At 45.9% G+C, this 60,948-nt stretch overlaps 1 protein-coding gene across 3 annotated transcripts; it reads left to right on the top strand.

Annotated features, from left to right (window-relative positions):
- Window positions 1-26,807: 26,807 nt before the first annotated feature.
- PLAT (plasminogen activator, tissue type) lies at window positions 26,808-60,023 on the top strand. 3 transcript variants are annotated; one of them, XM_056116912.1, is made up of 14 exons: window positions 26,808-26,866; window positions 41,424-41,510; window positions 43,250-43,292; window positions 46,228-46,365; window positions 46,898-47,008; window positions 47,351-47,525; window positions 48,652-48,743; window positions 49,936-50,110; window positions 50,825-50,910; window positions 53,487-53,685; window positions 53,793-53,929; window positions 54,057-54,194; window positions 55,655-55,821; window positions 59,163-60,023. In XM_056116912.1, the coding sequence occupies exons 2-14, from the start codon at window positions 41,439-41,441 to the stop codon at window positions 59,319-59,321; spliced, it is 1,692 nt and encodes a 563-aa protein (XP_055972887.1). In that variant the 5' UTR covers window positions 26,808-26,866; window positions 41,424-41,438; the 3' UTR covers window positions 59,322-60,023. The 3 variants fall into 3 exon arrangements, with proteins under 3 accessions (XP_055972887.1, XP_055972888.1, XP_055972889.1); XM_056116913.1 differs by having other exon boundaries at window positions 26,820-26,866; window positions 41,429-41,510; XM_056116914.1 differs by having other exon boundaries at window positions 26,848-26,866; window positions 41,426-41,510; window positions 43,253-43,292.
- Window positions 60,024-60,948: the final 925 nt, after the last annotated feature.

The following is a 60,948-nucleotide window of genomic DNA, read 5'->3' on the forward strand; positions in this document are numbered from 1 at the left end:
AACAGTGACCAAAATACAGAAAGAGCCTACAGAATGGGAAAGAATATTTACCCAAAACCCAAGTGATAAGGGATTAATATTCAGGATATACAAGACACTAGTAGAATTGTACAAGAAAAATCTTCAACCCCATCAAAAAATGGGGAGAAAAAATTAACAGAAGTTTTCTCAAAAAAGAAATACAAATGGCCAAAAGGCACATGAAAAAATGCTCCACATCACTAACCATCAGGGAGATGCAAATCAAAACAACAATAAGATACCAACTCACACTACAGAGACTGGCACACATTCAAAAGAACAAAAGCAACCAGTGCTCTCGTGGATGTGGGGGAAAAGGGACATTCTTTCACTGTTGGTGGGAGTGCCCACTAGTCTGGCCTTTCTGGAAAACACTATGGACAGTCCTTCAAAAATTAGAAATTGAGCTTTCATATAATCCCGCAATACCACTTCTGGGAATATATCCTGAGGATGCAAAAAAGCACAGTAGAAATGACATCTGTACCTATATGTTCATTGAAGCACTCTTCACAATAGCCAAAATCTGGAAACAAACCAAGTGCCCTAGAACAGATGACTGGTAAAAGAAATTTTGATACATCTACAAAATGGAATACTATGCAGCTGTCAGGAGAGATGAAGTCATGAACTTTGCTTATAAATGGACAGACATGGAGAGTATCATGCTAAGTGCAAATGATTCAGAAAGAGAGGGACAGACATAGAAGGATTGCACTCATTTGTGGAGTATAAAACAACATAACATGAGGCTAACTCCTAAGGACAGTAGATACATGGGAAAGAGAGATTGCTCCATAACTGAAAGCCTGCCTCATGAGCAAAGGGGAGAAGGCAGCTGGAATAGAGAAGGGATCACTAAGAAAACAATGGCCGGAGGAATCGGTAGGGATGGGAGATGTTTGCAGAAAGTAGATTAAGGACCAAACATGATAAGCTCTCAGGGTCTGCATTGCAAACCATAATGCCCCAAAGCAGAGAGAGAGTATGGGGAATATTGTCTGCCATGGAGGCAGGAGGAGGGTGTGAAAGGGAGGGTATACTGGGGATATTGGTGGTGGGGAATGTGCACTGGTGGAAGGATGGTGTTTGATAATTGTTTGATTGTAACCCAAACATGAAAGCTTATAACTATCTCACGGTGATTCAATAAAATTAATAAAAAAATTAATTTTAATGTTAGAGAATATAGAATTCCAAATCTGACAAGTTAGCCAATCTATAAACAAAAATCTAAGTTAAGGGCTGGGAGATAGTATAGTAGTTATTCACCTGACCCAGATTAAATTTCTGGCACAACATGGTTCCCTGAGCATCACTTGGTATAGCCCTGAAGGGTTGGGAGTACCACCAGGTGTGGCCCTCCAGGCCCCTAGCACTGCTGGGTGATCCAGATATCTCCAGCAACATCAGGCCTGAGAGTTTCGTATCCTTGGACCCTTGGATTGAACTGACTACCAAGTTGACTATGAATAATCTTGTGGGACTCCCAGATCTTTTGAGTACCACTTGAGAGTCCTCCCCCATTAAAAAAATAATAAACAACCCCAGTTTATTAGAAGAGTAAGCACTTGTAAAGAAAAACATTAGAAAAAGGTGCAAAATTTGCTATAAGTACAAGTCATCTTCTCTAGTTTACAATTATTTATAAAAGCCTAAGTAGTCCAAAGTAAGATTTAACATAAACAAAAAAGTTTATAACGTAAAAAATATCACCTCCTTCTCTCTCTTCAATAAAAATAATCTGTAATTCAGGGGATATTCCTGGAGGTACTCAAGGCTTATTCCTGGCTCTGTGCTGAGGGATCATTCCTGGTGGGACTCAGGGGACCATATGGGGTGCGAGGGACTAAACCAGGTCAGTTGAATGTGAGGCAAGCACCTTACCCACTGTATTGTCTCTCTAGGCCTCAAGTAATTTATAATGTGATGTCTCGTACATGAACTTTCAGAAAAAATGAGTCAGGATATGGTCAGCCAACTGAAAATTACTCTTGATGAATATGCAAGCACCCAGTTTACCAGGTGTGACTGTAACGACATATGATTGCTCTGGACTCATTTTACTTTTTCCCTAAATGTAATTAAACATTTTTCAAACATTTATGTTTTTTCATAAAAGTGAAAATATACTGGAAATTTTTTAGAGTTTTATAAGAAAATGACAAAGTAATATAATTACATTGTAGCTTGCAAAAACTAAATATGACACTTGACATAAAAAAATTAAGCAGAACTATATACACCAAATTTTGTTTAAAATCCAAAATTAAACAAACGGCTCATGAACAAATAATAGGATGAAGTCATCTATTTTGAAAAATAATGAGAATGTCTTAGAAAAGGGGAGAGGTCAGCTATGCCTAGAGACAGTCAATGGTTAAAGTGGAATTTAGCTGAGGGGTGGATGATGTCAGAGAAACAGTACAGCAGATTGGGCTGGCTTGGTGTGTGGCTAGCTGAGGTTCAATTCCAGAACCTCACATGTTCTCCATGCCTTGCCAGGGGCCTTGCCACGGGTGATCCCTGAACACAGAACCAGAAATAAACCCTGAGCACAGCTGGGGATGATCACAATAATCGTAATAATAATAACAATAAAAATAGTAACAGCAAACAAACAAATAAATGAATTTAGGGGCCAGAGAGATATCACAAGAACTAACACACTTCCCTTTTATGTAGCTGTGTCTGCAACTCTGGTTCAAATTCTCAGGACCACATAAATTTCCCTGCACACAGCCAGGGAACAGTCCTGAGAATGCTGGCTATAGTTCAAAAACAGACAAAAAAAGGAATTTAGGCTAACCTTGAAACACTTTAGTAATAATGATCTCAAGCCCATAAATAATGGACTTGAACATGGACATGATGGACTTGAGATTTGAATAATAATCTCAATCCTCAAGTGTGTTTGTAATGGTTTTCCATGTATATAATCTCCCAACACCATATCATTACCAGTGTCCCTACTCCCTCCCACAAGACTTCAATCCCCACCCCTTCAAACTCCGACCCCCCAACTCATGGATAATCTCAAGCTATGTTAACAGAAGAAAGATATAGATTTTTAAAAATAGGAACTATTCCTTTCTCTTAAATAATTATAATAAAAATATGATACTCAAAGTAAATAACTAAAATTTAAAATTAATATAATAAAATTAATCATAGAAAAGTAAGCTACCTAATTTCTGTTATCAACTAGCACTCCTAAAATTCTTACAGAACAGGTAAGAAACAATACTTCACTAGTTATAAATAAGAATATCCTATTTCTTAGCACATTGAAAGAGGTTGGCTAGAAGGCTGAAAAGAAGGTGAGCCTTGGGTCTGAAAGTTTTATCATTGTCTCACAGAGAATTTGCGAGGATATTTGTCAGTGGACATTTGTGAACCAGGCTGGCACTGATAGGAGTCATAGGTAGGAGCTGAAGGGGAGCAGCGCTGAGAGTTGAAGCCTCTAATTTAGTACCATCTCATTGTTGCAGAAATTCTCACTAGGAGCCAGGGAAAAGCATGTTCTGAGTAGTGGTAGAACTCAGCTTTTATTACACTGGTGGGCCCAGCAGAGCTTGTGCTCCAAAGACTGGGCCCCAAACAAAGTTGAGAGCTCTGTTTCATAGAATATCAGACAGGCATTAGCAGCAACTGACAGGAGAGTACAGCAGCAGAAATTCTCAAGCATATCATCGGTAAAGCAAGATAAAGACCATCTCAAGAACGTGAGCACATTGGAGTATTTTCCCAGGTCATCAAGGTTACTGAGAAAGACTATGACAATTTCAAGAACATCCCAAATGCACCCCATGGCTATGCCATATCCTCCAGACTCAATTGCCTCTTGGCGTCTCCTGCTTTCTGGAGTTAGTCTGTTTGAAATGTAAGGAAGGGTCTATTTTTCTCATTACCATCTGTTCTGACTTTGCAGGCATGGTGGACATTTTTTTTTAATTCATTTTTATTAAAACATCGTTATTTACAAAGTTGTTCATTGTACAGATGTTTCAAGTGTTTAGTATTTCATCACCACAAATTAGTATGACCTTCCCTCCACCAATATCCTCAGTTTCCCTCCCAATTAGGAGGAAACCTGCTCCCTTAGGCACATAACAAATTTACCTTATAATGTTTATTCCAACAAAACTTTAAGAAACGGTGAATAGATTGATCAGAAGATAAATCAGTAAGAGCTAATTTGTGATTACTATATAATTTTGAACTATATAAATAAGAAAAAACATTTAGTACAATATAATAAAAAGCCTATTATCATTTACATATGTATGCTTTAAACTCTGGAATCTAAATTATACAACATATATAACATTAAATTTTATACTTCGATATTGTTCTGGTCACAATTATGTCTCACCTGTCATTAATAAAACTTTTGAAGCAATTCTGTGTTAATATATTTTGGAGTTTACGTGGAATAGGTAAGGCCTACATATGTAAATTTTTCCTTGGAGAGAGGCCATGGCATATAGCTATTCATGATGAATTTTTACAGGCAATATTCGATATTCTAACACCAAACCCACCACCACCTTCCTTCCACCATTGTCTCCAAATCTCCCAACAACCCTTTAAGCTTGCCCCCAGAGCCTGCTTCAATAACTTATTTTATATTACTTGTTATCAATAAATTTCTAACATATATTTTTTTAAAGATTTAATTAGAAAAAAATTAGTGTAAATTGTTGTTTTCACCAAGTTCTTGAATAAGAGATTACTAAGATGTTGTTACAGGTTAAGCCTTCTGTGTTCATATTTTGTTAATCAAGATTGGTTGCCTTCTACATTGCATTCCATCCAATCCGGTGTGCTGTTTCTGGTTTATCAGTGTTGTAGAGTTTGAGACGACTTCTGGCTTCAAATGTGGCCATGTGTTTCAGGAAGTCCAGAATTTTTAATGGGGTGTTAAAGCTGCAATTAAATTTTTAACTGGATGGCAGCTTTGGGGTGTGAGCATGACTGCTAGGACTTTCAGAAGTACAGGGAGATGGGGGGAAGGCAGTCCATCTCTGCAAAAGCCTGGAGATTTCAGTCACAAAACCTGCATAAATGAATTTTTCAGCAGATCAATTTCTGGGTAAAGACTCAGTATTGAGACAGTTGAGTCTGGGGGGTGGAGCATGGTGGTGATTTTAGAGTGTGGTTGCAAGTGGCTGCTGGGGCTCTGTTTGGTTCAGCCAGCCCAGGGCTCACCCCATTCCAAAGTGCCCTGGACATCTCAGCCAGACGTGGTAGACATTCTTAAAGTCTTGTTTTACAGAAAGAAGCTGACTTAGAGAACACATAGCTTTGCAAAGTTCACACTGCTGGCAAACTAAGATTCAAAACTCGTGCCTTACTCTGAAGTCTTCCCTCTCACTGACTCAGGGTCATGACAAGAGGGTACATCATGGCCAGAAAGGTGGATGGAGACTTTCCCGCTGGGCCAAGGAGCATGCTGAGCCCACCTGGCCTCCTGGGGTTCCGCTGTCTTTCTCCAAGCAATGGTGCAATTAGGAAACCCTCTTTGTCATCATTTCGTTTCCTTGCCACTTCGTTTCCACTAAGTGTGTGGCCTTGGAAAATTCACCATATTTTCAACTTGACTCTATAAAGGCTTGGCAAAGGAATGCAGAAACACCCTCAGGATATACATAGTTTACAAATATGGGAAATTTTAGGGGCGAGGTATTTGGTTTTTATCCTCAAATGTGTCATTTGAACATTGTTCTGGGCTCACTTCCTTCTTTTTTTTTTTGTTCTTATATTTATTTATTGAATTGAATCACTGTGGGAAAAGTTACAAAGCTTTCACGTTTAAGTCTCAGTCATACAATGATCAACCACCTTTCCCTTCACAGGTACTCATTTTTCAACACCAAGAACCCCAATATACCCCCCTGCCACCCCTCCCAATGCCTGTGAGGCAGATGATTTCTACTTAACTCTTCTCTACTTTGATTACATTCATTTTCTTCTTATCTATGCGATTGCCATTGTTGAAGGAAATCCAGCCAGCCACTTCCTATGGCCAGTAGTAGTGGGGATGGAGCAGAGACATACAAAGGAAAGAATTGAAAGTTATAGAAACTAATGTTTTCAGTACTCAGAATATAACAACTGAGAATAATATAAATATTGTTGTAGCAGTTATTTAGGGACCAGAATTAGAGGAGTGACTATTTCTGAATATAGCTACAAAATCACTACCTGAAGTTTCTCAAATATAAAAACGTTTATGAATCACTTTGATCTGAATAGAAAAAAGATTCAAATCCAATAGGTCTGTGGAGGGGCCGAGTATCTTCTGGTTGATACTAAAGCTATAGGTCATGCCCCGCACTAGGAAGGGACAGAAGTCCTGCTGAAAGGACAAACTGCAATGGTTTCAGAAGGTGACACCAACTGATGCATTAAATCAAAGACATGAATGATATGATTCAGTAAGCATTCAGGAAGTACCTAGCAGATGGGGGAGAAGGAAAAAGAGACCTGTATTTGGTTATTGCAATCATTTTCAGGGGTGGAAAAATCCAGTAACTAAGCAAACAAATGAATTAGGTTCAGAAGATGATGATGGACAGGGATGACGCCTCGGCAGGAATTTCTGGAATATTCTCCTGTGTGACCTCGGGCTTGGGGATCAGTGGAGCTGGGACTCCAGGTGGATCTCAACCATGGTGAAGGAAATGGAGCAGAAAAGCCACCCTCACGAGTGATCTCCCTTTCCTACCCAGTGAACCGGGAGTTCTCTGGCTCTCAGATCTCTATATGAAAGTACTCTAGCATCCTGTGGGGGGGTCTTCTGTCCTCCCTGCCTATAGGATAACATTGGTTTGTCCTTTCTCCCTGGCTTCAGGGAGCTTAGGTTTATTGATTACACCCATCACAGTGCCCCTGAGACACAAGACACTTCCATTCCTCTTTGTCTATTGGAATATAAACTCTAAGCATTTTAGGTTTAACATTGGTATGTCCTTTCTCCTTTGCCACAGGGAGCTTAGGCTTATTGGGTTACACCCATCATAGTACTCCTGAGGCACTCCCATTCCTCTATGTTTATCTTTAAATCTTTTCTGTGCTCTGCTTCCCCAACCAGTTAATCACCTTTATCCCCAAATCACTCTGTTGACTTGTAAGATCAGATCCTTTGAAGGTCTCTGGATTTGTATTTGTAAGTGAAATATTGCTTTTCTCTTCTCCTTCTCCTTTGCACACTTACATAGAACAATGTCTTTTTTGTATAGACACAGGAAGAAAATGATACTTTTGTAACTTGGGAGTTAACTGATTCCGAATAATAATATTCACTCCTGGGCATCTGTTTTCTTGACTTAAGCCTTGTTGCCCTTAGTTCCCAGCACCCCCAAAACAGGGTCCCAACAAGTCACTGGATGGACCCACAGCAAGCTGTAAACTAGTCTGGCAATGAAATGGGCCAGGCCAAGTGCCAAGATACTTAACTATAAGTTAAAAGCATGGTCATGGACAAATTCTGTCATAATCCAAAGAGTAGCAACTGGATTAGGACCCTGGTAGGGTTAGGAAAGATTAATCTTGCCTGAGCACTTTAGTCTGGGATCTATAGCGAGATATTCCCAGGAGAGCCACCCTAAAAGCTTAATGTATCTCTGATTGTGTCCATACAATATTACTAATATTATGAAGAAGTAGAATTAAGTGACTGGAGCTATAGCACAGTGGGTAGAGTGTTTGCCTTGCACATGGCCAACCCGGGTTTGATTCCCAGCATCCCATATGGTCTCCCAGCACCACCAGGAGTAATTCCTGAGTGCAGAATGAGGAGTAACCTCTGTGCATCACTGGGTGTGGCCAAAAAGCAAAAAAAAAAAGTAGAATTAAGATGAATGTTTAAGTGGTTGTTGGACTAAGGAAAGGAGAAACGCACCTCCTGGATGGTATTTTGCCCTTACGCAGGTCTTCTTGCTGGATGAGAATTTGTTCTAGGAGAAGCTTCCCTTGAAAGAAAGACTTTACAGCTATTGATTGTATGACCACACCTATGGGTAACTGCTACCCCAACCTCTATGATTTGAAAATATGACTGAGGCTGTAATAGTGGGCAGGAAGAAGGATCAGGGAGAATCCAGGAAAATGAAGAAGAGGAGAGTTGAGGGGGGTGAAAGAGAATCAAAAAGAGAATTGGGGGAAAAAAAAGAATCAAGGAAAATCAGGGGAAGGAGTATCAGTAGAGAATGGAGATGAAATTGGAATAAACTGCAACAAATACCAACTAGCCTGGTCCTTGTTTCCTCCTTCGTCTGCCCATTGCCTTCAGCTGTCCCAAGTAGGGGAGTGGCCTGAGACCACCAAACACAGGTGGCAAGAGCACCACAGCTTTTTTTTTTTAACACACCTGCCTATCTGCCTAATGGGGTGATGGGTCAATGACCTGCTCCTCAAGACCTCCATCCTGTACTAGGCAGGACTGAACTTTCTCCCTCATAACCATTGAAGTTCCACCCAACTGAGAAATGATGGGATTCTGAAAACCTTTTCTGCTGAGGGGTGGAGGGTGCCAGTGACGGAGGGTGCCAGTGACAACGGCTGGAGAGGAAGGGTTTCTCAGAGCCCAGCGAGGAATGTGGAGAGGGCCCAGGATCTGGCAACAAACACATCTTCATTTGAATCCTGATCACACACTTAAGGGAAGCAATAAACTTTTTTGTGGACAGATGTTTTCCTCACCAAACGAAATTAATAACGCCGACTTGTATTTGGTGAGAATAAACATGTTTCTTTTTGCAAACTGTCACAGTGTCTGGGAGCCAGACCCTGAATGTTCTGATCCTCTGCCTTGTGTTGAAGGACCAAAGTCCTTAGTACAACTCGAGGAGCCCTTCTGAGCTATCCTGTCCCCTCCAATGTCCTACCCAGCTTCTCCTTCACCTCAATCTTAGTCACACTTACTGACTGCAGCTGCCTATGCTCCTGTGTGAGCTGTGCACAGGGCCTTGGTACCAGCATGTTGTCATTTATTGCAGTTCACAAGGCACGTCCATAACTTTTGTGCAACTTGACACCTCAGTGTGTCCTTCACAGTGCTGTGAAAGACAATGTCGCCAGGTGATACCAGGATCTAGCCTGTACACCTGAATCCCAGGGCAGGGATTGGCAAAGAACAGTCCCAAGAAACAAAGCCAGCTCAACACATTGTTAATAAAATGGCATCAGAACACAGCTTCACCATTTGCTGTATGTTGTATTGTCTGCTCTTGTGCTGCATCAACAGAGTAATGTAGTTATGACACAGAGTTACAATGGCCTTTTCTCAAACTTATTTGACCTATTTCCTTTTCAGAAAAACAAAATAAAACAATCTTCACAGAAAGCATTTGCCAGCAGCCTTCTCTAGTAAATACTTGTTCCCTGTCTCCAGAATGTTACTGAGGAAAGAATGAGCGACCCTTGCATCTGTTATCTCTAGTATGTAGCATACAACTTGGCAAGAAGCAAAAATCCAGTCAAGATCTGAGAAGGGAAAACCCGCACACAGATACCTATAAATGCTGGTCTCCTGGTTGCCTTCTCTAAGTCTAGGGAGACGTCACATGTGGGTTGGTTTTAAGGATAAGATTTGTTTGATGGAGTTGAGGTTTCTAGATCCCAATAAGCATAGTCAAATGAGAGAATAGAGTCACACCCACAAACCGCTTTTGGTGTCATGGAAACTTTTTCACCAGACATGATCCAGAGACTCAGAAATAAATCTTGAAAGAGATCTACAAGTGGCAGAATTTCTCCTGGATCCTGCACAAGGCTGAGCCACCCCAAGGCAGCCTGGAGGGAGACGGGTGAGACCCCGCAAACAGAGCCTCAGCAGCTGAAAGCCTCCACACTACACAACTGCTGCCATACTCACAACCAGACCCCACTGTTCAGATGAGCATCATCCAGAAATAAATTTGTTGAAAAACTCAGGTATGCCGGTTTTGTGATTGAAATGTACAGCTGTCACAAGGCCAGGAATGGGCAACCTTCCCCCAATATCCCCCGCCCCCAATCTCCCCGTACCTTCAGAAGCTTGGCAGTCAAGCACCTGTCCCAAAGCCACCAGTCAGTTAAGATTTTTACTCCAGCTGTATCATCTCATTAGAAGCTTTGAGCACCCTGGAGTGTACGGCCACAATTTCGGCAGTGCAACATCTCAAAGTCTGTAACACTTACAAACCAGGAACAGCATACCAGATGGAGTGCGATGCAGTGTAGAAGGCAACCAGTGTTCACTGACAAAATGTAAACACAGATTACTGTAAAAACATCTCAGGAATACAAGGCTTACGGGCTCCATGGTGAGATGCAACAACCTTCAGTATCTTTTTTCTAAGGAAACATTTTTTGGTCACTGTTCTACCCAGATTTTGGGTTTCCCGTTCATTGAGAGACCAGTTCCACACATGAGAATGCAAAAGCAAAGGAACCTTTATTGCTAGCTCGAGCTAGGGTCCAAATCTCATCCAATGCAGTAGAGTCTTGACAAGGACCCTGACTCTAATTTTCAGGTGGTTAGATATGTTTTGGTTACATAAGCATTACAATGTCTGTTACATCACAGTTTTTCCAAGAACTGATAGGTTTTACCTTATTATATAGCTGTGGCTGGGTGTTGGGTGGGGGGCTTTGTTGATCAGGTCTTTGTTCAAACGACTTTGTTGATCAGGTCTGTCCCCCTGCTAGGCTTGGGGCTTTCCATCTAAGCCAGGCCAGCTCGGGGCCTTCTACCTAGGTCATACCTATTCCCCATCGCCTGCAGTTTTTAGGTTGTTAGTTTCATTAGTGCTTAAATGGAAATTTAGGCCTAGCTAGCTTCTTAGTCCTACAGGAGCCTGTCACAGTGGCACCTGTGCCCTCACAATCATCCTCTTAGTAAATTCGTTATAACAAGGAATATAAAATAAATTATTGAGTACCTTCTCTGGGAGCAGGCTTAAGGGTGATTGGAATATTGAAAATAATGGTGGTGGGAAGGTGCAGTGGTGGTGGGGTTGGTGTTGGAATATTGGATATCTGTAATTAAACTAATGACTTAATAAAGTTATTTTTTAAAAAAGAATGCAAGAGTAAAATAAAGCAACTTTTTTCAGTCATAAAAATTAGTCTCACATCTTGGAGATTCCTCTTTCCTTCAACGAACCCCAAGGCGAGTCCTAGAGGGCCCTTGGTTGTAAATAGACTCCCTCAAAGGAGAGCAGGAGCCAAGCCAGGCCCAACATGAGCATCTGCTCCTGCACAGGGCTAGTGCCACAGGTGGGAAATCAGCTCGTTGAATCTGCATGTTGAGAAGCAAGAACGACTTTATGTACTCAATTGTCTGGCTTTTTGCACCTAGTGTTTGGAGATTTTCTTCAGCTAAATGGCATTTCCCAGACACACAAAAGAATCTCTGCTCACTGCAGAGATCTCTCCAGGCTCTAATTATCTAAATTTTCAAATACCAGGAGCTATTATTATTATCTTATGCTATTCATAACAAGCAATACAAAATAAGTTGTCTAGCATTGCCTTTTTTGGCAGGTTTGAGTGGTAGTGGGAAAATTTCAAATAATAATGGTGCGACTGGTGTAGAAAAATGGAATGTAGTCAAAGTAGAGAGAGAATATTAGGAAAATTGTCTGTCACACAGACACGAGGAGGACTGGGATGAGGGGGGATACAGAGGATTTTGGTGGCAGAAAATGTGCACTGGTGTAGGGATGGGTGTTTGATCATTGTATCACTGAAACTCAAACATGAAAGCTTTGTAACTGTATCTCATGGTGATTCAATAAATAAATAAATAAATAAATAAATAAACAGCATTTCCCTTACTGTGTAGCCATGTCAAATTCACCTGATTTCATTTCTTTGGAGCATTAAGGATTATTTCTCCACACCCCCTCCCTCCACCTTCTTTTTCCATTGTTAACGTTGCAATGACCAAGGGTTGAGCATATGCTTGGTTGTGATGATCATACATCTTAGCTATGGAGCTTCTTGGGGGTCATGCACTTGGCTGTGGTGTTCCTGCACTTGCTTGTCGGCATCTTACTCACTTAGTCATGGTGCTCACACATACTCTGACTGCTGCTCACAAGGGCTCACTGAGTGCTTGTTTGCATGCTCAGCGGGGTGAGGAAGTCATCCCTCCAGGTTTGGCGACTGCATGTCTTTTCACTTGCGGTGCTCATTGAAGTTTGCACCCTATCTTTGGGTTGTCGGGTTTGCATGCACCTGGTCATGGTGGCTCAGAAATCAGTGCCAATGTTGGGGTTTTCAGATGACGGGGCAGCTGGCACACAGGAAGAGCTGCCAGGGTCATGAGCAGCACATGCACTGGCACCAGTGCTCAGAGTCAACTCAGGCTTGCATGGCAGGAGCTTCAGCCCTGAGCTGTTCTCCACCTGCAGTGAAGTCTGTTCCACTGGGCTATAGATAGTTCTGAGCTGGGGCAAGGAGCTTGGAGGTCTACCACAGTCAGTGGGGCTGGAGAGCAGAGGCTCCCAAACTTACTTGGCCTACTGCTTCCCTTTTCAGAAAATGTTCTTAGTAACCCCTTGCAAATCTACATTCTTTAAAACAAACAAGAAGGAGTAAGCTTCCCAATCACACCTAGGGCTACTACTACACCACCACCACCACCCCCTCCATTGCTTCAGTGCTTCCTGGAGGTTGGTGTCACCCACTTTGAGAAACGCTGGTTTGGAAGCATGAAGTGCAGGGAGGCTATCCTAAGTGAAATGGTTGACTTCCTCTAGTTCTAGAATTTGGGGGCTGGAGAGATATTAAGGCAGGTAAGGCTCTTGCCTTGTGTACTGCTTACCTAGGTTTGATTCCTGGCACTCTATATGGTCCCCCCAGCCCTCCTGGAGTTATTCCTGAGTGCAGAGCCCTAAGAACTGTTGGGTGTGGCTCACAAACATACAAAAAAGTTCTAGAATTTATTAGTCTACTATGATTTTTTTTTACCTTTGGCTTAGGGAATGTCAGAGCACCTTCCAACTCTGTGGAAATCAGGACAGGATATTAATACAGAGAAAGATTGAAATGGATTGAAATGAAGTTAGTATGCTGCATCCTTTTTTTGTTTTCCATATATGTTGCTATTATTATTATTATTATTATTATTATTATTTTTACTACTGGTAACAGACCCATGCCCCAAGCCATGAAGGGAGACTCATGGTCCATGCTGGGCTCATTCCAGAGTACTTCTTTGGTGACAGCCTACCAGATGTTTATCCTGGAATTTTAATCTCCGGGTTTTCCAGAGGGGTCTAGAGGAGCTATGTACAAAGATAAAGAGAAAGATGAAGAGCAAAAACCAGGTCGGCTACCCTCCAGGTCAGTTTGTCAGCATCTGTATCAACAATAATCCCCCTGAATGCTCAGGACAGGTCCTGAAAAACCCACCCTCACTTCACCAACATGGGAAAGAAATGCAGGCAGCTACTACTTTGGATCCAAAATGTTTCCCAATCTTATCTCTTCATATTCTCTCTTGAAGTCACTTCAGGATGACTTGCCTTGTGTACTGCTTACCTGGATTTGATTCTGGCACTCCATATGGTCCCCCCAGCCCTCCTGGAGTTATTCCTGAGTGCAGAGACCTAAGAACTGTTGGGTATAGCCCACAAACATACAAAAGGGTAAAGGTAAAGGCCCTCCCGTTGATCATCGATTTGCTCGAGCGGGCCCAGTAACGTCTCCATTGGAGACTTTGTTGTTACTGTGTCTGGCATATCGAATACTCTCGGTAGCTTGCCGGGCTCTCCGAGAGGGGCAGAGGAATCAAACTCGGGTCGGCCATGTTGGCTGCGTGTAAGGTGAACGCCCTACCCACTGTGCTATCGCTCCAAAAGTTCTAGAATTTATTAGTCAACTATGATTATTTTTTACCTTTGGCTTAGGGAATGTCAGAGTACCTTCCAACTCATGAGCATCTCAGGGTGCTCATATTTCCACTGGGCATTACGATTTCACAAACCAACTCTAGAATCAGGTTGAGTCAGTTCTGATTCTGTCACTTACTAAACACTGAATGTCAGGCAAGTTTTGTCAGTATTGTGCCTCTGTTCTCCACATTTGCAGAATAGGTCAATCTCAGCACTCACCTCTTTGCGTAGAGCATATGAGACAGGCCTACACATGGAGCGTGCTATAGAGCAGGTGGCTATTCAATTCCCCACAGCAGCTCAAACCTCCTTCATAAGGCTACAAACTGTATTTTAATATATATATACTTTATATATATGCATATATATATGTATCGAATACAATATGCCAAAAACAGTAACAAGTCTGACAATTTGTTGTGAGATGTTACTACCAGTTACTATTTGCCCTCTTGAGCAAATAGATGAATAATGGGAAGACAGTGTTCCAGTGCTACATATATGTGTGTGTGTGTATATATATATATATATATATACATATATATATATCACCCTGTTGTTCATCAATTTACTTGAGCGGGCACCAGTAACGTCTCCATTTGTTCCTGTCATGTGCTAGTGTAGCCTGATGGCATATTGGGGCTCTTTCAGGGTCAGGGGAATGAGGACCATCATTGTTACTGTTTTTGGCATATCAAGTACACTATGGGTAGCTTGTCAGGCTCTGCCGTGCAGGCAGGATACTCTCGATAGCTTGCTGGGCTCTCCAAGAGGAATGAAGACTTTTGGGGCAGCCTCTAATCACCTTTACAGGTGTTCCCAGTCAGGCATATATGTGGGCAAGATACTCTCGATAGCCTGCCCAGTTAGCTGAGAGTGAGAACTAGACAATAAGAGGTCACAAGGCCGCAAATGCTGTCATGCACTTCCGGAAGCTTGGTTTTATAGTCTCTGGGTCTTGGCTGTTGATGTGGTTACATGGCAGTTGGTGGGTGTAACTTTCCAGCTACTGGAAGATGGGGAATCTGGGTGGAGGAGGCCCAGTCCCAAACCAAGCAGGCTTGGAGATCTCAATATATATATATATAAAGGTAAAAGGTAAAGGCCCTCCCGTTGATCATCGATTTGCTCGAGCGGGCCCAGTAACGTCTCCATTGGAGACTTTGTTGTTACTGTGTCTGGCATATCGAATACTCTCGGTAGCTTGCCGGGCTCTCCGAGAGGGGCGGAGGAATCGAACTCGGGTCGGCCATGTTGGCCGCTTGTAAGGCGAACGCCCTACCCGCTGTGCTATCGCTCCAGCCCCAATATATATATATATATATATATATATATATACATATATTTATATATACATATATATTCAGATCCAGAAAGCAGATATGTGGATGTTTGAAGCTCTGGCCACAGAGGGGTCAGGGGAAACTCCAGTGCTAGAAGGAGCAAGACCCCAAAGTGCCACCTCTTGCTGTCTGGGGCCCGAAGTATCTGGGCAGCATCACAGCCTCACACATTTGTGAATGATAGTCACCTCTGGGCCAAAAGTCACGGGAAATAAAAATGCGTGTCCTGGGCTCCTGCAAATGTTCTTTCCAGTGGGCGTGCTAGTGAGGAGTCACCGTTCTTTGACATTTCTGTCACAATTGAGGAAATTTATGCCATTGATCAAGACATATTCTCCTTTCAGTTCGTGAGTATGTTATTCAACAACTGTGCTGAACATTTTGTCTAACTCCCAGCCAGATGGGACCACTTCAGATGCAATGTTTTTGTTTTGCTTTGCCTTGAATTGTTTCTAGGAATTATCCCTCTTGCACTATTTCCTATTTACATGGGGGTCTCACCACCTCATAGCTATGACATTGCTAACCTTTCTAGTCCTCTGCTCCCTGGACACTGAGTCCCCAGTTCTCTTGTCCCAGCACCCCAGATTGTGATCTCAGAGTGCCCTGGACAGAATCCCACAATGCTAAGTTGCTGGTGGTGTGTAGGAGGGGAGACCTACTCCTTCTCTTCTTTGCCACCATTTCTTTTTTCATAGGGCTAATCATTTAACTCACGTTGCCCAATGCTATCTCACAAATGATCACTGACTTTCTGGAAGCTTGAGGGTAGGTGATGTTAGATTACACTCCCACTTTGCAGATGAAGAAACTGGCTCTGTGAAGAGAGGTTTGCTCAACAGCAGGCCTCGGGTCTGGTTTGACCTCTGGACCTGGTCAGTGCTGACACTTGTGCTTCAGATGTGCCGGTTCACACATCTCCCTCCTGCTTCCTCTCAGCTGAAAGTGGAGTGCCCAGTCTGGCCCTGGAGAGCACGATGAAAGAGGTTCCAACTCCCACATCCTCACTGAGCACCGGCCTGTGGGACCCACCAGCACTGTGGGTGACAGCCCAGTGGGAGGACACATCTGCAGGGACAACTTTAACGATCTGGCAGGGACACATACTTGGCGTCTCTGGGATGGAAAAAGAGTGATTTGTCTGAGGCGGATGCAGGTGGGGAGGGTAAAGCCCTGCTGTGCTGGCAGCGTCTCAGCCATGCTCCACACCCTGAGTGGGGTTGTGGACAGGGAGAGGGGGTGTCCTGCTGTCAGTGAGCAGCAGCGGGAAGAAGGACAAGCTGCAGATTCAGGAACGCTCTGCAGAGACAGGAGTGGGGCCTTAGGGATAGGAAAGCATGGGGGTGGCATGTGTTACAGGAAGCCACTTGACGTGCAAACCTACCACAACAGGATCCCTGTTGGCCAACGAAAGCCTGTTCTGTTGTGGTGTGGGCTCGGCTGTGTGCCAGACAGACAAAAACATCAACAACTGTAATCCCTCTGCGAGCTGACTCCGATGGAGTCCAGGGCTGAGTTCTCTGCCACTAATAGGTGGCCGGAAGGAGGAGGGCACTTCTGCTGTGTGGGGTCCTGGCGGGAGCCCAGATTTTATTTGAGTTGACCTTTAGAGGCTCCCTCATGTACTAGTGAGCAATTCTGTGGCCACAGACAAGGGCCTCGTCCAGGGGCCTATGTGAGTCCACTCGAAGGGCGCCTCCAACACTCACTCAGGATGCTGCCTTGCGATGTGTCTGAGATCCTGGTTGAAGATGAAACCCCATATCAAATCAGGCCTTCACCACAGCCCCAAGGGAAACACACCGAAAATATCTGGCTCCTCGTACTTGGAAGTTTCTTTCCTCTCTCCCCTCCCCCAGTATTCATCATCCTTGGGCATCATCTCTTGGGACCTCGCTTCAGGGACCCTGCTGCAGCACTTCCCTCTCGGAGTTAGTTCTGCCTATGATAGCCAGGTCACCTTTTACTCTGACGACAAGCAGTCTCCTCTCCCCATGGCCTTCTCAAGGCACTCCTGTCTGCTCTTCAGCATCACCTTCCTATCCCTGCCCCTCTCCAGACTGGACACAAGGACACATCATCAAGGTGCTACAGACATGCTTGGAACTTATCCTAAATTAAAGCGTCCATCTAGACACCCTGCAAAGGACTAACCTATCCCCTTGGTTTTGTCAGAATCAAAATAGAGTTAGGGGGGTTACAGAGAGAGAGAGAGGGCGCAGTCAGGAAGGCTCCTGCCTTGCAGGCAGCATTCCCAGGTTCATTTCTTGACATCACATCTGGTTCCCCAAGATCCCCAATAATGATCCCTGAGCAGAGTCAGAAGTAAGCCCTGAGCAGTGCGAGGTATATCCTCAACTCAAAAAATAATAAGTAAATAAATGAAGAATTGAGATAGGAAATAATCTAATGCATTTGCACTGCAACTCTGGCTTAGGTTCACAGTTTTAGGTAGAAATTGTAAATGAAGGCATTTTATGGAGAGTGTGGGGAGAAAATTGCTAAGAGGTTGAGGGAGTTGGTTTCTTTCCCTCAAGCATTGGCCATACTCAGCTGTACATACTGCACTGACGCTCTCCTCTAGCCAAAGCCCATGACCATTAGTCCCTGTGACTGGGATGGTCACTCTGCAGCTGAGTTCTCAAAGCATCATTCGCAAACAATTACTGATGAACCCAGCCCAGGCAGACAAGAGACAGTTTTTCACCATGATATCCTGACTCAATTTTGTTGTTGTTTTGTTTTGGATTTGGGTCACACCTGGTGGTGCCAGATGTTACTCCTGGCTCTGCACTTAGGAATCACTCCTGGTGAGCACGGGAGACCACAGAAGATGCCAGTGATCCAACCAAGGCAAGCACACTTCCTGCTGTACTATGTCTTCAACCTCTGTCTGACTCAATTTTATTTTAAATATTCTCTCTGAATGATTCCTTTCAGTTTACAGTGCTAAAGAATTTCAACACTTAGTTCTTTTTTAAAAATTTTTATTAGTGAAACGCCATGGGGTACAGTTGTAGGCTTACAAATTTTTGTGCTTGGTTTCAGTTATGCAATGATCGAGTACCCATCGCTCCACTAGTGCCCATTCTGCACCACCACTAATCGCAGTATCCCTCCCACCTCCCCAACCCCCCAACCCACCTTGCCTCTGTGGCAGGGCATTTCCTTTTGTTCTCTCTCTCCTTTTGGGTGCTGTGGTTTGCAAAAGAGACTCTGAGTGGTAATCATGTTCGGTCTATAGTCTACTTTCAGCATGCATCTCCCATCCTGGGCAGATCTTCCCAACACCCTTTATTTGGTTCTTCCTTCTCTATCTGAGCTGCTTTTACCCCTAGAGTGTGTGGCTGGCCTCCAAGCCATAGAGTAAACCTCCTGGTATTTATCTCGGGTATTCTTGGGTGTTAGTCTCCTATTTTGTTACTTTATGTTCCCCAGATGAATGCAATCTTTCTACGTCTGTCCCTCTCTTTCTGACTCATTTCGCTTAGCATGATACTTTTCATGTAGTACCACTTGTATGTAAATTTCATGACTTCGTCTTTTCTAACATAAATATAGTGCTCCATTGTGTAGAAGTACCAAAGTTTCTTTAACCAGTCATCTGTTCTCAGGCACTCAGGTTTTTCCCAGATTCTAGCTATTGTAAACAGTGCTGCAATGAAAAAGCAAGTGCAGATGTCACTTCTACTATATATTTTTGCCTCTCTGGGGTATATTCCCAGGAGTGGTAATGCTGGATCAAATGGGAGCTAAATTTCTAATTTTTTCAGAATCATCCATGCTGTTTTCCAAAAGGGCTGAACCAGTTGGCATCCCCACCAGCAGTGAAGGAGGGTCTATTTCTCTCCACATCCATGCCAACACTGGTTGTTTTTGTTCTTTTGGATGTGGGCCAGTCTCTGTGGTGTGAAATGATATCTCATTGTTGTTTTTTTTTAAATTTTTATTAGTGAAACACCATGAGGTACAGTTGTAGACTTACAAATTTTGTGCTTGGGTTTCAGTTATACAATGATCAAGTACCCATCCCTCCACCAGTGCCCATTCTCCACCACCACGGGTCCCAGTATCCCTCCCACCCCCCACCTCCCCACACCCAATCCCACCCTGCCTCTGTGGCAGGGCATTCCCTTTTGTTCTCTCTCTCCTTTTGGGTGTTGTGGTTTGCAAAAGAGGCGTTGAGTGGCCATCATGTTCGGTCTATAGTCTACTTTCAGCATGCTTCTCCCATCCTGGGAGGATCCTCCCAACACCCTTTATTTGGTTCTCCCTTCTCTATCTGAGCTGCCCTTTCCCCTAGCATGTGTGGCTGGCCTTTAAGCCATGGAGCAAAATTCCTGGTACTAATCTCAGCCACTCTTGGGTGTTAGTCGTCTATTCCTCTGACCCCTTCAGATGCTCTATAAGTATCCTGGCAGCTCTGCATTAAGTGGACCATTTGCACCATCAGGCTGTAGTCCCCATCTCTCTGTCACCCTGTTGAGGAGGCCTTACGGAACACATGTGTCATGCACATCTCACACTTTGTGAACTCACAATACTGGTCCCTTCTCATTGTCTTTTTAATAGCCTGATTTAGTTCTTCACATTTTAAAGTAATTTTCATATCTCTCCAAATGGTAACTTGAAAATAAATGTGTCTGTGTCCTTTATCTCTCACGATTATATGGGAAGTAGACGCTCACTACAGTCTTTACTTTAAGCTGTAGTAGGTCAGATTAACGAGACCATAAGAGCTTGTTCCCATGGCCTTGGTTTTCCCTCAATTTCTAATAAAAGCTGTGGACTGAGCCACTCCTGACCCAACACAGTGAGAGATGACAAGCAACGTTTGGAATGTGATTAAAACCATCTTTCTAAAATTAGGTAGGCACCCAGTGTGCAATAGATGAAGGCTGGAGGAAATCTCACCTCAGCTTCATTCAGTTAGATGCATCCCTCACAAGGAGAAAGTATGCACAACTTAAGAGAGTGAGGAAAAAGAGCAACTCATAAAATACGCATCATTTCTCTGAGGTGGAGAAGCAGGGCAGTGGAATCTGATACTATAACTGTATTCAAAGAGCAAAGTGCTTGACTCAGGAAGAAGCTGCCCCAGTGGGAGGCTCGTGATCCTGCAGGGAAGGTGGGTTCAGAGCAAACAGTGTATTCCTGTCACTGACACGTGCAGTTTCCCAGTTTGTGACCAGAACTGACTCAGACTCCCTGAGTAAGTCCCCGCCCGGGACCCACCTCCTATCAGGGATGAGCTCACCACTGAGGTAAGAGGTTTTGGTGCCTCACCCTGCGGGCCCTGTCCCAGAATTTAATATTCAGGGGTCAGCCTGGAGTCAGAGCCCAGGGATCTGTGTCCACTATGGTTTCGGTTACTGCTGTCATTTTTTTTCCTTTTTTCTTTTTGGGTCACACCCAGCAATGCTCAGGGGTTACTCCTGGCTCTGTACTCAGGAATTACTCCTGCGGTGCTTGGGGGACCATCTGGGATGCCAGGGATTGAACCCGGGTTAGCCATATGCAAGGCAAATGCCCTACTTGCTGGACTATCACTCTGGCCCCTTTTTTGTTTTGTTTTGTTTAATGCAGGAGTACTGCTTTTTATCCAGTCATTGATTAAATTTCTGTCATTTCTATTTTAAAACAAAAAACAATTTAATTTGTAAATATGGCCCAAGTGGTAGAGCTCACAGGTGTTGCATATGAGTCTCTGGGTTCCATGAGCAGCACAGTGTGGATTCCCCCACTCCCAAGCACCAGTGGATATAGCCTTCCCACAAAAAGGATTAGAAACAAATACAGCACTTCCGAAGAGGCTATTTGGTTTGGTGGCACCAGGCACAGTGGTGCAAGTGCAGAGAAAAGTAGGATATCAGCATTCAGCTCCTACATGGCAACTCCGTGTGTCTTCACAATGTCCTCAAGATTAAAGGCAAGGGATTGGCAGTATTCAGCACTTCTGAAGTAACTGACCAAGTCACCCTTAAAATTATAAAATGCTGAGAGATCTTTATGGGACATGCCGTAAGAGGATAGCTTCACAGATCAACTAATCTCTGCCCAGCCCAGAATAAAAGTGACATTAAGCAATATATATTCATATATACATAATTGTGGAGATATATATGTATATATGTGTTTATGTGTTGATACAGCAGAGCCTGGCAAGTTACCTGTGGAGTATTCAATATGCCAAAAACAGTAACAATAACGGGTCTCATTCCCCTGACCCTGAAAGAGCCTCCAATACAGCAGCGTTGGGAAAAATGAGTAAGGAGAGGCTACTAAAATATCAGGACTGGGACAAATGGAGATGTTACTGGCGCCCGCTCGAGTAATTCGATGAACAACGGGATGACAGTGATACAGTGACAGTGATATATATATATATATATATATATATATATATATACACACACACACACACACACACACACACACACACACAGACATAACTGTAGAGCAGGGGGGTCAAACCCAGGGCCTTACTCATGCAAAGCATGTGCTCTACCTCTGAATCACAGTCTGAACTAATGAGTATTATTACTTGTATTACTTTGTTTTTGTTTGGGGGGGATCATACCTGGTAGTGCTCAGAACTTATTCGTGACTCTGTGCTCAGGAATCACTCCTGGCAGAGCTGAGGAGACCATATATAGTGTCGGGGATTGAACCCACATCAACAACATGCAAGCCAAGTGCTTCCATCCTGTACCATCACTCTGGTTCTAATGGGTTTCTTTTCAGAAGTTTTAAGTTTACAGAAAAATTGATACAAAGTTGTGTTCCCCGTCACCTTTTTTCTGCACTCACTCCAGTTTCCTTCATTATTATCTTGCACTTGGTATGACAAAATTTAAAATATCATACACATGCATATATAGTACGCGTATATATTTTTTTCTAATGAGTTTTTTAATTTTAAAAACAATGTGTCATACAAGATACAAGGCAGTACATGTATTTGGGTGATGGTATTATTGTTTTTAACACACTGTGAGAAAATCTAATATAGATGCTTTAGAACCTTGGGGTCCCTCTCAGAATCTCCCAGAAAAGAGAAAAAGGCTTTCTCTGTGAAGAAAAGTCTTCCACTTGAGGATAGATACAGGAAAAAGTCAAAGCCACAAAAAATTCTATAATGGCATATTAAATTACCAATTGCATACCATTTGCCTCAGAACATTTTCACTGCCATTATCCAAGCTGCACCATGAAATATCAAATATAAGAGTTTTCACTTCATCTGATATACAAGGAAACTAAAGCCAGAGGTGCACTGAGTGCCACAGAAAAACACAATTCATGGCTAAGGAAAGACAGAATCAACTTCCTGATTCATAGCTGCATGACTTCCCTGAGCAATCCAGTTCTCAGGCAGGACAGGTGGATGCAAGGCTGCAAGGCGGCTCTGACTTCTACCTCAGAGCTTAAGGGCAAGGACAGAACATCCTGTTGAAGAACTGGGAGGCCCAACTGAGAAACTCATTTATCCTGCAAAGGAACAGAATGAAGTGAGACATAAAGAAGAGATGCCTGAACGTGCTTATGAATAACTCCCTGTCAGGAGAAGGAAAATTCCTGCTCTCTGAAGCAGTCCTCGGGGCAGGCTCTTCCTTCTAGCATCTGAGTGAGAGACAACTGCCACCTGAGAGTGGAGATAGGGACTCTCCTTTACCAAAGCAACTTCAAAGTGTTGAGAAGGAAGTTGAAAAAAAAATCTCAAAAAAGACAGTGCTCCAATGATTTTTCTCTCCCATCTTTAGCCATTCCTAGATGTGGTGCTTAGTGTATAGTGCAGTGCATGTCATCAGTTGTTTTATACTTCTTTTGGATAAGGCAATTTGAGGATCTGTTTTTTGATATCTGGCATAATTACCAGTCACCAGAATGGCTGCATGATATTGCCCTGTTGTGTCCTGTTTGGAAACGCTGTTTTCTTTTTTTAGATAGTTGAAATAGTGTTTTGCACATATAGGGTTTTTGTGTGGGGATTTGAGATTTTTGCTTCACTGAGCTGACTTAGAAGTAGAATTACTGTTCCCAGAAAAAAACTACCTTTTTACACTTTTATTTCAAAGTGATTTCAAACTTACAGAAGAATTGCAGGAATAGTACAAGGAAATATCATGAATGATTCTCAACAAGAGCAACCATTTCTAGGCATTTTCCAGCATGCATGCTATCCTACCTGTCTCTTTTCCATGCTTGCGATCATCAGTGGATGGTCCCTAGTAGTGGATGAAGGCCTTGACAGTGTATTCCAATTTCAAATCCATTATGATATTTATGCTGTCCTTTGAAAAGTCAGATAGCTAGCCAAATCTAAACTTCCCAGGTGTGGAGCTGGAGAGAAAATACAGCAGGTAGGGTGCTTGCCTTACATGTAGACATCCAGGGAGTTTGATCCTAGCACCCCACAAGATCCTCTGAGCCCTTCCAGGAGTGATCCCTAAGTGTAGAATCAAGGGTAAGGCCTGAGCACAACCTAGTGTGGCCCTCAAAACAAGCAAATAAAAAACAAAGCCCAAAAACCTTTCTAGATGATAGACAAATCTTTTTCCTCTGTTCTTAATTATCTTAAGAGGCTATAATAAGCCTCTTGTTCATCCTTTTTCAGCTGACGTGGTTCTAACAGGGTTTCAGCCTGGTCCTGGTTCTCTGGCCAGGGGCCTTTCTCCACCTGGTGATAAGCCTCCTCTATTTCCTTGCTGTGACTCATAACTTTGTGGGGGAGGAGCCCACCACAGAAATACCATCTCATGGGAATGTGCAGCAGGAACAAGTTTCCTTGTGCCAACTTGGTCTCTTATTTGGGCTTGGCTTTATTCCTCTTTCTTGAAAGATAGGGGTTTTAATAGAATTTTCCCAGGATGTGATTTCACTAAGATTTTTTTCATGCTGCACTGCACCTCACCTCCCCGCAACCCCTTGCTTGAAATCAGGGCCTCCCACTGATGTCTGCCAATGTTTCACCTCCTTACACCTGCCTCTCCCACTCGGACATTCCAGGTCTGTAAAAGGGAAAACTTCCTCACATTTACTAGCAACACAAAGGCCCCAGTTTCTTCATCCAAGGTATAAAGTGGTCTCAGTCATTCAGGTATATTTCAGCCAAGCTCAGGAATACCTGTGAATGTCCCTCTGAATCTCCTGTTGAACTGGCCACACTTGAATTTACTGGGATTTAGAGCCTAAGGGAATTCCTTCCCATGAGTGTAACTGTAGGTGGCTCTGAGGGTGGGGAAAGGTCTGTCCCTAACTCCTTTTGGTCACATCTGCCTCAGTCTAGTTTTATAATTCCATATCCACGCTGCAACCTTGATGTTATCCAGGTATTTAAATGTAATTCACTGTTCAGTCTCACTACCACCATCCTTCCATCTCTGCTGAACCAAAACATCAAAGATGGGTCAGAAAGAGCACCATGGGCTGAATGCACAGCACCGCCCCTCCCCCCCCAACACACACACACACACACACACACGCACACACGCACACACAAACACACACTGCCAAGAGTGATGCTGGAGTGAGGAGTAGCCCCTGAGCACCACCAGCATGATCCCTAACCCCAAAATCAACATCAAAGTGAAGCAGGCAGGAGATGGAAAAGGGCCCCCAAGGCAATGGAATTTCTGGGAAGTAATAACACCACTAGGCCTAAGGCTGTCAAAACCCACCTCTGCACACAGGAACTAAGGCCTGATAAGACCTTTATCTGGAACCAGCATTGGAGCAGGGAAGTCTGAACATTCCCCCCCCCCACCACCCCCACACACATTCTCTCTCCTTCAAGTGCAGCTTCAGCAGAAACAAAGGGAAGGAAAAGAATTTCAAAGAAGACCTCCAACTAATCCCAACTCTACTCCCTTGGCAACCTCCCTCACAACAGAGTCTAATCTAGGTAAAAAGCTCTACTGGGCAGCTTGGGAGAAACCTGTTAAACCAATTTGAGGGAATATTGAAAATAATGGTGGTGGGAAGGTGCAATAGTGGTGGGATTGGTGTTGGAATATTGAATGTAATAAATCATTATGAACAACTTTATAAAAGTTTAAGAAGATAAATAAAAATAAAAGCCAGCTTGAATGAAGAAAGCACACACTTATGCTGCCTGAGCTCAGATGCTGCTTCTGTCCATGAATCGTGGTCAATGTGGTGCCCAAGCACATGTGTTGCCCGCATCTCCCTCTGAGATGTGTGCTTTCCCGTCTAATGCTGGGATGAGTGCAGGGCATCGCTCTGCCCTGGAGGAGCCTGTGTTTTCTCTTGAGTGTGCTGCTCTCTATTTCTCTCCTTCCTTCCGCTTCCTCAGAAACCTCCATATAAAATCTGTTTTTACGTCACTGCTCATCTCCACCTGAAATTCTTCTCTGTAAGAAGGCAAGAAGGCAAGAACCCGAAAGGCCTGGGAAAGGACTAGGACTGGCTTTTCTTCCCTGCAAACAGCAGTTCCTTGCTCCAGCCTGAGTGAGTCCATGGCTCCTGGAGAAGTCCCAAGCGGAGCAGAACAAGTGGGCTTCTGGTCAGTTCCCACAGGGTCTCTACAGACTCTCAGTCCAGCCTTCCCCGCCGGCACCGGGGTGGCAGAGGTGGATCAGGGAAAAGTGACTGTCTCTCTCCTCTCTGCTTCACATAAGTCCCTCAGGGACCACCAGCACCAACAGTGTCCTGTGATGAGAAAGAGATCTCCCTGGTCTGGACACCCTCTGCTACCACTCCTCACTCCTTCTTTATCCCCTCTTTGTAACTGTCTGCAGAATTACAAGTAATGATAAAGTATGGAAAAACAACTAGATTTTGGCCATTTTCCTACCTTTAAATCATTTCTTATGGTTTTGCCAAAAATGAGCACAATTTGGATCAGGACAGATGAAACGTGACCTCTCTGCATGATTTCCGCTGCCGACCTCCCGTTCCCTCCCACTGGCATGCATGGGCTCAGCAGACTACCCGTCTCCACTATCCGGTGCTGTCTGTGGGCCTGAGGAGGGCCAGAGGCCGTGTGCTTTGTCTTGCTCTAGTCTCTACGCATCTCCAGATTCCAGAGTTCAGGCGCAGTTCAAACCCCCTGGCTGAGGTCATATCCTCATCGCCGAGAGAACTGGTTAAGCCTCAGCCTTCCTTCCTCCTGCACCAAACCGCTTCTCTCCGTCAATCTGCAAGGTTACCAAACCAAGCAGGCTGTGTGTTCCAGGAGCACTCCCCTCTAGGATCAAACCCGGGGTCCCCCCCCCCCCCCGGAAAGCCCCATCGTTTGGGACGACTGGCTAGTGACAGACTTCAGGCGAAGTTGTGTAGAACATAGCCACACACCATCGTGGACAGAGTTCTTTAGGGTTCTGTGTTCCGAAAAGCCCTATGTTCACTGAGGAGCGTGACAGAGGCTTTGGAGACCCAGGGGACAGACGATAAGGTCCAGCCCCATGCCCTCGTGCTCGGGTGACCTGGCCCAGCGCCCGCGTTTCCGCAGCATCCTGAGCTCCATTCCCCGCCCTCCCGCCCCCCGCCCCCCGGCGGCCCGCCCCGCGGCGGGGCATCCTGGCCGCTCCAACCCACGGCCCGGGAGTCGCCGCACACCCCGCAGTCGGACGGGAGTCTCCGAGGACGGCGGTAGGTGGGACCCGGGTCTGGGGGGTCCTGTTCTCAGCACCGGCCCGACTCCGGACCAGGGCGCTCAACGCGGGAGGGGCGTCCCTCCGCCCGGGCTCCGGCGCTCTGGGGACAGAGGCGGGCCGCGCTGCGGGGTCTCGGGAGCCTGGGCCGGGGGTGCGAGCTCGCCGCTAGGAAACCGGGGCCGGACAGAGGGGGGTGACTCTGCCGAGAGCACGGCCAGGACTGAGAGTCGGGCCAGGAGACCCAAGAGGCGACCCAGGGGAGGACTCAGGAGGAGACCTAGGAGGGGACCTAGGAGGGAACCCAGGAGGAGACCCAGGAGGGGACCCAGGAGGGGACCCAGGAGGGAGACCTAGGAGGGGACCCAGGGGTAATGCAAGGGGGGACTCAGGAGGGGACCCAGGAGGGAGACCTAGGAGGGGACCCAGGGGGATCCCAAGGGGGGATCCAGGAGGGGACCCAGGATGGGGACCCGGGAGTGAATCTCTGGAAACGCCTCTGCAGGGCACCCGCACCCATATCCGCACCCGCATCCCGCCGCGCAGTGCTGCCCTCTGGCTGCCGCCCCTCGGGGCGCGAGGGTCTCCTTAAGGACTTTGTAGTTAGTTGCAGGAGAAAACAGTTTCAGTGTCTCGTTCCTGCAGCAGTCTGCACAGCCCTCGGAGACACTCTAGATTCCACCCCCCCCCCCCGTCATTGTCTTTATTTTCTTAATCTCGTGGGGAGGGGAGCAGGGAGGGAGGGCGGAATAGAGGAAAATAAGCAGGTAACTAATGACAACTGGGGCACAAAGAAGTGTGCTGAGATGGTTTATCAAGCTCCAAGATGCAATAATATTTTCCTGAATGACAGAAAATGAGTTATTCTGTGTGTGTGTGTGTGTGTGTGTGTGTGCGCGCGCGCGCGCATTTTAGAGCTCATAAAAAAATTTTACAAATAAAACTGTTACACGGAGGTGTCTCTAAGGGCCTTCCAACCAGCTCTTGCTCATGGACAGGAAGACTCATTCTGGGATCCAGACACTGACTGGTCCAGAAGCAATGGATGACGGTCAGTGTGAGCGGCTGTGCCAGGGTTTCTGTGAGCTGAGCTGGCTGAGGCACCACACAGGACAGTGTGAACCTGGAGCTAGAAAGAGCTGCCTCCTCCCCCTGACTTACTCTACCAAAACGCTCTAGAGCCACCAGGCTGCCCTCTTTGGGACTTGTCTGGGTTAGGTGACCCTCTACCCAAAGTCTCATTCTCTGTCAAGCCCCCTAGATCATTTTGGTGTTTTTGTGGGTTTCTCCTACAAATTCTCCCAGGGCCTGTGCTGTTCTCAGCTGCTTCATCCTGGGAGTGGGGTTTGGATCCATGGAGGCAGGACTGTGAGCAGGTGTTAGGTTCCTTGACACCTAACATATATCAATGTAAGCAGAGCTGATGGCCAGTAAAATGCCCCCTTTTTAATAAGCAGCCTGATAAATTGCCGAGGCCCTTTATAAATGAGCATTTGGGGACACTTTCTGGCCCCATGAGGCTTACTATCATGCCAAACAGAATTTCTCTTCATGATGTGTTTTTTGGGGGGAGGGGGGGAAGGGGGCCCAAGGGGCCACTCCAAGAAATTCTTGGTCAACAGAGTTGGCAGTTAAGTGCAAGAGTCCAAGGAGGTGCTGGTGCCAGGGCACTGCGGGACCACCAGGGCCACACCTATCATGGCCAGGGGCCATGTGGTATGGGGAACAAAACTTGGGTGCTAACCCCTGTGCTATTTCAATAGCCCTTATACATGATGATTTTTAAAGAAAGTTCAGGGTCCCCATGGTTTAGGTCCTCCATCTGGAAGCACAGCACTAGTTTTCAGGCTTCCACACAAAGCTATATTTGATCAGATGCTGAGGTGGCAACATGGTTCATAGTACAGTCAAATTTAAAAATCCACATACTTCTCTGTGTTGTCAAGTCTAAGCTGTGTACTCCTTTGTGTAATCAAGTCTTGGTGAGGAAAATTTCGAGCTGCAATATGCAGTTTGACTTGGTGATTTATTTAGCTCTGTGCATTTGTGGTCTCAGAAAAAAAGTTCTAATTTCTGTGAATAATTTCCAGCTCTGTTCTGAGAAGATGTCTAGGATGGGTGATGAGTAAGGCAATGAGTAACTAAACTATTCTATTTGTTCTTTAGTATATTTTCTTTGCATGGAGAAAAAAACCCAAAGCTTAATCCAATAAACCAGTTCACAAATCCTTGTGGGGGCTCTCAAATGAAAGCATTTGAGGACTGATGAAGATGGTCTCCCACTGAAGCTTCCAGTTCAGGCTGAGTAGATAGTTCAAGAAGCTGGAGTATGTACTTTGTATCCATGAGGCCTGGGTTTAGTCACAGGCACTTCAAGGTCCCCCAGCCGTCTCTGGAAACTCCCCCTGAATGTGCAGCCTGGAGCAGTGCCTGCATCCAGCAGCTAGGAGCAATAGAAGCAAATAAGACATTCAAATGCGAATAATCTCAGCATTTTCTCTGACTCACCCCAAATCCAGATGTGTCATCTTTTGATATTATATTTGTTTTCTGCTTATAAAGATAACACATTCTCTCAGTGATATTAAGTATTTGAATGGAGCGCAGTGCTGGGATTAACACCCAAGGCCTCACTATGGAGGCTTGTGCTCTGAACCTTTTTAGTGATATTTTGTACATTTTCTCTTCTACAATTCTTCCTGGAAAATAGCTCTGGAAAAAGGCTTGAAGAACAGAGAAACTCAATTCTTGGTCACCTGAGAAATAAGACTTAAGACAGAAGAAAAAAATGAATCTGCAGGTGCTTTGTACACAATAGATATTTCATAAACATTTTTTAAGCAATGACTCAGGTAAGTTCTGGTTCTGACCATGACTACCCAGGAAGTATTAACCAACTCTCATGACTATTGGGTCCTATCTAACGCAGCTGAGTGCCCTTAGCAGCTGCCGACATCAGCCATCAGCCAGATCCCAAGGTGGCTCTTGGCCAAAGGTCCCACTGAGGTACATTGAATGCTCTGTGATACTTCTGACACATGCTCCAGTGGCCTGAAGAGATTATTTGGAGATTGACCTACTAGACCTGATCCTACCTGGAGACTCTAAAGTGACTACTTCAAATCAGGCTGAAACCAGATACTAGGAAGCCTTTGTATTAAGAAACTTTGGGGACTGGAGTGATAGTACAGCGGGTAGGGCATTTACCCTGCACATGGCCGACCCAGGTTTGATCCTCGGCATCCCATATGGTCCCCCAAGCACTGCCAGGAGTGATTCCTGAGTGCAGAACCAGGAGTAACCCCCGAGCATTGCTGAGTGTGACCCAAAAAGAAAAAAGAAAAAGATTTTTTTCGGTTTATTTTACAATCACAAATACTCCATTAATCTACAATTAGGCCTTAGGGAATCCAAAATGAACTCCTCCCTCAAAGGTCTCTTCACTGTTAGAACTCTTGAATTTTCAAACTAAGGACACTTTTGATGGGAGAGCCTAGAATATATGAATCATATGCCTTTACTTTGGGGCTGGTAAGGTACAGTATCTGTACATCTAAATCATAAATTTTAACACTATTGTAACTATGTCACCTAAACTATAATATATCTATATTTTTTTAAAAAAATCCATACACCTTTGTCCAGTGAGCAGTGTTTTGTGTTTAGCCGCTCAGTAAGGGGTCTGACGGTGCTGCTCTATCTGGCACCAAAGCAGTGGGTTCAAGGTGAAGATCTGCTTTAGAACAGTGCTAGATTAACTCCCACCTGGCTGGGGGTGGGGGTGTGTGTACAAAATCTGATAGTGCTCAAGGATTACTCTTGGCTCTGCACTCAGGGATCACTCCTGGCAAGGCTCAGGGGACCATATGTGGTGCCAGGGATTGAACCTGAGTTGGCCTTGTGCAAAGAAGTGCCCTAACCACTGTACTGTCTCTCCTAGCCCCTAATTCCTCCTTGTGTTGAACAAAAACCTTCTACAGTATCACGTCCAGGAAGCATTGGCAAATCCCCATTTCAAGAAGAAAAGTTAGCTATCCCACCTCCGCATTCTTTGGGGGTCTCTTCTTTCTCCATTCTTGCCTTGCACCCCACCTTCCTCTACCTCACAGGGCTGATTTTCCTACACTGTGTTTGTCTTGTCTTGAACCCTTCTTAAACTCTGAATTTTAGGGGATAGAGCACGTGTGTCTTGGCACCAGGAAGCCTGTGCCTGCTGTGTAATCAAATTTCATGATGAATGCAGGATTTCAAGAATGGAGGAAATTAGACAAAGTTGGGGCTTGAGGTCGAAGTGGGTGAGATGAGGGTTCTGCAAACATGGAAGATGCCCCCAGGGAGTTGCTTGTGCCCCACTGTCAGAGACCTTTTTATAGACAATTTATAGGAAGAGGGTTCTTGAAGATAGGGACAGGGACTCTGTGAGGAAGCTGAGCCCATACGTGAACTCTGGTCTAAGTATTCTAAGAGAGACCACCAATTGCTTGGCTCGGACCATTAATCATACTCAGAGAAGAGGTTAATTTGCCCAGTGTCAAGTGTGCCATCTGGGCAGCAGAAAGATGGAGAAGGCACTTTGCCCTCTAGGAAACTCCAGTTTCCTTGTTTTTCTCATTTAATGTCTTTGTTTTTCAAACATTTATATGAACTGCACAAAGTTGGGTGGGTCTTATCAGTAGTGAGGCCTGATCTTCCAGCTGTCTTTAAGCCTAAATTCCAGCTTCCCTGAGAATCAAATAAAACCAGCATATGTGGTATAAATAGGCCTGGGAAAGGCAAATAAGAAAACAGATTAAAACCAGGATAAAAGACACCTCCCTCGCACCTCTTAATGCTGATCTGTGCATAGATATGAAGGGTGTGATATTTTGTAATTTGTAAAGAATCCGGGTAAAGCTTATGACAAGAAAGGTAGTAATCTAGGAAACAACATGAACATGAGTAGGCTCCCCCCCCCCCCCCCCCCCCCCCCCCCGGCCTGGCAGTTAAGATACAGGAGGAGCTGTAAACTTTGACACTCCTGTTTCTAAAGAACCTCAGGACAATTTTTGCCCTACTGTGCACCAGGCTTTGACTATACATTTTCCTGCCTCTTCTCTAATCACTGGGACAATTCAGCTAGGAGGGAGTTATTAGCCCACTAGAAAAACCAGGAAGCCGGTCACTTAACAACCTGCGAGAGGGCATAGGTTTCCACCATAACCCCCCAATTCCCCCCCCCCGCCCCGTAGCCTCCAAGCCCCATTAAAAATAGAATGTTCCAGTTGGTATGATTTGGCAGGTCGTTTTTCAAAGTGTATCTAAGAATACTATTATCATTAATTTATGTAGAAAAGCTTAGAGTACCAACCAAGAACATTGTGCTTTCAGATGGTGGGGAGGTCATTGTTGGCATGAGCGGGAGACCCGAAGGCTCCCCGAGTTGTGTGGGAGCAGCTGCTTCTCTCAAATTGCAATCCCAGCTAATGAAAGCACATGGCTCAGCTGTCACGCCAGGACAGGGCAGCAGCAGGGGCAAGAACAGGAGTGTCTGTAGAACTGAGTGTCCTGAGTTTGACTCCCCACGCCACCTAAGGGTCACCTTAGGGAGTGTCCCAGACACTTTTTTTGACACTTTCATTCTCACATTTATTTTAAAATATGAGATAATATTACTTTAAATGATTCAATGGATGTAAAAGAATTTTGTAAATTCTAGCTTCACAGGTGGTAGATATTCAAATGGCTGTTTTATAAGTAAAATTCATCCAGACTATTTCTCCAAAATATACTATAATGTAACTCAGCTGACTAAGATGCGAACGCAATCATATGATGACACATTGAAGTTTGGAGGGAAACTAAAAAAAAAACATCAAATTATTGTGTATTTAATGACCTTGTGTGATGTTTGTTTTAGGGAGTGGAAGGAACATGCGGAATTAACACCATTGCCTAACAGGACACTCTTAGATTAACATTCGATTGCAGAACTTGTTTAGATTCATAAATCAAGGTTAACATTTTATTGCCCTGACTAATTGTGTTGGCTTTTGCCAGCTGAACCTTGGTTTCCATTCTTTATGAGTTTTCTCCTCACAAGGATCTGTGTTCATTAGAAAAAGGGTTCTTTTGTTTTTATCATAGGAAGACAGGATAAACTTTTATTTTCTAACCCCACACTTAACACTGCCTTTGTTCCTTCAGATAACCAGGATTACCCGCAGAGCATAAAAATTAAGTAGATGGGCCAGAGAGATAGTGCATGGGGCAGGGTGTTTGCCCAGCACACAGCCAACATAGGTTTGATCTCCTGCACACCATATTGTTCCCTGAGCCCACCAGGAGTGAGCCCTGAGCATAGAGCCAGGAGTACATCCTGAGCACCACCAGATGTGGTCAAAAAAAAAAAAAGAACTAAAGTAGATGACAATGCTGTCTGAGAAGAGGGTTTTCTGGGAAGTCAGGTAGAGGTCATATAGGTTAGAGGTTATCTGCTTATCCTTTGAAAGTCCATTAGAGAAAGTCTGACTTCAGTTCTTGAGTGGAAATGGAGGGGGTGGAACAGGGACACTGTTCTTTTCATTTTATTGTTATCAAATTAGGTTAAGAAGCAGACTCTTCCCCTTTGGCTTCCTAGCTATAAAAACATTCAAGAAGGAGGAAAACAAGCTTTGACACTCAGGAAGACTGCTTTTTTTGGAAAGTTAAGATTTTCTTCTCCAACAGCAGTTTTTGAAGACAGGAATTATTCTGAGTGTGGTGTCTATAAAATGCAAGCCCTGTGGACCGGGGGTGGGATGGGGAGGGGATCAGGGCTATCAAGGGATTGTCTCTGAACCTCTGAAAATGGGGTCAGGAATACTTCTTCTTTCCTGTCACTCTGTCTCTTATTCTGACCCCAACAGCATGACTGTGCTTCCAAGGTGAGCAGCTGCATTTCTTTTCTGCGTTTTTGGCATCCATCTGAACATAATGGTTACGGGTAAAGGGAGAGTATTGTTTGTCTTAAAGTTGTGAGTCACTTTAGGGTTTTGGTAATCTTGAGATGGACTCTTAATTCAGATTTCCAAAAAAAAGCTTTGCAAAGAAGCAATAACCTGAGAAGATCCTTTACCAAATTATAAGATAGCAAATCTTGCACACATTGTAAAATTTTGTCTTTCCCTTGCAACCTCCAGCCTCTAGCTTGCTTGTGTGTTTGGCTTTTTTATTATGTAAAAATTAGAAACTAGAGTTCTGGAATATCTTAATAACTGTATTGTTTTTATTTAGACGTATAGATCTTGATTGATTTCTGCATTTCCTTGATTGCAAACAACTTGATGACATGAGGTTGAGTATTTAATGCCCATTTGAAGTGTTTGTGCCCATTTGAAGTGTTTCATAGTTTATACATTCACTATGTCATTTGTGCTCTCAGCAGTGGGAACTACTGCACATCGTTAGCCCTGAAGCTAAACCTCTAGTCCACTTGGTTTGGGATGTGTGGAGCAGACTTTCTGTTTCAGAGTAGAGATGCCTTGGGAAGGCAGTGCATTATGAGGGGGTCTATTCACAATGAGGGACACTCCAGGAGCGCCTCAGTGTTCTTTGAAGGAAGGAGGAATCTTAAGATGTTAGACTAAATTTTAGATTAAAAAAAAAAGTTGCTTTATTTTACTCTTGAATTCTTTTTAAAAATAACTTTACCAAGTCATTAGTTTAGTTAGACGTCCAATACTCCAACACCAACCCCACCACCATTGCACCTTCCCATCTCATTATTTCCAATATTCCCAATCTTATGCCTGCCCCCATCACAGGCCCTCAATAACTTATTCTATATTGCTTGTTATGAATAATTCGCTAAAATTGATTTTAAAAAAGATTTCTTTAGAAGAAAGTGCATGAAGATTGTTGTATCTCACCCTGGAGCCATTAAGCCCTTGTATAAGAGATTACTAACATGTTGTTACAGGTTGAGTTTCATGTGCTAATATTCTCTTAATCAAGATTGGTTGCTTTCTGTTTTACAACCCATTCGATGAAGTGTGCTACTCCTGGTACATCAGTGGTGTAGTTTGAGATGTCTCTCCAGGAATTCTAAAATATTAAATAGGGTGATAGAGTTCAAGTTAAATTTTTAACTTTGAGTTCCGGAGGCATCTCTGCAGCTTGTTGATCTCTTCCAAGACTTATTTGAGTCTCTGGATCTTGGCGAATTAATGAGCATATTTGGTGCCAGAAGCAGTTTGTGGACGTGACTGCCAGTTTCCAAGGAGAAGGGGTATGTCACCCATCCTGACTTCATGAGAGCCTGGAGATTTCAGTCACAAAACCTGCATATGTGAGTTTTTTAGCAGATTAATTCTCATGTATATGGCTTGTCCAAGTCTGTGGAGATCAGCTGTGGGCATGGTGGTAATTGGTTTCTGGGGGTTTGGGGCAGCTGGGGCACTGTTAGGGTGGGTGGTGGGTCCACCTGCCCCCTTCTGGGGTGCCCCGGATGTGAGACTCAGCCTGTGCAGTCCGGAGGCATCTCTGCAGCTTGTTGTCTCTTCAGAGATTTTATTTATGAGTCTCTAAAATGGCACCATTCTACAAGGAAGTGATCATCCATGTCAAGAGAGGGGTTTGGCAGGATGATATCATTTCACTGAAACTCTTCAGTGCCACCCTCGAGAATGTCATGCAACGACTGGAATGGGAATGGGAGTGAAGATAGATGGTCGGCAACTACACCACTTCCGCTTTGCTGATGACATCATTCTAATAACACCAAACATCAGCCAGGCGGCACAAATGCTGGCTGACTTTGACCGTGAGTGTGGAAAAGTCAGACTACAGCTAAATTTCATGAAGAAAATGTTTATGAGAAATGGTCTCGTTCCTGATGTTCCACTAGCTCTCAAAAGAACGAACATCTCCGAATACAACAGTTATTTGTACCTAGTTCGAGAAGTCAACATGACGAATGACCTGGCACCTGAGTTGCGCAGGAGGAAGAGAGCAGCTTGGACCGCCTTCAAGAGCATCGCTTCACTCAAATGAGAGAAAGAATCCGGAGTTCTGACCTCCATCAATGGTCAAGAATCAGAGACACTGTCTCGTTTGCCAAGGCGTCGAAAATCAGATGGGCTGGACACGTAATGAGATTTGGAGACGATCACTGGACTAGAGCCATTACCGACTGGATTCCACGAGATGTCAAAAGTTCGCGTGGACGCCCACCTACGAGATAGTCAGACTTCTTTGTCAAGACCCTTACTGATCAGTTTGAGGCTCTTCGTGTTCCTAGAATGAGCAGACACCATTGGATTACACTAGCACGCGACAGGGACGAATGGAGACATTACTGGCGCCCGCTTGAGCAAATCGATGAGTAACGGGATGTCAAGTGATCAAGTGATCAAAATGGCACATCTTTGGACTTAGAAAGTAACATTCATCCCATCTCAGTTTTCCATAGTTCCCATTTTCCCTTAGCAGTCAGCAATCACTTTTGAGAAGACAAAGAACAATCATTCTGTCACTGTTACGAATTGGGTACAACCCAGCTTCCAGGTAGGAGGACAGAGATTTATGTTGGGCTCCATTCAGCTATGCAGGCTGGTCTTACAAAGCCTCCCCACAGCCTTGAAATCCAGGCTGCACATTCTCTCCCAAAGCACATATCCCATTTTTCCTAATTAATATTGGCTTTTTCCCCAAATTGCCATCTCTGTGTCTGCTTGAACTTTGTCCGCCAGAGAGGATCCCGTTTGCAAATCTGCAAAAGTTACTCTTGTGAGTTGGAGTGCAGGAATCTGCCTCAAGCATAGGTACTCTACACTTGCAGGGATGGTTCTGTGGCAGGGCTGCAGTCCAACAAAACATCTTACAGTGTTCCTCTCTCTCTCTCTTCCCCTCCCTTTCCTCCTGTCCCTCCCTCCATCATCTGCTTGCTTTCAGGATTATTGAGTACTTTAATTCTAAGAAACTGTTACCTACAGTGAAAAGAAGTGAACTCTGGAGAAAAAGAACAAGTCCTTGTATTTCAAAACCAGGCTCTAAATCTTTTCTCCTAACCTGCCTCAGCATGAACACTTGGCGCTTCTTTCCCTGGGGGCAACCGGCCATCACACAGTTGAAGTCTGAGTCCTTCCTGGGGGCCAGGCGGGCCAGACCAGGCATCTGAGTCCACATGTCTGGTGCTCACTTAGCCCTTTGTTGGGGAGCTGCCCCCACATTTTTGCACTCAGTTCTAACAAAGGCGAAACAAAGGCACATTTTTTCCTCTCAGCCTTTTTCTTCCCTGCCCTGGGACCATGATGGTGGGATGACTAATGTCTTTGTCATTCTTTCCCACCCCATGTGATCTGCCCAGAGCAGGAGAGGGAGCTATCAAGTGCCCCTAACAGGCAACAAGGCCCAAGAAGGCCAAACTGGTCAAGGAAGAGGAAAGTGAAAGAGAACTCCAGGCTTTCTTCTCGTTCTAGTTCTCCCCGAAATGAAGATGCCAAAAGTGGGTTCCTTTCCCTTTTATGTGGATTCTTTGGTTGCAAAGGCCTTGGAGGCAAGCATAGGTACTCCCCACCCAGTTCTCACCCACTCCCCCCCCCCCCCCGTGTCCCCTGGCTCCCGTCTGCCCAGGGAATGCTGTGGCACAAAGAACTGTTCCATCTGGGAGAACCTTGACTTCTTGAAATAAAACCATAACTTGAGAGGCATCCAGAGGAAAGACTAACCCAATGCTCAAGCCTTAGTGCGTGCATGGCAGGGACTAATTATTAGCATTTTTGTTGGTGGGGGTGCCCGGTTGACATGTGAAGCCTTGAGAAATCTATCAGCACTTTCCTCTGCCTGTCACACAGGGAAGCGCCTGAGAGAGTGATTGCCCTTGGTAGGGGAAATTAGTCGTAGGCCTTCCTCAGGCTTTTCGGCCCATCACCTTTCCCTTGCAGGAAAAAAAAAATTTTTTTTTAGGAGCAAACAATGAAGTAAATTGGAAAATAAAGGGAGGTAAGGAAGCAAAAATAGCTAAGAGGACAAAGAACCTCCGGCTCTGGGCATATCTCTTTGATTCCACTGTTCTTCCTGCATTAACATACGCCTCAGAGACCTGGGCCCTATGAAAATAGGATGAGAACACTATTCGGGTCTCCCAAAGAGGAATCAATAGAGCTATGCTTGGAGTAACCCGCTTCACTTAAATGAGAGAAAGAATCTGGAGTTCCGACCTCCATCGATGATCAAGATTCAGGGATGCTATCTTGTTTGCCAAGGCGTTGAAAATCAGATGGGCTGGGCACGTAATGAGATTTGGAGACAACCGCTGGACTAGGAGCCATTACTGACTGGATTCCACAGGACATCAAAAGATCGCATGGCCACCCACCTACAAGATCGTCAGACTTCTTCGTCAAGATGCTGAATGATTGGTTTGAGGCTCTTCATGTTCCTAGAATGAGCAGATGCCATTGGGCTACACTAGCACGTGACAGGGACAAATGGAGACGTTACTGGTGCCCGCTTGAGCAAATCGATGAGTAATGGGATGTTAAGTGATCAAGGAATGTTTATTGGAGTAAAGGGAGGCAAGGAGAGTTCATGCTCAAGAGAGGACAGATGCTTCTCTAGAGGGGAGAGAGCCTGGAATGCGTGTCTCTGGTGGGGGAAAGGGGGGACACGAACAGGCAGCCTGGCAACCCTGCGCACCCTCCCTTTGTCCAAGTCCTTCTTCTGAGCTCTCTGACTGCCCCACTCCACAAGGCAGAGCCTGTTGCTAGAGTGGTTGTGAAGGGCTAAGAATGTGAAACTTGCAAATAATAGTACTGCAGGTCCCATACAGCCTGGCCTTCCTGCCTTGCATGCGGCTGACCTAAGCTCAATCCCTGGCACCCGGCGTGACCTCTGAGCACAGAGTCAGGAGGAACCCCTGAGTACCACTGGGGATGGCCCAAAAACCAAAAATGACAAAAAGAAACTTTTAAAGATTTTCCTTTGATTGTCTTCACCAGGCGTTTGTTCCTGCAGGAGCGGCTTTCCGGAGGGGCTCCAAACCTCTGAGTCTGTGCTGGCACCAGTGTTCTTGGGGTTCTGGCAGCCGCAGGACTAGCTGGTTTTATTTCTTCCAACTAAAACTTATTGCCATGGTGAGGTGTTGGCGGCGTGGTTTCCCTGCCTGCCTGCCCGTGTCAGTATGCAAGATGCAAAAGGCAGTTTCTTATTGTTATGATCATTTCCATGTCTCCTTCAAAGTTTCCTCATAAAAACCCAAGGCTTCCTATTTTCAAGAGCTGGCTAAGATAATAAAGGAAGGAGGAAATCTCTTGATAAATATATGAAAATTGATAAATTCAGGAAGAAAGAATACAATTAAGACCTATTTTTAAAAGTTTTAGAGTTGGGGTAAAATTAAGAAGTGGGAGTTTGATCCCAGCACCACATATGGGTCCCTGAGCACCTCAAGGAGTGATCTCCGAGTGCGGAGCTTAGAGTCAGCTTGAGCACTTCTGGGTGTGGCAAAAATACTTTTTTTTTTTTTGCTTTTTGAGTCACACCTGGCCATGTACAGGGTGACTGACTCTGCACTCAGGAATTATCCCTGGCGGTGCTCAGGGGACCATATGGGATGCTGGGAATCGAACCAGGGTCAGCCGCATGCAAGGCAGACGCCCTACCCGCTGTGCTATTGCTCCAGCCCCCAAAAATACTTTTTTAAAGGGGGAATTTTAGAACTGGGGAAAGTTTCAAGACAGGGAGAAATTGAGGGAAGCTGAGAAGAACCCTGGGGTTAGGAGCCTCTCCTGGCTGCCTGCAAATTCCTGCTGAACCTGCCTGAGAAGTGACCTGGGACCAGCCTCCCCCAGGAAGGTGCCTCCTGCAGACTCCATGGAACAAAGGCTCTTTCTGTTGCCCTCCTAGAGGGGGTCACCTAAGCTGTCTCCTCTCTCCTCCCTGCCCCCCCCCTTGCTTTTCCCTTGGAGGCCTGTCCCCCAGGGACTGAGAGGAGTCAGGCAGGAAGTGTTTCCCACCCCCTACTCCCACTACCTGTAATTTTCCTGCTGGCTCTGAAGTGAGATTGTGGCTTAGTTCCAGAAGGAGAGTTCTTTGCAAAGAAACAAAAGGAGCCAGAGTCAGCCAAGGATTGCTGTTCTGGAAGCCTCTGAGGAAGCAGTGCCTTAGGATTCTTGGGCTAAGTGGGAGTGGAGGCGGGGGACCAAACGTTGTTGTGACTGAGGGGAAATGAGTCAAGGGAAGAAATACCCCTACTTCATTCTGATGGACAAAGGAGTGAGCAGACTTGCCAAGCCGCAAAATAGCACCCGACCAACTAACCTACTTTCAACTGCAGAGGTCCAAGCTGGCCTTTGGGGAGGTACGTGGAAAGTAGGAATTTGGGGTCTGGGAAGATTGTAATCTAATGACCAAAAACCTGATATCTCTAACCCCTTCCCCAGCCCCCTACTGCCACCCCAGGCTACACGTCACTGGGCCTGTCTCTGGGCGGTGAGAAGGGGCTGCGAGCCTTCCCTGGGAGAGATGTGGAGACCCTGCCTGAGGAGCCAAGCGAGGAAGAGGTGCTGGCTCTGGTTTGGCAGGCAAGAAAATCCCTGCGGTTTTCTCTGGAAAAGTCGGTGCTCCAGCTGGCCTCCCAGGGCAGGAAGTTGCCAGAGAGCCAGGCCAGGTTCTGCGGTCACCAGGCTGCCCTCATCCTTCAGCCCACAGAAACCTCTGGGCACCACCAGTGTCCATTACAGATGAAGGGATTAATAGCATGTGGTCCCTCCAGACCAGGGACTTTTATTTAGCCTTAAAAAGGAAGGACATTCTGGACTGGGGTGATAGCTCAAAGGGGTGGGGGCTCTGAATTCAGTCCCTGGTATCACCTGCCTCTCTGAGCACTGCCGAGTATAGCCTTGGTGGCTCCTGAGCACTGCCAGGCTGGGACCCCTGGGTTCATGAGCACTGCTCCGGAGCCTCACCCTAGAAGGAGTAGTGTTCTGACATGGTTGATGTGGATAAACCTTGAGAATGTTACACTCAGTGAAACAAGCCAGTCGCAAAAGGCACCTCTGGTTTTGTTGGGTACCTAGTACAGTAAAACTTCAGGAGACAGTCGAGTGGTGTCATCAGCCAAGCGAAGAGTTAGTGTTTTGTGGGTGCAATGAGAGTTTAGTTTCTCCAGTTGAAGAGTCCTGGGATGGATGGGGGAAAGCCACTGGAGCAATGAAGGGAGCTGATGAAGTGTCCACTCTGAAATAGTGCAGACGGGACTCAAGTAGTGGTACAGTGGGGAGGGTGCTTGCCTTGCATGCAGCCCACTCAGGTTCCATCTCTGGTTCCGCTATGGTCCCCCAAGTCAGCCAGTGAACCCACAGAGCCAGGAGTAAGCCCTGAGTGCACCAACAATAACAACAAATGGTGACGATGATAGCTGTTTATGTTGTGAGTACTTGCCACAGTGAAAGCTGGCTACAAGGAAGGAGTAGGTTTCTGAGGTGCATCCTTCAGTGGAGCCGAGGAGGGAGGGCTCCGGCCTCGCGTGAAAGTCCCCGACAGCTCCCCTCTGACCGCACATCGCCTAGACTAAGCTCCGCCTCCTCTTTCTCCAGAGCAGCGCTGAGAAGATGCAGCAGCCGGTGAGAGAGCTGTGGTGTGTGCTGCTGGTCTGCGCAGTGGGCTTCCCCCGGGCCAGCCAGGTGAGTGTGGAGCACATTCCTGATGGGGAGGATGGGAGAGAAGGCCAGAGGGACGAAAGGCCACCGGACCCGCGTTCCCCGCGCCGAGGAGACCTGAGCGCCCACTCCCCTGTGACTGCTGTCGTCTCCACGGCTGATGTTAAAGAGGGTTTGGAATGAATTCCCCAAAGCAATGCCAAAGACAGTGTCTTGCTGTGAGCCAGGAAGAATGGCCAACTCCCGCAGCTCACCTACTCTCCAGTCGTTTTTCGGGAAGGCCCACGGCACAGAGCAGCCCAGTGGAAGGAGCAGCAGCTGAGCTGTGACTTTAGAGACAGACTCAGAGGCTCCAACTCCACCAGGCAGCACTGACTGCATGTGGCTATTCACATTCAAACTTACATAATGTTTACCATTCAGCACATACTGTAGCCTTAGGGATGGAGCAATAGCACAGTGGGTAGGGCTTACACGCAGCTAACATGGCCAACACGAGTTCGCTTCCTCTGCCCCTCTCAGAGAGCCCAGCAAGCTACCGAGAGTATCTCGCCCGCACGGCAAAGCCTGGCAAGTTACCCCTGACGTATTCGATATGCCAAACACAGTAAAAGTCTCACAATGCTACTGGGCCCGCTGGAGCAAATCGATGAACAATAGGGTGACAGTGACAGTGACTCCAGCCTTACTGTCCCGATAAAAATACTGAAAGCCCTGAACAAACACTATGACCACTTAGCACCTGTATTGCAAACCATAATGCACAAAAGGCAAAGGAGAGAGAGAACAAGCAAAAGTGTCTCCCATAGAGGGAGGCTGCGGGTGGAGGGTGGAGGGTTGGAGTAGAGGGGTGAGGGATGGTGGTGGGGAAACGGGGGGATGTTGATGGTGGGAAATGTACACTGGTGGAGGTATGGGTGCTGAATCATTGTATGACTGAGACCCAATTATAAACATCTTTGTAATAGTCTGTCTCACGGATATTCAATTGAAAAAAAAGTAATGTGGAGTTCATGCCCAATTTAATGAACTTAACCAATGGCTGAATAAATAGCAGTACACCTACATTTAAGGTAAAGGTAAAGTAAAGGCCCTCCCGTTGATCGTCGATTTGCTCGAGCGGGCCCAGTAACGTCTCCATTGGAGACTTTGTTGTTACTGTGTCTGGCATATCGAATACTCTCGGTAGCTTGCCGGGCTCTCCGAGAGGGGCGGAGGAATCAAACTCGGGTCAGCCATGTTGGCCGCTTGTAAGGCAGACGCCCTACCCGCTGTGCTATCGCTCCAGCCCTTTAGGGAAATCCTTTAGGATAGCACAGCGGGTAGGGCGTCTGCCTTGCACGCAGCCAACACCTACATTTAAAAAAATAAAATAAAATAAAATTCAGCTCAGCTAGAACAGTTAGATCTCAACTGCTCAGTAGGGCCAGGTGTGACTAATGACCACCATATTGGATATCTATTGTTCACCATTTTATCAGCATTGTTATCAACATTTTATCATTTTTATCAGCATTTTTCATATTCGGAGAGCTGATTTGCATAGCACTCATCTAGAAGGGAGGTAGGCACAGTCAAGAAGGAGGAACTGGATGTTCTACCCAGGCGCAGTGACCTGTGGGGCGGCTGGCTGGAGGCTGACTGGAGACTGACTGACTGACTGACTGACTAGCAGCTATTGGCTGGTCTTTGGGCTGAGCCACTTTTAGTTTTAAGACTCACAGCATGTGCTGATCCTCCGTTCATATCTGATTTCTTTACAGGAGGTCACCATACGATTCAGCAGAGGAGCCAGATCTTACAGAGGTATGATGAGCCTGAGGTGAAGAGCGGCTGGGGTTGTTGGCTCTCAGGGGTCTCTGCTAACATATTTCCTGGGGTAGGTGGTGCCTGGGCTGGGCTCTACTCCCCCCAGGTATCTTGAGCCGGTGAGCCAGCTGTCAGGACAGGGCTATGTGCTCCCTGATGAGGGAACCCCAAAGTCAGAGAGGCCTGTTAGCTCCATGTCCCAGGGATATAGCAGTGACAAAGTAGAGCCCAGGAAGGCAGAGCACCTTGTTGAGGGCACCTCCAGGCCATGGCTGCCTGGGGTCTCAGGCTCCTCCTGACCACTCAACACCTTCGTTAACTGCAGCTCTCTGCCTGCATGATTTTTAGTTGGCAAAACTGAGTCATGGCTATGGGGTGGGAAAACTTTCTCTTTGTAAGACGTGTATAGGGTTCATTCTAAAATCTGAAGGGATGGTGTCTTCCCCTCTGGAGATGCCTGTGTTCTCTTGAACAGGTAGTGTTCTCTCTCTTTCCTCTCTCTCTCTCTCTCTCTCTCTAATTCCTTCTGTAAAAACTATTCTGAAAAATAAATACCTGAGGGATATTTCTATTAAGATAACAAGAATTTAAAAACTGCTCCTGTGGGCTGGAGATAGTACAGGGGTTAAAGTGTTTGCCTGACTGTGGAGCCAGGAGTAAGCTCTGAGCACCTCTGGGTGTGATCCAAAAAGCAAACAAGAAAAGGAAATAGGGGGCACAAGGTTGACCTAGCTTTGATGCCTAGCACCCAATATGGTGTCCAAACCCTGTTAGGAGTGATCCTTAAGCAAAAAGGCAGGAATAAGCCCTGAGCACCTGTGGTGTGTCACAATCACAAAATCACAAATCATCCTGTTATTCGTCGATTGCCTCGAGCAGGCCCCAGTAACGTCTCCTTCATCCTAGCCCTGAGATTATATTCAAGGCTCTTTAGGAGAATGAGACCCATCATTTGTTACTGGTATTTGGCATATTGGGTACGCCACGGGGAGTTTGCCAGACTCTGCCGTGTGGGCAGGCTACATTCGGTAGCCTGTCAGTTTGTCCAAAGTAGGAATGAGATAATAAGATGTTATAATAAGATGTTGCACAGCCGCGAATGCGGCCGCGCGGTTCCGGGAGCTGGTTTTTATAGTCTCTGAGTCTTGGCCGTTGATGGGATTACACGGTGCCAGGGGGCCAGTTGGTGGGTGTGACCCCCGCCTACTAGAATTTGGAGGATCTGGGTGGAGGATGCTCGGCCCAAATCCGAGTAGGCTTGGAGATCTCAGCCCCAGAATCCGCGTGACTTTGTCCCTCTGCCAGCACCTTCATGTGTGTGGAGAGTGGTCTCAGCATGGTGGTGGCTGGTCCTGGAGGTCTTTGGCTGCCGGAGCCCTGGTCAGGGTGGGGAGGAAAGCTCGACCCGCTCCCCTCCAAGGGCCCCCGGCGAGGACAGCCAGGCTCGGGGGCAGGAGACTGCACTGTTCTCTTCCGGGAGCTGGTTTTTATAGTCTCTGAGTCTTGGCCGTTGATGGAATTACACAGTGGTGTGTAAAATAAAAAGAAAGAAAGGGGTTTGAGAGATAGTATAGCAGGTAGGGTGTTTGCCTTCCACACCACAGACCCGGGTATTGAACAATCACCCTACCATATGGCATCCCATATGGTCTCCTGTGCTCACCAGGAGCGATCACTGACCATAGAGCCAGGAGTAAGTCCTGAGCACTATAGGGTGTGACCCCCTCCAAAAAAGAAAAAAGAGAGAGAGAGAGAGAAGGAAGGAGGAAGGGAGGGAGAGAGGGAGAAAGAGAGGGAGAAAGAAAGAATGAAAGAAAGAGAAAGAGAAACAGAAAGAACGAAAGAAAGAGAGAAATCGAGACAGAAAGGATGAAAGAAAGAAAGAAAGAAAGAAAGAAAGAAAGAAAGGAAGGAAGGAAGGAAGGAAGGAAGGAAGGAGAAAAGGAGGGAGGAGGAGAAGAAGGGAGGAGGGGAAGGAGGGGAAGGAGGGAGGAGGAGGGAGGGCTTAGGGAAGGTAGAGAAAGAGAGAGAGAGAGAGAGAGAGAGAGAGAGAGAGAGAGAGAATGAATGCTCATAACTTGAGTTACCTTAAATTCTACATCCAGCTTCAGTCCCAGAGCATCCCAGAGCCTGCTCTCTCCTCTCCTTCCTAGCACTTTGGGTCTGGAGGGTTTTGCCATGCCCCCTTTGAAGTGTAAGCTTCCCCAGAGTGACACAAAGGACTTGTAGCTTAGTTCCCTGGAAGGATGGCCTGGCCCCGCTGTCCCTCAGGGCAGGAACAGTACATGCTTTACTCTGAGCAGAGATCAGTTCTTTAGTGGTAGGTTTTTAAGTTGAGATTCTGGTTTGCAGACAGAAAAATATTTAATGTGAGCACCTCAGCTATTTTAGCATGCTAAAAGTACAAGTGAAAACTGTATGTTTTCTGCTACTTTCATGGCCCAGCATGTCCATTTTCACGGGGTTCGAAATGCATTGCTTAAGGGCGATAATACTTTGTGAGTCAAAATCAGTAGGCGCTTGTATACATGGATAGTCTTTAGGTGAATTAAAGTCAAACATTCGAAGATTCTAAATGTGGACCCCCTCCAAAAAAGAAAAGAGAGAGAGAGAGAGAGAGAGAGAGAGAGAGAGAGAGAGAGAGAATGAATGCTCATAACTTGAGTTACCTTAAATTCTACATCCAGCTTCAGTCCCAGAGCATCCCAGAGCCCTGCTCTAATTCTATCTTACCAGAGGCCAGCAGGTAAGATATGACCCCTATAAAATAAATCAATAAAAGGAAAACTTGGTAACAAAATGAAGCATTTGTTGTCTTCTAGCTGAAAGCAAGGAATGAATCAGGATGGGCTTTCCGAGGGATTTCCTCCCAAAGCCAGTGGGGGGTCGGTGATGAGATGCTGTGCCATGAGTGAGAGGGTTTCCCTTACAGCTGTCTGCAGGGATGAGACGACACAGATGACTTACCAACAGCATCAGTCCTGGCTGCGCCCCATGATCAGATACGACCGGGTCGAATACTGTCGCTGCAGCTGGAACGGGCTTCAGTGCCACTCGGTGCCCATCAAAGGTACAAAGGCTGAGTGGAGAGAGAACACAGAGGACTGGAGTGCACATTGGGGTGGAGGACTCTGAGGTGTGATCCCTGGCAGCAGATGGTCCCCCAGCATTTCCAGGAGCCGCCTCTAGGCACCAAATAGGGTGTAGCTCCAAAGCAAAACCCAAACCAAATCAGAACCAAAAGGAATGCAGAGTGGCAAGGGCAGGGGTTCGAGCAGAGGGCCCGGTGCCATGTACTCCTTCCCAGTCTCATTCAAGGCTTCACTTCCGAGCACGTGTTATTTGAGCATAGGAGAAGGTGTTGAGCAGAGGGAGGAAGACTCGGGGGCACGAAGCAGAGCCTGCACTTGCTGAGATGGTTTCCTTGTCTGTAACAACAGATTAATAACGGTGCCTACCCCCTGATTTGCTGTGTTAGCAGATACTTTTCATGGACGAGAGATTAATGTTAGGCATGCATGAGCACACCTCAGATTGAAGCTCACAGGATTTTGAGAGTCACTCTGAAGTATTTTAGCTGCTTGCTTATTTACATGTGACAGGCTGCAGTGAACCCAGGTGCTTCAATGGAGGGACGTGTTGGCAGCCTCTGTATTTCTCGGATTTCGTCTGCCAGTGCCCTAACGGATTTGCTGGGAAATACTGCGAAGTAGGTGAGTGGTGGATGATGGGTGTGAGGAGAGCAGGATGGAAATACCAACCTGGAAAGCCAATGGTCAGGACAAGAAGTGTGTATTTGTAAAGGGGAGGTTGCCGGTGGGGAGAGAGACGGCTCGTCCAAGGTTGGAATAGGAAGCCGGAGTCGGGTGCAGTGGTCAGAATTTTGGTGTGAGTCTGGATCTGGTTGTAACATAAGTTGGCCAAGGGCCTCCTGTGGCCTCGGCAGCAGGCCTGCCTTGGTGGTGATGGGCACTGATGGAGGGAGGTGTGAGATGCCGGGGAAAACAAGTGAAAGCAGGGTTCACCCTGTACGAGGTCATTTGTATTCCTTTCAGATACAAGAGTCACGTGCTACAGAGACAAGGGTATCACCTACAGGGGCACATGGAGCACAGCAGACAGTGGGGCCGAGTGTATCAACTGGAACAGCAGTGTGCTGAGCGGAAAGTGGTACACCGGGCGGAGGCCGGATGCCATCAAGCTGGGTCTGGGGAATCACAACTACTGCAGGTGAGGGGGAAAGGCATCATCAGAGAGGTAGAAGCCATCGGCATAGACATAGTAGGTGGACGAGTTGATTGTGTCGCCTGGGTTCAATCCTCAGCACCCACGGTGATCCTTCACTAGGAATGGTCCCTGAGTACAGAACAGGAATAATCCCAGGTGTGCTCCTGCCCTCATCCTCGCCCTCCACCTCCCCAAAAGACATAGAGACTCATTATAAGGATTTGGCTCACGGGATGGTGGGGCTGGCAACTCTGAAATTCATACACAAACCAGCAAGCTAGGAGCTCAGGCAGGAGTTGAGACACAGTGCAAACCAGAGCTGATGTTGGAGGTTAGTTTTGGGTTTAGTGCCTTCCTTTTCTCTGTTGTCGCCCCCGTGGGGGTTGCACATGGTGTGGTGGTGCTTGCACTCTTGGTGTTTGCTCTAGAGATCACAGAGTTGATTGTGGTACCAGTGGGACTGCACTCGCATAAGTGTTGGTGCTGGGTTGGACCTTGAGTCAGGAGCGCTACCTCTTGCTGGTGCAGTTTGGAGGCAGAATTTCTACTTAGCTTCTGCCTTTTCCCCCTCTCATTTCTGGGCCACACCTGATGGTGCTCAGGGCTTACTCCTGCCTCTTTGCTCAGAGAACACACCTGGGCGTTCCCAGAGGACCTTATGTGGTACCTGGCTTTGAATCGTGATCTACCACACATATGGCAAATGCTTTTATCCCTATCTGATCCCTCCAGCCCCCTCCACTCATGCTCTTAAGGTCTCACTAACTGGGTGAGACCCACTCACATTTTCAAGGAAATGAAAGGTGACTGCCAGGAGGTGTGAAACGCATTCACCAAATCCCTTCGCACATCTGAGTCAGCATGTGGTTAGATTGCTGGGCCTGCTGCTCTAGCTGAGTTGACCCATAAAACTGATTATCACAGTCAGCTTATCAATTTCTCCTCGCTCTTCTTAAACCATACTGAATCAAGAGATCAATACAACTCGGCATATTTTCACCTACAATTTTCCACTGTGCAACTGAAATCTCACTGGGTATCTTCCGCGGACAAGTCAAAGTTCTTGGATCTAAAAGGGGAGGCTTAGCTCTTCATCCCTCAGCCTCCCTTGCTGCTTTTTCTTTTCCAGAAACCCAGACAAAGACAGAAAGCCGTGGTGCTATGTCTTCAAGCAAGGGACGTACACTCCCGAGTTCTGCAGCATCCCTGTCTGCTCTGCAGGTGAGTGAAGAGACACCCTGGGCTGCCTCTGGAGGCAGGGTTCAGGAGGATGAGGTCCACACTTCCCCACAGCTGAGTTGGCGGAGGAGTAGCGGATAGGCATTTTGGTTATCAAAATAAAAAAATGAGGGATTGGAGTGATAGTACAGTGAGTAGCATAACTGCCTTGAATGCCATCACCCTGTGTTTCATCTCTGGCAGTCCTTATGTTCCGTGGGTCCCACTAGGAGTGATTCCTGAGCACAGAGCCAGGAGTAAGCCATGAGCACTGCCAAGTGTGGCCCAAAAAACAAACAAACAAAAGTGAAATTCCTTACCCAGCCTTTAGTTGAACTCTTTACTTCCCTATTTCCAACGTTTCTAGAAGATGAGACTGGACCAGTCATTTCTAGTCATTTTTTGAATAAATACTGATTTTTATCCTCCTCTCTTAAACTTTTCCATATCTAGAAAAATCTATAGAAAACTATGATGAACTTGGTGACTCTTGCAAATAATTTTGTTATCACAATAGTAAGGAAGATATGTTTTAAAATACTAAGTTATACAGATAAAATTCACATGCATTCAGGCTCATATACCTGTGCAACTGTGGACTCTATACCCGTCCTACAGGAACTGGTCTAAATTGGGACTCACTAAGGCATCATCTTAAAAATCACCTCTAAGCTGCTATCTAGGCAGAAGGGTATACATGCCGCTTCCAGATGGGAGAGGAGAGGGAGAAATGGGGCAGCTAAGAGCAGGCATCCACTTGAAGGCTCATACTCACTCCCTTCCCAAGCTCCACAACCCTCAGAGCACAGGCAGAGCACATCTGAGGCTGGGTATCCTGAGGTGTACCTGCACCACCAAAGCCCCTCATTCCCAAGGACTTCCTGATTGCTTTGAAAGCAGCTCCAGGAATAATCATAGCTAATGAGCAGAGCCCAGTTTCCTGCCGGGCCTGTGTGTTCTGAGAATCTCTCTCAAGCAACACAGCAGCGGGTGAAAGCCCTGTGTCATCTTTATGTGAAGGGCTGACAGGAGAGAAACGGGGGAGAGGGGAGGTATCATTTCTCCCAAAGAGGCTGGCCACCTTCAATTTAAGCTTTGCAGATTTACTTCTGGCTTCCTAACAAAGCCCGGTTCATTTTTTTTTTTTTTTGCACTAAATTAGTTTTGTGTCAGGTTGAGATTTCTTTTGTTCCAGAAAACAATGAGGACTGCTACTCCCAGACTGGAGTAACATACCGTGGTACCCATAGCCAAACAATGACTGGGGCCTCCTGCCTCCCGTGGAACTCCAGGATTCTGGTGGACAAGAAGTACACAGCGTGGAGTGCCAACAGCCAAGCCCTGGGTCTGGGCAAACACAATTACTGTCGGTGTGTAGCAGAGGTGGGAGGGGTGTGCCGGGCAGAGGGTATTTTGGTCATAGAAGGATCAGGGCATGAGACGGGAGATTTGATGCCTACAGAAGACCCAGTATGGTGGGAACAAGCCATGGATATTGTCTGGTCAGAACTGGCTCTGGCTAGTCAGATTCCTATTGTGGAAGGAAGATGCACGTTCTCCACTAGAAACCCATTAGAGTTGTTGTCCCGTGGCCAACCCAGCACTCAGGATGCCCATCACAGGTGCCTTGTTTCAAAGGATGTCAGAGTCTCTTCACAGAGCTCACAGTTCCTCACAGCAACCTGTGATGTGAGCTGTGAATGTTATCTGTTAATAGAAAAACAGTCACAGTTATTTTCCAAGCTGGGGCTGGACAGAGCTGAACCTAGCATTCAGGGGCCCCATTACACATTCCCTGTGTTTGCCTTTGGTTCACTGAACTTCTTCCCACTCTTCCTGGGCCCAACATGTGATTTTAAAATGTTATTGAAGGAGCTGGAGGATAGTACAGAGGGTAGGGCACTTGCTGTGCATGTAGCTGACTGGGTTCAATTCCTGACACTCCATCTGGTCCCCTGAGCATCGTCGGGTGTGACCCCTGAGGGCGCAGTCAGGAGTCAACCCTTTATGCAGTCAGGTATAGTCTAAAAAACAATTTTTTAAAAAAAAAAGTGATTGAAAACTTTTGCTCCCTTTTCCTTTAGAAATCCAGATGGAGATACCCAGCCTTGGTGTCATGTGCTGAAGGACAGAAAGCTGACCTGGGAATACTGTGATGTGCCCCGGTGCTGTAAGCACACCCCCCTGGCCTGCCCCTGTCCCTTCTCTCTCTCTGAAGCTTGACTTTCCTTCTGAACCATTTACTCTACAGCTTTCTGGATGATAACACAGGGATGCCAGGGTGTACTACCAGCGGCTCACTCTGCACGTGGGTTAATCAACAGTTTGCAGTGCCAGTGTCAGTGTGCTGTAGTTAAAGGGCGTCATTGTTAGTGTTTTACCAGCCATAAAGCCTGCCCGGGTTCACTGGGCTCTATGTGATAGGTCTGAGGTTTGATCCCATTATTGTAGGTGACTTATGGGAAGTGTCAAGAAATGAGGTGGCAGCCTCAAGAGGGGAGTCTGCTCTCTGCTCACCACTGTCACAGGGGGAAGTGCCTGGAAAAGTTTTGTCTGGAGCACCTGTGAGGTACTTACCTTAGAGCAGCTGTCAGACTTCCCTGGAGTCACACTGTTCTGCCCAGCGTGGGAAACTGCCCCTATCACCCGATCTCAGAGCCAGGAGCCCAGGCTGGAGTGAGGGAGGGCACTTTGCAGGGGAGGAAAGTCAGTGCTTACTCTCTCCAGGGCCCCATGGACGTTGCTTCCCCCAACAGAAAAGGATTTTAGGAAGATGAATAGTGAAGTAAGACAAGTTTGAGAAGTGAGGGGAAAAGTTTTGTGCTTGAGAGTGAGGGCTTTTCTAGAGCGGAGAGAGCACCCAGGCATTTTGGGATGGGGTTATATAGAGACATTTTCCATAATTGCCTCAATCTAGAATTCTTCACACAAGTAAGAATGAATCAGGCTTTTCATGGGGAAGGCTCTGAACTCCTGGGGTCCATCCTCAAGTTTAAGTAGCCTTTGTCTCTGCAGTGGGAGAGCCTCTTTCCTGGTGCCACCCTTGCTCTGGCTTTCCAGGCTGCTCAGGTCCTGTGTTTCCAGAGCCTTCATGTCTTTGGTCTGGGTTAAGTTCCAGGTAGTATTTTGTTCCCAATTCACATTACCAGAACCCCCATCTGTAACACCATGTCTGAGTCTAAGGCTTGTAGAGTAGATCCTCAGATCACTTTGTTTTGTTCAATGTAATTGTACTTATCATTGATGAGAAGAAGGAACACACATTGGTCATTGCTGAACAAAACATTAATATTCAAGGGTCTTCTTTTGAGTGATGTTATTCTACATAAGGAGCTTCAGGTTTCCAAGAACCCAATGACCACCTGTGAGGGCCTTACTGAACCTTTCTCACAGGAACTGGACTAGTGATAGGGGTTGGAGACACACTTCAAATGATCACATTTTGGTGAACTAGTATGGGATTTGAGGATGGATTATAATTACTCAGTTCCTATGCATACATAGGGTGTTCCTCAAGGAACACAGAGTTTAAATGGGAAATTCAGATACCAGCTATCACAGCTTTTTTGGTTTTTTTTTTTAGCTTTTTGGGTAACACCAGGTGATGCACAGGGTTACTCCTGGCTCTGTACTCAGGAATTACTCCTGGTGGTGCTGGGGGACCATATGGGATGCTGGGAATCAAACTCGGGTCAGCCTACTCCTGGTAGAGCTCAGGGGACTACCTGGGGTGCTGGTAAACAAACACAGGTTGGCTGCAGCAAAGCCAGTGCCCTGCCTGATGTAATATGGCTCTCGCTTCTCCAAGAAGCTTTCTCCACACCCCAGCCTAACAGGAGTCAACTCACAGATAGTATCCATGGCCTTGGTTGGAAGTTGTGACTGTAGGCTGGATAGTACAGCAGGTAGGGCATTTACCTTGCATGCGACTGACCGGGGTTGGATTCCCAGTATCCCATATGGTCCCCTGAGCACCGTCAGGGAGTAATTCCTGAGTGCAGAGTCAGGAGTAACCCCTGTGCATCGCTGGGTGTGACCCCCCAAAAAAAGCAAAAAAAAAAAAAAAAAAGAAACCAAACAATCCACTTAAAATAGCTTGTGGGACCAGAATAATAGCTCAGCAGCTTTTGTGTGTGTGTGTGTGTGTGTGTGTGTGTGTGTGTACAGGAGATCCCACATGGATCCCCTGTGCCACATGGTCCTTTGAGCCTCCAAACAAAAACACCAGGCAACAACCAGCAGTTTTGCAAGGTGCTATTTTAGGGAGGGCCTGAAAGGTGGTCAGGTAGGGGAGCTGGCCAAGGAGCAGGGAGCTCATCCCCCAGGTACCTTGCGATGCTTTACTACTTCCTAAGCCAGGAAGGTGGCCGGAAAAACAACTCGAGGTAATGAAACATCATAGAAAGAAGTCAAACCAATCTTGGTCCTAATCCCGGGGTTGTTATGAAGTTGGGGAAAGGTTTCTCCTTATCCTGATGTTGTGTAAGAACGGTTAAGCTGTACATGCATCCTGTATCCACCTTGAGCATATGCCTAACGTGTATATATTAGTATGTATAATTGGTCTGTGCTTCATACTCAACCAGCCAACACTGTGGTTTTCATTCCCAGAGATGTTCAGGTTCCTCTGTACCAGCCTGTAAAGTGCCATAAGCCTGTAGGAACTTGAGGTCCCAAGGGAAGAAACCTTGATGGGTGATCCAGGGGCGCCGTTGGGGCATGGGTCTGACCACCTTCTTCTCCCAGCCTCCTGTGGAGTGAGACGCTCTCAGCAGCAGCCTCCGGTCCACATTAAAGGGGGAGTCTTCACAGACATCACCTCGCACCCGTGGCAGGCTGCAATCTTCGCCAAGAACAGGAGGTCGCCGGGAGAGAGGTTCCTGTGTGGGGGCGTGCTCATCAGCTCCTGCTGGGTTCTGTCAGTGGCCCACTGCTTCCAGGAGAGGTGAGGACTCAGGGAACCAGGGCTCAGGCCCCCCCACCCCAATGCTTACACCGGCCAGGAGGGGAAAACTCGCTGCGAGAGGCATTCTAAGATGATGATTTCTTTAGGATTCTTCCCCAGAACCTTAAGGTGGTCTTGGGCAGAACCTACCGCGTGATTCCTGGAGAGGAGGAGCAAACGTTTGAAGTGAAGAAATACTTGGCCCATGAGGAATTTGATGATGACACTTACGACAACGACATTGGTAAGATGCCGTCCTTCCTGGACCAGCTTCAAGGTGGGATGTGTGCCTGCACCTCCCCTCTCCACACCCCCACCCTCCCTCACTCAGGAGCAGCTCTCCCTGCTCATGCTCCTCCCTCTCTTCCCAGCACTGCTTCAGCTGAAATCAGAGTCGCCCTTATGCGCCCAGGAAAGCGACTCAGTGCGCCCCGTTTGTCTTGAGGCCGGCCTGCAGCTTCCCGACTGGACGGAGTGTGAGATCTCAGGCTACGGGAAGCACGAGGAGTGTAAGTGGAAGGAAGTCAGGACCCATCCTGGCTGCCTGCAGAACAGCAGGGGACGCAGTGGTTGACCAGATGCAAACAGTGGTCATACATTGAATGATCACACTCATTTGCGGGATATAAAAATAATAGTATGAGAATTATACCCAAAGACAGCAGAAAAACGGGTGGTCCATGGGAGGGCTGGCCCATGGGAGGAAGCTTGCCCCCAGTTTGGGGAGAGGGAAGTTAGGACAGAGATAGGATCATTATGACAATAATTGGAAATGATCACTCTGCTCAAGAACTGGATGTCGAAAAGAGGCAAAGTGATATGCATGATAACCTTTCAGTAACAGTATTGCAAACCACAGTGCCTAGAAGGGGGGAGGGAGAGGGAGAAGGAGAGGGAGAGGGAGGGAAAGAGCCTGCCATAGAAATAGTCTGGGGGTACGGGGTGGAAGGGGGGAAAACTGGGGACATTGGTGGTGGGAAATGTACACTGGTGAGGGTTTGGGTGTTGGCACCTTGTATGACTGAAACCCAATCATGAACAACTTTGTAACTGTGTATCTCATGGTGGCTCAGTAAAAAGAATAGGGAAGGTAGGAAGGGAAGGGGGAAGGGAGGAAGGAGGGAAGGAGGAAAGGAGGGAGAAAAGGAAGGAAGGAAGGAAGGAAGGAAGGAAGGAAGGAAGGAAGGGAAGGAAGGAGGGAAGGAGGAAGGAAGGAAGGAAGGAAGGAAGGAAGGAAGGAAGGAAGGGAAGGAAGGAGGGAGGGAAGGAGAAAAGAAGGGAGGAAAGGAAGGAGGGAGGAAAGGAGGAAGGAAAGGAAGGGAGGGAGGGAGGGAGGGAGGTAAGGAAGGAAGGGAGGGAGGGCGGGAGGAACAGAGGGAGGGAGGGAGGGAGGGAGGGAGGGAGGGAATAGCACAAACGCTTTGCAGAGCTTACTTTTCATGAAGGTTCTGATAAGAAGTGGAGTATGAGGTCTTGGATTCTGTAGCTCTAGAGTTCCAATCCTAGACCTGCAGCATGGCCTGGGCCTATATTTTGATCTTACACTCTGTCAAGCCTCAGTTTCGTCACTGGGAAAATGGGGATAGATAGTTTTAAGTATTAAATAAGATATTAGGTTAAACTGGTGGTGCTCAGTGGAGCAAATTTGACCCTGAGGAGAGACTTGATTGTTCCAACACCTGAAAGAGATGTGTGCTGGCATGGAGTGAGTGGAAGGCCAGGGATGCTGCTAGTTACAATGCGTGGGACAATCACCCTTCCCCACAGCTGGTCCAAAATGTTAATGGTGCTACAAGTGAAAAGTTCTAGGGTAAGCCCAATAAATACAATAACCAGCAGTTCCACAGGCGCCCACTTAGTATGTGTCAAATCTCGAAAAATATCAGGTATTAAGAAATTTGAATTTCTCCTTCCTTTTATTTACAAAGAATTTTTTCTGAAACCAATACATTTCTTGTTTTTATTTCAGCTTCTCCTTTCTATTCTGAGCGTCTGAAGGAGGGCCATGTCAGGCTGTATCCTGCCAGCCTATGTTCGTCACAGTATTTGTCTAACAAAACTGTAACAAACAACATGCTTTGTGCCGGGGACACACGGAGTTATGGAAACCATGTTAACCTGCATGACGCCTGCAAGGTAAGCTGGAGCTTCCTTCCAAATGCGAGCAGAGACGGGGCCTGTGGGCACGAGAGGCTTACACAGGGAGGAAACCATACCTAGAATGGAGCGACCTCATCTCAGTGAAGCACAGGGAATAGGTGAGGGCCTCAAGGAATAAAGATGTTGGAGAAAGATCAAAGTGACTCAAACTTAAAAGTAAACTGCAGGAAGTTTCCGCAGCGTCAACACAGGAAACTCTAGCTGGTACAGGATTTCTTGTAAACCCAGATTTATACTCAAAATGATAAAGTGACACAAATTTTAAAAAACTGGGTTGAGGTGGGAGGGACTGGATATATAGGACAGCAGAAGGCACTTAGCATGATTGTGGCTGACCCAAGTTCCATCTCCCACATTCCATATGGTCCCTGAGCTCTGCAAGAGTAATTCTGACTGCAGAGCCAGAGTAACCTTTGAGCATCACATCTTTAACCCCAAACAAATATATATATATATATATATATATATATATTGATATTTGATGATGCTGGAGAATCTCAGACATGCTGGGCAAGTGCTGAGCCACACCCTAGACCCTAGACCTATGAGAAATTCTTTATTTTTTAATTTTTTAATGAATCACCATGAGGTACAGTGTTACAGATTTACAAAATTTTGTGCTTACATTTCAGACATACAGTGATCAAGTACCCATCCCTCCACCAGTGCTCATTCTCCGCCACTAAAATGTTCCCAGTATCCCTCCCACTACCCCCACCCAGTCTCCCTCACCCCACCCCACCTCTGTGGCAGAGCATTCCCTTTTGCTCTCTCTCTCTCTCTCCTTTTGGGAGTTGTGGTTTGCAATAGAGGTATTGAGTGGCCATCATGTTCAGTCTATAGTCTACTTTCAGCACGTATCTCTCATCCTGAGTGGGCCTCCAAGCATCCTTTACTTGGTGGTCCTTTATCTATCTGAGCTGCCTTTCCCCCCATCATTGAGGCTGGCTTCCAGGCCTCAATTCAAAAGCAATCCTCTTGGTACTCATCTCTACTATTTTTGGGTGTAAGTCTCCCATAATGAGTGCAATCATTCTATGTCTGTCCCTCTCTCTTTTTTTCTTTTTTTGGGTCACACTTGGCGACGCACGGGGGTTACTCCTGGCTTATGCACTCAGGAATTACTCCTGGCAGTGCTTAGGGAACCATACAGATGCTGGGAATCCAACCCGGGTCAGCCGTGTGCAAGGCAAACGCCCTACCTGCTGTGCTATCGCTCCAGCCCCTTGTCCCTCTCTTTCTGACTCATTTCACTTAACATGATACTCTCCATGTTGATCCCTTTATATACAAATTTTATGACTTCATTCTTTCTGACAGCTGTGTAGTATTCCAGACCTATGAGAAATTCTTGACTATGAATTGGAGTTTGATTTTCAGAAGGGGTGTGGGGCAGAAATAGGCACCTATGTAGGATATAGACAATTTGGGGGAAAAACATTTCAAACAGCTCTGTAGTTATAAGATAAGATGAAATCTTGCATTTCACCACTACTCAGATGGAACTGTAGGGTACCGTGTTAAATGTCAGAGGGAGGACAAATAACTGGGAGATCTTACACATTTGTGGCATACAGAAAAACAAAGCAAAGTCATACATAGTATCACATGTAAACAATCTATTGGTCCTACCTTATAGAACTAAGAATACCAAGCAAGGTGAAGGGTTGGAGGGACCTGGTGAACTGGACTGGAAGTAATTTAAGGACATTGGTGGGTCTTGGGCACTTGGATTGTGGTGAGATGTGATCACTGTGTACATCCAAACCATAAACATTAACTTCATCTTAAACAAAAATGTTTAAAACTCTAAGAATTAAATTGGTTAGTTGTAAACAAAGTTCATTTTTGTGTATGAAAAAAGACCCCAACTCGTTAGAAAGCAAACTCTTTCAGGATCTTTGTGTTGACCTTATTAGGATTCTATTTTATGATGTTAAGAAACTGAGGTTTGGGACAGGCTGGCCTGCAGCATTTGCCCCAGGATATCTCTGAACCCTTAGTGTTTGGGTATTCCTGTGCCCCCTTGTGCCAGGCTGCCCTCAGAGAGGAGCTAGAAAGTAGAGAAAGGCAGGAGGCTGCTCCGGCTCTTGCACAGGCTTTTTCCTTAGGTGTCAGCATACTCCGCCCATTCCCCTGGGACCCTTGACAACCTTTGATCTCTTCTTGAATGGCTTCTTTAGAGACTTCAGCTGTAACACTTAAGCCAACAATCATAAAAAGACCATATGCAAACTGAAACTGCTATCTGCCGAAAGACTCCATTGTATTAAAAAATACAGCAAAAAATTATTTGGAGTCAAGAAGACAATATCCAGATTTTTAACAAGCCCCCAGATTTTTACTATCTCACATCCTTTGTTCATGGTGTTTCTCCTGCTTTCTCCAAATTCATCTCTTTAACCTACCAAGCAATATAGACTTTCCTGTCAACATCAAAGAAAACTAAAGCACAGCTAGCCTGAAGCTACACAGCTAATTAAAGATGGTCAAAGCTGAAGTGTTTGAGCAATTCTTTCCATTCTACTTTCTAATAATATCTTTATCAGATTGTTAGAGATTATTAGATTTACTGCTGGCGCGATAGCACAGCGGGTAAGGCGTTTGCCTTGCAAGTGGCCAATATGGCCGACACGAGTTCAATTAGATTTACTATCCACAGAGTCAAGATTATTGAGATAAGGGATAGGAGAGATGGAGCTTGTCTTGTACTAGGCTAACCCTGTTCAATCCCAGGAACCATAATATAATTCTGAGCACTGCCAGGAGTGATCCCTGAGCCCAGATGTGCCCCCCCCCCCCAAATAGATGTAGATGGAAATTTCCCTCTCTGGAAACTCGCATGCATCTCTGCCTGATATGCATTCCTTTCTTTCACCTTGTGTGCATGTGCCCACATCTCTACCTGAGATGTGTATACTCTGTGGAGGGCACATTCCCCAATCTGCCTGAGATAGGTACTTTGCTTTTTTCCACTCTGGAGAAGCATGAGTTCTCTCTTGAGTATTGTCTCTTTTTCCCTTCCCTTACTTTCCAAATAAATTTATTTTACTTAGAATAATTTCTCTCTCTAAGTCATGTAGTTTGATGAGTACAATATGAACACTACAAATGTTTACATCCACCTTCCCCAAGTAGTTTACATTTTTTTCCCTTGACAATTACCTGTTTGGGGGCCAGAGAGAATGTACTGTGGGTAAGGCATTTGTCTTGCTTTTGGCTGACTGGGTTCAATTCTTTGAGCTTAGCCAGGAGTGGCCCCTTAGCACAGTTAGGAATGACCCCAAAACCAAAACATTTTGTTTTCTCTTTTACAGGGTGATTCAGGAGGCCCTCTGGTGTGTATGAACAACAACCGCATGACCCTGATTGGTATCATCAGCTGGGGCCTTGGTTGTGGGCAGAAAGATGTCCCAGGAGTATACACCAAAGTTGCTAATTACCTAGATTGGATTCAAAACAATATGCGGCCATGACAGAAATACCCAGTTCCCTGAAATAATGGGAGACCCTGCCTGTTTTTCCTCCAAGACACACCAAGGCAATGTGCTTCTTCATACAGATTTCTCTATCATCCAGTACCAGTTGGGGTGGAACTCTTGGAAGAGAAGAGAGGTCATGTCTTCATGGGCATTGCCCATTTTAGAAGTTTTCAGTGGACAAGGTCTGAATTTAGGACAGGGCCAGTTAATCCCCTTGGGACCATTACTGTCTAGCGAAGTTTCAGATGAGCCTGAGCTCCTAATCTGTTCATGTGAGCAGCTTTGGAAGTAGGAACCCCAAACTAACACGCATGTCTGGATAGTAAGAAATGACTGGATCTTTAAATATAAGATTGTATTTGAAATAAAATGCCTAGTTATAGTCATAAGGAAGTCAAGTAGGGCCTCCTGGTAAGGGATGGGCTGGCGGGCCAGCTTAAGTTCCTCAAAATCACCCTTCAAATCAATTAGTTGACTTTTGCTTTCTCTCCAGCACTTAAAAGGAATTTCTATTGTGTTCAGTGTAAATCTTCTTTATAAACCTTAGTAGAATAAAATTATAGCATTTTAACAATAGAATGATAGAAATGGTTTAGCCTATTTGTTTAAAACATTTTAGTTTTTACTTTCTGTGGTCACAATCCTGTATTATACTGTACTGGAATAATAAATTTAAATATATTTTCACACACTTCCCATCAGAGTGGAAACATTTTGTTACCCTTGCAGAATCCCACAGCTTATTTACTCATGTTATTCAATTTGGTGAAAAAATAAAAAATCATTTGAAATATCTCCTGAAATGCTTCCTTTCATTCATTCAATCTATATGAACTATGTACTGCATATAGAACACAATGCTAGGTCTGTGGACAGTAAAAAAAGAGAAGAAACGGGTTCTTGGCTTGACCAAAAAAAAAAAAAGGTATTTCAAGAAATAACGGGGTAAGCCAGAGATGGAGTACAAAATAGCTGAGGGAAACTAACTGAAGTTTTGTTGGAGGAAAGATCAGGGAATCTTAAAGAAAAAAGGTAAAGGTAAAAAAAGGTAAAGGCCCTCCCGTTGATCGTCGATTTGCTCGAGCGGGCCCAGTAACATCTCCATTGGAGACTTTGTTGTTACTGTGTTTGGCATATCGAATACTCTCGGTAGCTTGCCAGGCTCTCCGAGTGGGGCGGAGGAATCGAACTCGGGTCGGCCATGTTGGCTGCTTGTAAGGCGAACGCCCTACCCGCTGTGCTATCGCTCCAGCCCATTTTAAAGAAAAAAATGAATAGTAAAGTTTGAAAAAAAAAACAGCTAAAATTTGGATTGGAGAGAGGTTGGGGAAAGGCATATTTTTTCCCCACTTTATTTGGTTTACAGAGTTGTTCATGATGCATTTGTTTTAGGCATTCGATATTCTAACCCCAATCCCACCACCACTGTGACCCTCCTTCCACTATTGGCCCCATTTTCCCAACCACCCCAAAAGCCTGCCCCAGAGCAGGCCCCAAATCATTTATTCTTTATTGCTTGTTATTGGCTGGAGCAATAGCACAGCGGTAGGGCGTTTGCCTTGCATGCAGCCGACCCGGACGGCCCAGGTTCAACTCCTCTCTGCCCCTCTCGGAGAGCCCG

Source organism: Sorex fumeus, unplaced genomic scaffold (genome assembly GCF_029834395.1).
Source record: "Sorex fumeus unplaced genomic scaffold, SorFum_2.1 ptg000033l, whole genome shotgun sequence".
Classification (NCBI taxonomy): Eukaryota; Metazoa; Chordata; class Mammalia; order Eulipotyphla; family Soricidae; genus Sorex; species Sorex fumeus.

What these genes read in the sequence shown, in the direction of transcription:
- PLAT (XM_056116912.1), top strand. Translation starts at nt 41,439, where the DNA reads ATGCAGCAGCCGGTGAGAGAGCTGTGGTGTGTGCTGCTGGTCTGCGCA. An exon ending in CCACTCGGTGCCCATCAAAG is followed by an intron (nt 46,366 to 46,897) that starts GTACAAAGGCTG and finishes TACATGTGACAG; the next exon opens with GCTGCAGTGAACCCAGGTGC. An exon ending in GGCAAACACAATTACTGTCG is followed by an intron (nt 50,111 to 50,824) that starts GTGTGTAGCAGA and finishes CTTTTCCTTTAG; the next exon opens with AAATCCAGATGGAGATACCC.